This window comes from Ceratotherium simum, chromosome 17 (genome assembly GCF_057802395.1).
Source record: "Ceratotherium simum simum isolate JZ-2026a chromosome 17, ASM5780239v1, whole genome shotgun sequence".
Lineage (NCBI taxonomy): Eukaryota > Metazoa > Chordata > Mammalia > Perissodactyla > Rhinocerotidae > Ceratotherium > Ceratotherium simum.
Window position 1 is genome coordinate 50,975,394 of NC_141916.1, and position 72,089 is coordinate 51,047,482.

At 38.5% G+C, this 72,089-nt stretch overlaps 4 protein-coding genes across 4 annotated transcripts in view; 2 read left to right on the plus strand and 2 right to left on the minus strand.

The window, feature by feature from the left end:
* Positions 1-1,310: 1,310 nt before the first annotated feature.
* Positions 1,311-12,558, minus strand: GABARAPL1 (GABA type A receptor associated protein like 1). Its single transcript, XM_004438636.3, has 4 exons — positions 12,280-12,558; positions 7,482-7,560; positions 6,092-6,210; positions 1,311-5,198 (listed from the first exon to the last, which is right to left on the minus strand). The coding sequence occupies exons 1-4, from the start codon at positions 12,367-12,369 to the stop codon at positions 5,133-5,135; spliced, it is 354 nt and encodes a 117-aa protein (XP_004438693.1). The 5' UTR covers positions 12,370-12,558; the 3' UTR covers positions 1,311-5,132.
* An 8,986-nt stretch (positions 12,559-21,544) lies between these two features.
* TMEM52B (transmembrane protein 52B) lies at positions 21,545-29,644 on the minus strand. Its single transcript, XM_014793857.2, is given in 7 exon segments — positions 21,545-23,212; positions 24,175-24,341; positions 25,093-25,131; positions 26,845-26,888; positions 29,381-29,470; positions 29,472-29,600; positions 29,603-29,644. Coding segments are annotated over 7 exon segments (753 nt in total). The 3' UTR covers positions 21,545-22,970.
* Positions 29,645-40,439: 10,795 nt separating this feature from the next.
* OLR1 (oxidized low density lipoprotein receptor 1) lies at positions 40,440-51,472 on the plus strand. The gene is made up of 6 exons (XM_087442771.1): positions 40,440-40,587; positions 43,754-43,855; positions 45,331-45,576; positions 49,336-49,475; positions 49,772-49,887; positions 50,154-51,472. The coding sequence occupies exons 1-6, from the start codon at positions 40,506-40,508 to the stop codon at positions 50,296-50,298; spliced, it is 831 nt and encodes a 276-aa protein (XP_087298897.1). The 5' UTR covers positions 40,440-40,505; the 3' UTR covers positions 50,299-51,472.
* A 15,751-nt stretch (positions 51,473-67,223) lies between these two features.
* Positions 67,224-72,089, plus strand: part of CLEC7A (C-type lectin domain containing 7A) — a 14,945-nt gene continuing 10,079 nt past the window's right edge. The window contains exons 1-3 of the mRNA XM_014794004.2: positions 67,224-67,395; positions 68,392-68,563; positions 70,677-70,775. Coding sequence (XP_014649490.1) covers positions 68,461-68,563; positions 70,677-70,775 — 202 coding nt within the window. The 5' untranslated portion in view covers positions 67,224-67,395; positions 68,392-68,460. The remainder of the gene's footprint in view (positions 67,396-68,391; positions 68,564-70,676; positions 70,776-72,089) is intronic.

Here is a 72,089-nt window from a genome sequence, read left to right on the forward strand (position 1 = left end):
CATGGAAAATTTAGTTCACTGAATTACCTAGTCCTTGAACTGAAACCTTCAGTCCTATCAGAAGCTACTATTCTTTCACTGTTTTTTGAGCATCAACTATATGTCAGGCACTGTCCTGACCCATTTGTGTAAATTAGTGAACAAAACAACAAGTTTCCGTCTTTGTGAAGCTAACAATCTAGTGAGAGAAGACAGACAATAAACCTAAGCAAGTGTTAGAAGATCATCAGTGCTAAGCAAAAGCGACCAAGTCAGCTCTGAGTGGGAGGGCTGTGAGTGGGTAGAGGTTGAAATCCTGAAAAGGTGCCGAGAGTAGGCCTCACTGAGATGACAGTGGAGCCAAGGCTCGAAGGGGTAGGGAGTTAGCCATGTTAGCACCTAAAAGACTGTTACTTTTATTCTCTGAATACCAAGGAAGAAGCAATCATCACGCTTTTACTGAATGATATGAGACAACTTTGACCCTACTAGAAGTGTAAAAATAGAAAATGTGTTTCAACCCCCACCCAGGAGCTCAGGACCACTTTATGCAAGTTTCAAGGGACAAGCACCTCTAAACAGAAGTCATAAGGATCTTAAATACACTGTTGTGCTGAAAACTGTCAAAATAGATGGTCCACACTATTGAACATACACCATGAGAATGACTTAGGTCTTTTGTTACTGTTTAAATATATGCACACCTGCACAATGGCATGTCCAAATGTCACCTGACCACTTCTAGGGGTGATCACTTCCTGTTACTTCAAACTTGGAAAAGAATGCGGTCACATGTATTTACAAAGTACCCAAGTGCCCACACCTGTAAGAAAAAAAGTAAAAAAATATGGCCCTATGACACAACAGGTCAAATAGGCTGACATCATCACAGTCTCTCACAGCTTTTGGGACAGAGACTCTAATGTTTATTTCTTTATTTTTGAAGCCTGTATCAAAATAGCTAGAAAACAAGCTCTGTAGCCCTGAGTCATGCACAGGGTAGTATGCCACAGGCTGGAGGTGACCAAACTGCAGACCTGGCGCTGGAATATCCAGGGGAACAGAGGGTGGGTGGGGAGTTGGGGGGAGGGCAAGGGCTAGGAAGGAAATACTCGGTTACTCAGAGCTGCACTGGAGTGACAACCCAGACTCGGAGCCATTCACGGGCAAAATGGGCCAGTTCTGAAAATAACTGGTAGTTTCTTGCAGCAAAAACAAAAAGATAAATGCTTGGAGCTTGTTCAAATCTGTCAGAGTAAAAATATATCCCATAGAAAACACAGCTAGAAATAGTTGATTACACGTTTTGTGTAGAGTAAAAACCGGATGAAACCAATTTATCAACTAGTTTATTTTCCAGAAATGATTGAATTTTTTCATTATAATGGCCAACTCAGCACTGTATCTGTGAGCAAGAATACATGCATGTGCCCAGCCCACACACAAAACCTCAAAATTATACCATACCTATTATATTTGGTGGTTAACAACATAAGTACAATGTAGAAGTGTGTGCTTATTAATAAATGTAACATTTCCACAGCAACTGGCAATAACTGACAATACTGTATACAAAGGGCCATGGCAACAGCCAGAGGACTGTGCACCACAAACACCACTCTGGGGAGCAGTGTTCACTCGACGATGGCATGATGCCCCTGGAGTTATGCAAGGCAGTGCACCTGCCTGCCTAGTTACCACCACTCAATGGTTAGCCACCATTTGTTTTGATCTTTTTGCAATCTTAACTTCTGATTTGACAACACAGTCTACAAATTTTTCCTTTTTTTTTAAGTTTACAATACTTGAAAGAAAACAAAACTGCACTGGGGAAAAAAATGGAATAAAGCAGAGTAGTCTTCATCCAGGAGTGGCATTCTTTTTCTAGTCTCCACCTACAAAGGGTAACAGCTGGACTGGGGCATGCCGTACCTCGATGCACAGGCACTGTCTGTCTCTCGGTGGTGGGAATAAGCTTCCATTTTTATACTAAGTATGAGTGACGATATAATATTTTGTCCATTGGGGAACTTGTGACAGTGAAATTAAGAACACTTAATAAACCACAATCAGGACAAGCAGCATAAATCAAACCTATCCTTGGCAAATCTAGACGTATGCTCACCCTACAGATAGATATAAATATTTGAGTTCTACTAAACTGTATGTTAAGAGCTAAGGACTCCCTCATCTCTGAGGCTGATATCATACTGGCCTCCAAGGGAAGAATGGACTTATTTGACACATCATTCAAGTTTAGTCACCAGAAAGGAGCATCAATCAATCTTACACGGGACTAGGGGGCAGGTTAATAAAAGCACTTTTCCTAAACTGCTTTTAGCTCAGGACTTGACTCACAATGGCCTGAGGGTATAAGCAGCTTTAAAGCTTGACTAGCAGGAAACACCCGTTGCCCAGAAAATGACTTTCAGGAAAGAGCATCCTATCCAAATAAAAGCACTGAACTATCGGCCTGCCTTTGCCTCTGAACTTAGCTAAGTTATTTAAACTTGATGGATCTATAAAGTCAGAGGGCTGGTCTAAAGTGGTACGTAATGTGCCATCCAAGGATCAATTTTTTCCACCAGGAAAATCTAGAGATAAATCAGGATGAAATAAGCAAAGGCCTCCTGGGGGGAGACAGGGGCTCTAAATTCAAAGTACTTTTGGTTTAGTCACGGCCTGCAGTCTCCTACACTACATGGACTGCTCCTCATGTGTACAGACAGCTGGCATCTGCCATGTGTTTACTTTCTTTTAAACATTCATCCCATCACATTCCCAGGTAGTGGATAAATCTATTAGTTTCAAAACGTAGTTCATATCTTAATTCAATATTAGCTTCCACTTGGCTTTATCAGAAACAACCCAATTTGTTATAGGTGTCCATTTTCAATGCTTTGATGTCAACATCAAAATTCCTGAGAGCTTTCCATAATTTTCTGCACGTGGCACTTGCTGGGCTTGGGCTTCTTCCTTTCCTCTCAATCCTGACAACTTTCTCAGTTACTACACTGGGCATGGTTTAGAGGTGCGTGGAATCCTGCCACGGACCTTTTATGACCACCTATTTCCTTTCTAGTGACTGATATAGTCCATAAACTCTACAAAGGTATATACCACTTGGGGGTATAGCTGCAAGAAATTAAAAGAGGATTAGAGATGGGTTTTAGAGATCTTTAAGAAAGGAGTTTCTACTAAACTGGCTTTCATCGTCTCAAAACTCGCACCACACTGCTCACCCACATACTGGTTCCTGACTCACTGAATGCATGGTCAGAAGACACCAAGCTTGTTCTGACCCTAGGAGCCTTGCCTAGGTGCCATTTGCTGGTTTGGGAGATGATGGCCTCGTACTGGCCAAGCTGTGATGGAGAATAGGTTTGGTTGGGACTTACAGCAAAACCAGGTACACAGAGCAATGCCTCTCAAACTTCAGTATGCAGCAGAATCACGAGGAGCTGGTTAAAAATACAGACGCCTACGATGAGATTCTGAGTTGGCTAAATCTGAGATAAAGCTTAGACATCTGCATTTTTAATAAGCACACCCCCGGCCTCACTCTCTGTATTCTGATGTAGGCAGTCTTCCACCTTCAGCTTTGAGAAACACGTAACGCAGTGACAAAGCATTTATCTGCAGAGAAAATCACACACGTACCACCACTGCACCAGGCACACTGCCCCACCACCACACTCGCCAATTCCTGGTCAGTAAGGAACTGAGAAACATGTATACATCTGACAATATGGGAGCGTTCAGTGCCAACAGCCATCTCCACTCAAAATTTTCTGCTCCGAGAGTCCACATGCCATCTATTCTAACACATACTAAATAAAGGCAACATTTCTGAACTCACCGTGGGTTTTTAAGGTATGCAATTATTTTATTTTCTTGGCCTGACAGCATAAACTTCATTATACAAGAACCTGCAGCTGACAGAACTGACACACAGATTCCCCCACAGGAAAAACCCTTGTCATTAGCAGAGATGAACTGAAATGTCACGTCTGAGTGCAATTCCTGCTCCCCACCCCCGCCCACAGAATAACCCCTAAAGTGAAAATAATCCGAATCAACAGAATCCCCATGAGTTACTAAACGTCATCCCCTGAAACTCTCCTAACTAGCAGCTGCAGTAAACGAAAACTAAAGGAGGGAAGCCGCTGGCCATCCTTTAGCATTTCTGTGCGTGTGAGGCTGAAGGGACAGCAGCAAGGGAGCAAGAATTCTGGATGAATGGGAGGTGTAGACAATCTACCTTACCTCACATCTGCCCCTTCTACACATAAGACATCTCTGTCCCTACACACGGAATGAAGTTTGGGGAATGCTGGAGGAGTGGTTTTAGCCTGTAACTGAAAATGGCTGAGGCTCATTAAAGTCTAAGGTAGGTGTGGGATAAGGGGCACCAGAGAGAGAGCAGGTTAGACAGAGATGCTCAATACTTAGTAATTCCAGTTTAATGCTATCGAAACTATCTTCATAATCAACACGTCCTTCACGCCTCACCCCTATTTTCCAATAGTAAGAGAGCTCCATCTAAATTTCTGTGTCTGAGGTCTGCTGCCACCACTGGGGTGGTACTGTGATATCTGGGTGTGAGATTAGGATTGGGATGGGGGAGGTATGGAGATAGGAGATCAGGCATCACAATGTTTTAATTACAATGGATCTCTTTTGGTCCCCAGGAATGGTCCACTATCTACAGTCTAAAACATTCCCATCCCCTTTCCCTACCTGTCTTGTGCAAATGTCAAAAACAAAATCTCTGCCCAAACAGAAGGAGCAGGAAATTGCTGCTGGTCCACAATCATCTCCGGCCCCAACTTGCCTACCTCCTGAGTCTTCTATGAAATCACACAAAAATTAATTCGTAGCAATGCTGTGAAATACCATCATCCCCATTCCTCTAGCAAAGCCAATCCGACAGCTCTGTCTTGACATGCTTTCTCCCTGGGCTGAGGAAGCAGCAAAAAATATCAATTGAGCATGTGAAAATATGATGATGGTGTGTGCAGTGTAGTGTTTCCAGATGTCTTCACCTCTGTCTCCTCCACAGTGGGAGCCCTCCCTCTCTTTCCCCAAGTCCCACACACACCCCTCCCTCTACCCCCAAGTCCAGGTGCTCCCATCTGCTGGGCGTCCACCACTCACTTCCCATAGACACTCTCATCACTGTAGGCCACATACAGAAAATAGTCTTCCTCATGGTTGTCCTAGGGGAAGAGATAAGAGGACAGTTTAGAAAACATAATCACATTCATTATCTCCAGGATTGTGAGCCTCATGCAACCTTGTAAAGAGCTAGGAAAGGTACCACCAGACTCCATTGAAAAGAGGAAAAAAGAATAGCAGTAGTGGTTAGAATTCAACTTTGAGTTCACAAATAAAAACCTTCATGGAGAACATCATACACATAGATATCGGATATAAACACGAGCAGGACATAGTCCTTACCCTTAAAAAGCTCATTCTAGCAAAGGGAACATAGATACAACAAAACACATGTACTGGAATATATACTAATAGGCAATATATGCTATGAAATAAAAATCAGCTTAGTGGTATTAGAAGTTTATGCAATTCACTAATGGGACACAAGAAGGCAGCGTCTTGTTTGAAGTCTTTTAAGAAATAATACAGTTACAATCTTACGTGATACAGCATGGTAAAGTCCTTTCCTATAGTTTTCTCAGATTCTGATTTACCAATTAAACCAAATGAAATCACATAAATTATTCTCTCCAGCTGAGTTTATCTGTTAAGACAAATGAATCAATTTAAAGATTTTGCCTTAATTTTAAATTTCATTTTATCCGGAACGTTTGCAATCAGGAACCATTTCCTGCTGTTTCAATAAAGACGATCCAAAAGTAACACACTACAGCAAGGAGAAACTGAGAAGAGAATTCAAAAGCACTGACTCTAGTAGGCTGCTCAATCCCTAAAGGACAAATGGTATCTCATCGCCCAGAGCCTTACACTGCCGTGTGTAAGAGGATCCTCATAAACACGCCCGCCCCACTTCCCAGGTGTGTTATCAACATGCATGGGAACAAAAGCTCGAGAACACCCGAGTTCACGGTATTGTTGTCACTAGGACCATTACCTCATACAGCTGGCCCATGGTAGCACTAGTGGGAGGGATAGTGTTGTTGACAAAGAAGAATAAGGCGTCCTCAGGTCTCAGGTGGATCCTCTTCCGGATTAAGAAGTAGAACTGGCCAACTGGATGAAGGAAGAAGGTTTTAGAAAAAGGTAAGAGAAGAAAACAAGGGACTAGAAAAAGGGTAAGACCCAGAAAAAAATTCTACTGCACCTGTTCCTTTTGAAGTACCAGCTTTACATGCCATCTGAGCAAAGTCCAATACTGTCCCACAGCTTTAGAAATAAAAAGTGAACTCAAAGAAGCCTGCATATTCCCTGACATGCCACTGTGGAGTTTATTCCTCAATCCTTCTCCTTTTTACTCAATTTCAGACCTAATGTTAGCATATCTACTCAAAGCCTAATGATGACTTTGAGGGGATACTATTTGTCATTGTCTAAACCTGATTTGAAACACACTTCCATGCCCACTGCCACTCTAAGGCAAATGGGAACAGGTCTACTGGACTCCAGTAATCTTTTTTGTGTGTGTGTGTGAGGAAGATCAGCCCTGAGCTAACATCCATGCCAATCCTCCTCTTTTTGCGGAGGACTGGCCCTGAGCTAACATCCGTGCTGATCTTCCCCCACTTTATGTGGGACACTGTCACAGCATGGCCTGACAAGCAGTGCGTTGGTGCGTGCCTGGGATCCGAACCTGGGCTGCCAGCAGTGGAGCGCGTGCACTTAACCGCTATGCCACGGGGCCAGCCCCATGGACTCCAGTAATCTTAACACAGTCACTCATCCCAATGTTGGGGCAATGAGTGGGATTCAATGCTTTATCTGTAGCTGAGCACAATGAAAGTTCTAGAAAGCTGACAGTCAAATCTAATAACTCTGGAGCAAACATATCTACAAAAGCTTTCTAGTGTTCCCTGGATGCAGTGATTATTCCATAAAGAATCAAGGTGAAGAATGAATATCCTTTGCATTTCAAAACAGCATCTACAAAATGTATTAACAAAAAACCGTAGCTTAAGGAGACAAGGTATTCAGCTGAGAATCTCTAAAATGTGATCCTCCCAACAAACTAGTTTGATTTTCCTTTTGGAATAAATTAATATCACAGTAACAAAGCTGAATTTTAAGTGGTTTAAATAACAGATTATCTGATCTTTTCTTTCAATGTTTTGCACTCTGCTGTGTCCAAAACAAGGCACTATTATGGGAAAAGCTTAAGGGAATTGTGATAGAGAAAAACGACTGTCACTGTTTTTGAATCACCTAACTCTCTAGAGAATCCCACTCACTTTCTCCAATTCTGCTTCCTCTCAATCTCACAATCTCATGCAGGAAGGAGTGGGAATGCTGTCATAGGAAGAAAGGTCAGGGGAGGGAAAGAACATTACCAGTGAGGTCAGAGGGCACTAGGTACTTCCTCTTGTCCAGATCAGGCACTCTGGCCTTAGGAGCCTTCTCCACGATCACCTGGGAGAAGAGGCAGAGAGTGGGAATGAAAACCACAGAATCCAACCTAGTATTTTTCCTTCCACATCCTACACTTGCCCTATTTGAAGTGAATTTGTCTAGGCCCAATACAACTTCTTCATTTCTTATTCCTCCTTATCCCTTACAAAATGTATATGGGGAAACAGGCTTTCTGAATAAGGTGATAGTTTTATTATTGCAATAACAAGAGGATGGAGAGGACAGGTGATGAAAGTAAAGGGAACCTGGATTTCAAGTATTTTCAACTTACCTGTGAGGTATACTATAAGATATATACTCGCTGGTAGTAAATTAGAGCATTAAGATTGCCTGGGTTTTTTCAAATGGTCCTGAGTACTCGTTAGTTTTATTCCTTCTTTTAAATGCCATTTATTAAAGGTACAGATAATGTGGTTTAAATTTTATACTCTGTAAAAATTCTTGAGAATGATTGCAAAAAAATATGTTCAAGACACTTTCATCAAGTGAAAAAATACATATTAAAACAGTTCGTATAGCATGATACTCTAAATATGATGTCAGTACAATAACCCATTCATCAGTATTGATTATGTTAGGTTTGTAAGGGACTGTCAATGTCTACATTAAATATTTCTATAATACTTCAAGTTTTAGAAAGACATATTTCTGTAATGAAAAGAGATGAAATGTAAAAATTAAAGACTTTATGCATGCATATTCACAAAACAGAAAATATTTTATAATTCTTTAGTGTTAAATATTAATTTAAATATATTTAAATTTAAATTATATATTTAGTATTTATATTTTATATATCCTATAAATTATTAATATATAATTTAACTTAAATTACAAATACTTTAAATCTATTGTAAAACTCAGGTTTAGATTCTTAGTTTAGAAAATATAATCATTCTAGATAGATATGGGAAGTATAGAAAAGTTAAAGTAGAAATAAATACTGGACAAGTATCTCTAGTCACTGTGTGATCTTCAACAGGTCAGTTAACCTCTCTGAGCTCTAGCATTCCCATGAGTAAAAGGAAGATGATAACCTTCCAACACATCTTGTACAAAGTCGTGGTACTGATACGATGGACCTGAGTAATCCATAAAATTTTATGTGAAAATGCTTGGTAAATTATAAAGCACTAGCTAAACATAAGGATTGACTTAAAAGGGGTGCCTTGAAGCATTTAAATTAAATGAAAAAGATTAAAATAGTGACAAAGAACTTGTTTTGTGTTTACAGAGAAGAATCCTGCACCAGAAGACAAGAGGAACATGATCACACTTAAAATTTAAAAATAAAAACTGGAGTCAAGATAAGTGAATAAGAAATTAAAGAGGGCCCGGCCCTGTGGCTTAGCGGTTAAGTGCGCGCGCTCTACTACTGGTGGCCCGGGTTCAGATCCCGGGCGCGCACCGACTCACCGCTTCTCCGGCCATGCTGAGGCCGCATCCCACATACAGCAACTAGAAGGATGTACAACCATGACATATAACTATCTACTGTGGCTTTGGGGGTAAAAAAGGAGGAGGATTGGCAATAGATGTTAGCTCAGAGCCGGTCTTTCTCAGCAAAAAGAGGAGGATTAGCATGGATGTTAGCTCAGGGCTGATCTTCCTCACAAAAAAAAGAAATTAAAAACAAAAAGTAGGAAGAGCTTCAGGGAGAGACCAGTGAAGGCCAACAATGGGGATGGACAGGAGGCAGCAGGTTAATAAAATCAAAGGGCATGTAGCACCGGGTCGCTCAGGAACTCGCACACCTGGTAGCACCAGCTGTGACCAATAAGGATCAGTAAGAGACAGAAACCGCAAGAAGGAAGCAGAAAAGGAGAGCAATAAAGCAGACTGCAAATAAGACATCCAGAAGGGAGGGCGAGATATGGAAAGAAACTGGGGGTGGGGAGAATCATTAAGGCCTCAGTTTACCAAAAGATATTTAGGTTTCCAGAAATCCCAATTCTATTCCTCACTTAGAGTGGGCTCTGGGCTAGATGCTTTGTCTCTTTGCTTCTCAGTTTTCCTCATCTGTGCAATGTGGCTCATATACCACAGAGCTGTTCACGAATCTTAAAAAATAGACAACCTGGGGCCGGCCCCGTGGCCTCGCCGTTTAAGTGCACGCGCTCCACCACTGGCAGCCCGGGTTCAGATCTTGAGTGCGCACCGACGTACGGCTTGTCAGGCCATGCTGTGGCGGCGTCCCACATAAAGTGGAGGAAGATGGGCACAGATGTTAGCCCAGGGCCAGTCTTCCTCAGCAAAAAGAGGACTGGCATGGAAGTTAGCTCAGGGCTGATCTTCCTCACCAAAAAAAAAAAAAAAAAAAAAAAAATGGACAATCTGTTCCCGACAGTTTCTTGCTATGTTGCAGGTTTTCAATACACTGTAGCTATTAAGAAAATTTCAAGATCCCATGAAACCCTCCTCTCTCAAGGCACAAGCACACCTATTCTTTGGATGGCAGCTAAGAGACAGTGTTGGGGCTAAGCTTGAGGATGTGAGCAGTCACGGTATGTGACTGCTTTAATAACACCAACAGTCCAGCTGGAAGGGGCTTTAGAAATTTTGTACGCTAACCCTCTTTTCTGTGAATAGGACGCCAGCACAGCAAGACTAAGGGTTCTGCCCAGAACTAGAACCAAATCTCAGAACTCAGAGGGCAGAGCTCCTCGTCCTATGTCACAACTAGAAAGGTGACCAGCTGAGCACCTAAGGAGCAGCTTACCACTGGTTAAAATCTAACTGAGGGAACCATGAGATCTCAGGGACGGTCAGACCAGCTTACAAAGTATCAAAGAAGTAAAACATTTAACACCAATGAACAGAAAAAAAACAGGAGGGATTAGCTGACATACTGGTGAATGCATGTAAATGACTGAAATGGGAAGGGCTCAGTTTTGAGGAAATACATGGGAATTTTAACTAGATTTAGGAACTGGCAAAATTCAGAGTTTGTGGCTTAGGTCATAGTTCTGAAGAAATAGTCATTTCGCTGACTGGGTTACCTTTCTGGCATCATATCCTCTGAACGCTTGAGGGCAGCAAAAGTTTTATTTCTCCATTTCTCACACCTAACAGTGTGAGGCCCACAGCGCACACTTAACTGTTTAATAGAACTGGGTCAGAAATTGAGGAATGATATGACACGGAGGGTCCAAAAGGCAGTTGGAATCTGGCTCTACCACACACCAGCCATGTGAAACCTGCAGGAAGTCACTTCATTGTTCTGTGCTTCAGATCCTTCTTCTGTACAATGGGATTATAATGGTGTGAGGACTAAGTGAATGAAGAAAGAGCACTTAGAATACTGTCACATACATGGTCAACTATCAATAAAGGTTAATTGTCACTTTTAAATATTATGATAAGAAAGTAGGACTGGTATATCACCAGACTTGAGGGACACTTTTAAAGCAGTTATCCAAGGCCCAGAGACCAGGAAAGCAATTTGTGAAAGATCCTCTACCCGGTAAAAGGGCTAGCTCCCCTTTTTAGCCAAAGACCCTTTGTTTGCAATTGCTGGGGAACGGAACAGCCCTAATGTCTCCTCCTCCTTATAGGAAAAGGTCTGCAAGGGGTTTCCACTGCTGGCCTAAGGCCCAAGTTGCTTCTGGTAGCTGTAGCACCGTGACAGGTAAGGATTGAGAAGTCCCAAGAATCTGGGGGTCAGTAAAGGACATCAGATAATCGCAATCCCTTTGCCTGTAATTTGCATGTAATATTTATCCTAACGTTCCCGCCTGCAGATAAAGAGCACAAGCTTAAAGCGTCTGCTCTTTCATCTCCCAAATCCAACGGTTGTTGTTCATTACCACACTTAAATTTCCTGCCCTCCAATCCGGCTGTGTAGCCTACATTACAGAAAAACCAGTCAAGGGGCGGGTGGGACACGGGAAAAACTCCCGGCTGCAGCCAAGATTCCTTATTATCTCATCTCTGTTCCTCCTCACAGCCTACACTAGTTTTAATTACATAAACCAGGGTGTAAAACGGAAGGAAAAAGGCCTCAGTCCTTCCCTATTGTATGTAGGTACAATCTGATCAGAATGAGAACGGGAGGAAGGCTGGCTGCCCCCACACATGCCCTGGAGCCAGGAATGATGAGGCAACCGGGCTGTGGCGCAGAGAACGTGACCTTGTTTTCTCCGCCAGGCCTGTCTCGTGACGACCCCCCCCCCGCCGCCCACCTACCTTCCTAATCTTCATAGTATAAAAGAAAGGACCCACCTGCTTCCGAACCTTTCCCTCCCAACCCCAGTGCTACGAAGGCCAAAGTCAACTCGAAGGCCAAAGTCAACTCGATTAAGGGAGAACCACGTAAGGCAGAAATCGATAGGAGCAAACCCCATTGCGTCAGTTATTCCCACAATTTCCCTGTGATCTTAAAAGCAGCAAATCCAAGGTCCCAGCCTAATCATTCTGGCACAAAAGGGCCACATTTGGAGCACATCCCAACCTACATCGCTTCGGAATACTGCTGAGTCACTCAAGCGCAGGCTCCGCTCTAGAGATGCAGTCGGCTCTAAAGATGGGGACGGGCCCTGGGGATCTGGGTTCTGAAAGGTCCGCAGTCAGAACGTCCATTCCACTGGCTCTCCTGGTAGCGAAGGGCGTTCAGGGTTAAGTAACTGAGGGACCACCCTTCTGCGCCTGAGGGCAGCCATCGCGACGCCCCCGGCCCCGCTAATCCTCTCCCCCACCCCCTCGGCACCCCATTACACTCACAGGGACCCTGTCCGGGTATTTCTTCCGGATCTTTTCTCCTTCCTTTTTCCGATATTCAAAGGGATGGTCCTCCTTATACTGGAACTTCATGATGGACCGCAGGGTTTCTAAGATCCCCGGACGGGGCCTGCCTCCCTCACTGATGACGGCGTCTCTCCCGTCCTGCTTCCCTCCGCCGAACTTCAGTATGTATCAGAATCGCTTCAGAAATGTCAGCTCCCTTCGCGACGCAGCCTGGCAGAGCTTTCAGAAGGGATCGCGGGTCCCCTGGTACGGAGGTAGGGGATGGCCAGGTAAAGAAATCCCCGCGGCTTTCCCGAGAGCTGGGAACACAAAAACAACGCGGGGGCGCGTAGGCACCGTGACCTCACGGAGCTCCGCCCTTCAGCCCGCCCCCGGCGCTGTGGACCGCGCGGCGTGGGGGTGCGCAGACACGTCCTCCATTTCAGTGTATTCTCTCTACGCAAAGGTTTCCTGAATAGAATCCATTGCGGACATGGAAATATTTTACTTCTTCTTTTATTGTGACTGTGACATTAAAAATGGTTTTAAAAGCAAAAAAGTATTTTTTTTCGAAAGATGTCTTTCCCTCTCCTTCGCTGTTTCTTGGTTGGGCCCAAAAACAAATACAGAGGGCGAAAATGCAGCTTTTTCCAGCTTATTGGGATGTGGAATCTAGGAAAAGAAGGGATAGGGGTCCTGGAATTCCTATGGCCAGTGCAGAAATACCCCTTGCTTGCATTTTGCCCTTTGTCCGTTCAATTTCACCCGCCCGGCACCTCAGGAGCTGGGCTGGCTGTCTGTATCCGTGACCCCTCCCACCACGATGCTGGCGTCATTTTGTTTGGGTCCATGCGGCAATTTGCTCCTGGAGCAGCAACATAAACAGCATGACTCAGGAATTTGAAGAGATGTATAAGGTGAAGGGCATGAGGTGTAATCAAGGTACGGAGACGTGATGTCAGTCACGTATACGAAGGGCTTCACGCATGTTCAAATATAGAGATGATTCACTTGGTCCTGTTAACCCAGAAGTTGGGCCTGTCTTCTGGAAAGGGAAATAGCAAGCAATTCAGGTGATTAACTCAGTAGTTCTCCAACATCCTTTGTCTTCTGCAAAAATTTCCCCTGAGGATAGTACTACTGGTTAAGTGTCCCTAATGTGAATAAAAAGTGCCACCTGAAAGGCCTGCTTTGACCTGAACAAGTCCAGGGAGTTCTGAAAAATATACATTGGACAACGGCAACCGGACACCTATCATCTTTTATCAAGGTTTCAATGTCTCTGATTTAAAAAAAACAAACCCACACACAGAAAAACTAAGTTTCATTATTGAAACAAGGAAAATGAATTACGTAGTCCTACTTCTTGGTCTTAACTATTTTTCTCCACGGCATCTTTCAGCCCTTTTTGTGTATGAAAATCCAAGAAGTGTTTTATAATATGTTTATAATTTTTAGTCCTTATTTTCAAATCGAAAATAGTTTATTTAATTCCTTGTCAGTCATTTTATCTTTGAATCAAATGTAGCTAAATCTTTCAAAGGACTACTTTACAACGAGTTGAGAAAAGTAATTATGATGAAGATTAATATTTTGTTTTCTCCTCCAATGGACTGGAAACAATTGTAGCTAGTTAAAATGCTGATTTTAACTTTTATTTTAAAAATGCTTAGGCACAGTGGCAATTTATATATGAAAAATCATTTGGAGATGCAATATTGGTTAATCTTTTTGTCTTAAGGCCTTTCTAAATGCTAATACTTTATCTTAGAATACCCAATCTGTCAACTTCCAAAGTTTGCTCTCTACTTTTATTCTCAGCCTAACATTTAAAATATTCTACAGAAGGGAATTTTATAAATTAATACAATCAGATAAAAATATTTCAAAATTCTTTTTTTAACCAAAGACAAAATACTATATTAAAAAGCTCACGTTTCAGGAACTCGCATTCAGTGCTAACAGGGGTGGAAAATAGTACAGCCACTTTAGAAGACGGTTTGGTGGTTTCTTAGAAAACTAAACATACTCTTATGACATGATACAGAAATCATCCTCCTTAGTATTTACCCAAAGAAACTGAAAATTTCTGTCCACATAGAAACCTGCACGAGGATGTTTATAGCAGTTTTATTCATAATTGCCAAAACTTGGAAGCAATTAAGATGTCCTTCAGCAGGTGAATAGACCATAGACCCCCCCCCATTAGAGGAATGTTAAAGAATTTGTGGACGTGTTTTGAAACCACCACTGTTACTCAAACCCTTTCTTAATTAGTCTTTAATTTTGTTTGTATCATTTTTAGGAAAAAGAGAAAGAAAAAGTTCATTGATGCTAGAATAAATATAACAAAACCATATTTCATTGTGTGTTTTCTTAGTGTCATTCAGTGGTCAGAGATTCTCTGTAGTCTTTGGGAAAATTTCAAATTCCTTAATAGAGAAATAGAGTACTTATGCTCTGGCTGCTATTTCTCTCTCTAGCCTCATATATAGAACATATATGTTGCAGGCATACTAAGTTACTTAATTTACTTCTTTCCCTTTCTTGCCCTTGGTTCTGGCCATTGGATATTCTCAAAGGCTCCTCCTATGAAAATATTACCTCCTATTTTTTTCTATCTAATTCCTATAAATCATTCATTGTTTAGTTCAGGTATCAGCTTCTCCAGGAAATCGTTCTGATTTCATTTTCCTGGGTCCTTCTGTATCCTCTGTGTGTAAGTAAACATAAGTGAGGCCATCTTTGTTATGCTAAATGACCCTTTCCTAGTTAAAACCCTTCTAGTGTGTGATTATTATAAATTACTACATGCTTTCATGATTTTCTGGCCTGATCCTCTCCACGTACCCCTGCTGAGGTACTCTGATACCTTTGTTCCTAACAGTCTTAACAAATTTTCCCAAGGAATAAGAAGGCTTCCAGGAAGAAGGAACACCTGTAGGATATTCATCATCACTGACAGAAGATAAGAACAATGAGGGACCCATGTCTGAAGGCCGGCATCTCTAAACCCTGTCTTTACTGCCCATTTTCCCTATATAACTGCCTCAAGATTCTGTAAATCTTTAAGATGGCTTTTTTTGAGACATTAGTCTCCCATCTTCTGATTATGCTGGCTAATCAAATAAAAGCTTCCTTTCTTAATCTCTAACTAGTTGTGATTAATTGGTTCAAATCACGGTGAGCAGAACAAGCCCGTTGCTTGGTAACAAGTGTGCTTCCAAAGCATTGTGTGCTTATCTTTGTCATTGCACTTATAATGATGTATTGTTTATTAGATTATATGATACCTATTAGTTCTCATTGTTTTTGGGGGAGAGATATACATGGTTTTGAAGGCAACTACTACTTCTGCACTGACATCACATAGTTTTTCTAGTGGGATCCACCCATCATAGACCCTCACTGCCTTGACCGTTTAGAAGGCCAAGTAACTTACACAAGACTAATCAGAATCTTTTCTTAGAATTTCCCACATATAAACTAAGGGAAGTAAGCCCCCTCTTAGGTGATGAAGTTTGGATGATATAAAATCAGAGGCTTACAGTAGTCATTGTTTTAGTCTCATGCAGTCCAAATTTGCAGTCCAAATGCACCAGTCCAAGATAAAGACAGGTAAAGAAGATGACACTCAGAGAGGCAAGATATATAGATATGTCTAGAGAGAGATAGATATAAAGATAGAGTTGGAGGGAGTTCTAATGACATTTGAGTCCCTAGTTTCAGGTAGTCTCTCCCAATAGACTCTGTGCTATATGATGGCATATTACTTGTATTTTTGTCCTCAGTGCTTTGGATACAAAGTAAAGACTCAAAAAATGTGCAGTATGTCATAGTCAAAAGAGCAAAGGGTAGACTTCTGATTTAAAATGGTAGATTGAAGAAGATACATTTATCTTTGCTGTCTCCTGAAACTCCACCAAAACAACTGTGTCATGGGTTGAATTATGTCCCCCCAAAAGAGGTTGACGTATTATCCTGTATCTGTGAATGTGACTTTGGAAATAGGGTCTTTGCAGATGATCAAATTAAGATGAGGCCATTGGGGTAGACCTTAATCCAGTATGACTGGTGTCCTTCTAAAAAGGGGGAAATTTGGACACAGAGACAGACATGCATAAAGGAAAGGGGATATGAAGACACAGGAAGAATGCCATCTGTAAGCCAAAGAATGCTAGAAGCTACCAGAAGCTAGGAGAGAGGAATGAAACATTCTCCCTCACAGCTCTCAAAAGAAACCAACCCTGCCTACACCTCGATTTTAGACATCTAGCCTCCAGAACTGAGAGACAATAAATTTCTGTTGTTTAAGCCATCGAATTTGTGGTACTTAGTTAAGGCAGCCAGTGATACTGTGATTTATAATAGGAAATATATATTTGGTCTGCTACCCCATTCCTGGCACAGAGCTCCTAAAACCCTTGGAATTTCCTAAGTGATGAGAGGATAAAGGTGTCTTTTGTGATGCTAATGAGTGACTGTTGGAATGCATCTAGGTAACCTAAGGATGGGCGATAGTCACCAGAGGAACCACCCATGAGATTAGAGAGTTGAAACTTTCAGGCCCAAGCCCCCCAACCCCCTGTCCAGAAGAAAGGGGCTGGAAATTGAGTTCAATGACCAATGGCCAATGACCTAATCAATCACCCTTATGGAATGAATCATCCATACAAACCCCAAAGGACAGGATTCTGAGAGCTTCCAGGTTGGTGAAGATGTGGAGGGCTGGATGAGTGATGTGCTGGGAAGGGGCATGGAAGCTCCACACTCCTCCCCACATACCTTGCCCTGTGCACCTCTTCCATGAGTAAAATATTTCTATGAGTTCTGTGAGTCACTAGCGCAAATTAATCAAACTGGAGGTTATGTGATATTTTCCCTCTCCAAAACTTACAATGGCTTTCATAGAATGCAGGATTGAGATCAGACTGCTTAAGCTCACATGTAATGCCTTCCATAGAAAGATGCCAACCTATTGTCCCTGACTAACTGCCCCAAGTAACTTGAAGGAGGTTCCAAATGCACTTGACTGTTTCTCAAAGTTGTTTTTCAGTTACATTGACAGATGCAATCACCAACTGCCCTGAACCAGTCCAAATCCCACCACAAAGAGCGAAGCTTTCGCAGACAGGCGGAGAAGTGTCCAAAAGTTACCTTTGCTTCATTTTGATGTTAAGATCTCTGCCTCAGGAGGAGCTTCAGCCTTATTAGCATAATGTGTGATGTATGTGAAAGCATGTTTTCAAACTACGCCTGCGGGAGCTTATACCCACCTCTACATGTGATGATGAAACTTCCCTTTTGAATATTCATTCTCCATCCAAAATAAAAGGCCCCTGCTTTCCCTTGCTCTGTGGGGCCATGGCTTTGGAAGTGATTCCATGTGGTCTCCTTATTTGCTGCAAATAAATTGTTCTTTGTGTGACAACTACTTCCGGTGAAGGCTTTGATTTCAACTTGCCAAGAAGCGAACCCACTTTGGTTTGGTAATACTTTCTTTCCAAATGCATTCCTATTATATCACTCTTGGAATTTTTAACATTCTTCATGATTCACATTCTCATTTTCTCTCTTTGCTCATAGACAGAAAATGCTCTTATACTGTATATTTGATGTTTAAAATTCTATCATCCTTTGGGTTTCAACTCAAACACTACCACTTTCCCAACCCCCTTTCCAAACTCCTAATTATGAGAAATTCTGAGGTGGGAAATGGTGCAATTCTGGCTTAACCAAGGTGGAAATGCCAGCAGAAGGACACTCGCTAACATTATTCAGAGACAGCATGTAAAATATTTTCCACAGTTGAACTCTCAATGTATCTTGGGCAATTCATTAATCACTGAAATTGTTTTCCCAGTCCAGCCTTCGCAAAGGAAGACTTCCCATCCTGGACTTTTTATTGCCTTCCAGCCCATCTGCTTACCCAAGGAAAAGAACACAAAACTTGCTGTTCCCAGAGTTTGCAGTTTTTCTCCCCTGCCTCTTAAATTTCTTACATAAATCTCATTTTTGCTTTATTTCCGTCCTCTCATGTACAAGTAAACTCTTAATGTATCAACTAATCAGACCCTCTAATAAAGGTCTTATTACAGGCCACACCTATAAGGCCAACTCAACAGGATTCTATGTTGTAGTTCCCAACCTAGACCTGGACGAGAAGCAGGCCACTGAAAGGCATCCTGTACTGTTCTATTTACCTCCAAACCACAGAGAAAATCAGTCATCACAGCCCAGTCAATCTTCTCTCAGACCCATCTTCCCCTAGAAAGGAGAGCCTATATTGTCCTGGTATAAACTAATACATGCCCATCTTCCAGACCTCGCACAGATTAGGACATTTGTGCCACTGGAGTCATTTCCTCAGATGTAGATATTAACACTTCCGTTCAGATATTGATATCACACTAGACATGGCCCTGACTGCAGAAGTTTCAGTTTTGGTAAGTAAAAAGTTATAGAAAATGTGTTTTTTTGCCCAGTGTAATCACCCCAGGAAACCCAAAGTAAGCTATAGAGGATGGACAGTGCAGCTTCACTGCCAGGCTGCATGAGGTTTATACATATTTGTGTCTTTTGGGCTGAGAAAGAGGTGGTAGAGAATCTCCACTGCTTAAAACTAGAGGAAAGACCTAGAGAACAATGGTGTAAAAATCATATTTCCTAACCAGGTTGTTGTCTATTTTTTAAATTTGAGCACAGCTTAGAGTTCCATTGAAAAGAAGTAATTATCATCCATTTCATCAACACCCCCATATTCATTTTAAGACTCTCATAACTTTTAACTAGAATTTTTACAATATGCTCCTAGCTGGAATTAAGACTTGCCTTCTTCACACTTCAACGAAGACCTCAAACTTTCATCAGAGTATCCTTCTAAAATGTCGATTACATTATGGAACGCTCCTGCCAATAAAACATTACATAGCCCCTCATTATCTTTTAGTTCAGTGTCTGAATTACTTAGTACAAGTCTTAACAAAACAATGTGACACTTTTCTTCTTCAGCTCTTTGCTCCCCCTTCATTTTACGATACATAATTCATACTAAACTACTGTATGCTAAAGGGAACGAGCTAGTAGAAAGTGAACAATTAAAAATTAAGCAAGAGGAAGAAGGAGGATGGCGAGGATGGAGAGTTGATTATGTCATTTATACCCATATATAGGGTCTATATGGGTATATAGCCTTTATCTTAGATCAACTTGGTTTATATTTCACCATCAAATGCATTTTCCCCATTTTAGAAATCACTGTCTTGAATTTCTCCCTAAATTTTGTCTTCCCCCTCCTAATAAACAAAATACTTTCTGTGCATTTGTTCAGGTCAATGATCTAGGAGTCATTTTTCACTCCTTTCCCTTACCCAAACCATCAGCAAGTCTTAATGATACTATCCCCAACATATCTTTCAAATCCCTACGTTTATCTCTATTTCCACCTCTAATATCACCACATTAGTCCGATCCTCTTATCTACTCTTCTTCAATAGCCTCTCATCTGGTCTTCATGCTTTCATAATTGTCCTACTCCAGCCCATTCTCCTGTAGTATTGACTCATTGTCTTAAAATTCAAATTGCATCAAGTAACTTAGTGTTTAAAATCCTTCAATGACTTCTCAATGCATGTGAAATACAGTCTGGACTCCTTGCCCCCAAGGCCCTCTCTCCCTCTCAGACTCCATTGTCTGCAGCTCTCTCTTTAGCTCCCTGGCATCTGCTACTCTAATCTTTTTCAGTTCCTCAAATTTACCAAACCTTTCATCATCTTTGAAAATGCTCTTCCCTCATTCTGCCTTTCTCAAGGTTTCTTTGCACTTTTAATGTTTGCAATCATTTTATTTTTGCTTTTTCTTAAGTTCTGTGAGGACCAAGAGTCAGAGACCCTGTTAATCTTGCACACTTTTATACCCCAATAGCCTCTGGACCATTCTTGGCACATAATTTCCTAAATAATGCTTGTTGAACAAAGAAATCGTTGAATCAATGTAAGGCAAAGCACAATTAGAAGTATTTTATTGGGGACGAGGAAGGACATCTATTTCAATGAGACTAGAAGAAAGGAGGAAAGGGCAGGTTTGTAGCTTTGGGGTAGGAAGTTACCTGAAGGCTTTGATTTCCTCTCTGAACTAGGAGGACAAGTCCCTGCCTAGAATTAATGATAAGTGATGGGGTATGGGGTTTGAAGAGAGCCACTGAAATCTGAATAACTACTAAAAGAAATGGAAAAATTACTCAAGAAAATCTAAAAGAAATGGTAAATAGTTCAGGTTTGTTGGAGACCATGCCATTGTAAGGACCTCAATCATCAGAGCTGAGATTTTCTGCAGTGCTGCTCTGCAATGTGGGCTTTGGGGAGAAATCAGTTAGCTTCATTGAACCAGTGTTTAAAGTTTGAAGGATAGGTGTGAGGAAAGTTAAAAGGGGTTAAAAAAATTGAGAGAAGGGTGAAAGTGATTGAGCTGATTGACAAATGTCTTAGGTTGAGTAGAGAAACAAGTGAAGCTAAATGAGCAGTAATAGCTTCTGACAAAATGGGAGGGTTACAGGAGAGGACTCCATGTGGCTGGGGAGAAGGGCAAAGGGGACAAGATGGGTGTGGCAGAGAAATCTCTTTAGAATAAGAGACTTATAGGCAGTATTTCTTCCAAAATCTTTTTATACCTGATGACATTTTAACTTCTTCAAGACTGTGGTATCTTTAGGGACGAAAGAGCCTAGAATATTTTATGGAATGCATGATAATGAAGTGATTCATTTGGCAGTGGCAAAACAAGGCCACCTCAGGTACTATTATTAACCATTCACGCATTTCAACAATTTCCAGAGGCAATTTGATAAATGATTCAGGATAAATTCAGATCATCAGCAGGTTATACTCACTTAGAACATTTTCCCTCTGGCTGGGCTGAGTGAGCTCTCCAAGAATGTATTTTTTTTCCCAAGGAAGACCAGCCCTAGCTACCATCCAATGCCAATCCTCCTCTTTTTTTTTTTTTCCTGAGGAAGATTGGCCCTGGGCTAATATCCGTACCCATCTTCCTCTACTTTATATGGGACGCCGCTGCAGCATAGCTTGACAAGCAGTCCATCAGTGTTCTCCTGGGAGCCGAACCTGCGAACCCCGGGCCGCCGAAGCAGAGCATGCCCACTTAACGACTGCGCCACCGGGCGGGCCTCTCCAAGAATGTATTTAATGAAGTGCTGCACTCATCAGCCATTTCCAGGCTCTGTAATGCCTGCCTGAGTACTGGAGCTAATTCGCTAGTAAAGGAGTTTTCTCAAATATTCCGTACCTCTACACAGAACATTAAGAGGAATTACATATCTTTAGTTGTTTACCTCAGTTAACAAATATTTATTGATAAAATAAAGCTACTTCAGGTGTGACTTCGCAATAACAGCAGGCTGGCTGGCAAAAGGACAAAGTTGAACATAATTCTCAGCAGAATCATAGCAGGGCAGGTGAAAATTTGATCTCGATATCAAGAGTAACACACACACAGAATACTTTACAAATCTTGTCATGTATATCTAGCTTATTTGATCCTCACAACAATCCTTGGAGGTGTTATTATCGCCTATTTTATAGATGAGAAAACTGTGCTTTAAAGATTCAGTGACTTATCCAAGGTCACTGTGAGTAGTTTTTTCCCAATTACACTTCACGTCCTCAATTCTCCAATAACAATAAATTTTAGAGATACTATGTTATGTGGACAGCTTAGCACTACACAGCACAATGGTGCCATGGGAAGGATCCCACCCATGCTTAGTTCATTTAGAGCTCCAAGAATTGGAGAGGTGTGCAGAAAGACTTCAATAGGAGAATGCATTTTCTATCATGGCTCCACTAGGTGGCAGTAAAGGCCACCACTAGAGACTAGCGTGTGTCAGACGCTTGGCTTTAAGTGGTCAAAGCGGGAAGGAGGAAGGAAGCGAAGCAACGCTATTCTTTTAGAGTTAGAAAGGGTGCATGTGTATGTGCATGTGTGCGTCTGTGTGCGAGTGTGTTTGCAGGGCAGAAGAACTGAAAAATTCATAGAACTGTTCCTGCACTCTATACAGTTTCTCATACTGCTGGTGGTGGGTAGGACCAGAGTACAAGAAAGACCTTGATATGTAGCACTTCAATATTATACTATGTTCTCTTAGCCCAAACCTGCAATCCCACCCCTGGATGGTTGTCTAGTTAGTATTTACATGATGTCTAAAACTATCATTGTCATTCAGTATAGAAGTGAGTGTTCTCTCAAGTGCAAAGATGTATGAATTTGGTGTATTAATGTCTATGGCTGTGCCTACACTCTTGTCTTTCTCCACAAGTGTATTACAATTTATTAGCTGGTAGAGAAAAAAGCACCTTGCAGTATCATGTGGTTAAAGGAATTCAATAGGTGAAGGAACCCAAGATACCTTTGATGCTTTCCTGTTCAGTAGTAATCAGCATTGCTAAAGGTTAGTTGCAAATGTTGGCCATTGAATGAGAGTTCTTCACTAGAGCATTCCATCTCAGAAAATACGTGTATCTAGAAATGAAGAGTTGGAATTCATCTTTTCTACAGAATGATGTTTAGATGCCACCCTAAACCTTCTGAAAGTTAGAAAAAAATGTTCCATTTGTCTGTGAATCTCTACCGACTCTGGGGATACCCCCACCCCATTTATACAACCAGAGTTCTCATCAATTTGAAGAGTGTTCTATTCAAGGAAACTCCTCCGTTGGAGGCAGTTACTTTTCTTCCGGCACTGGGGATAAATCAGGAGCTTTCTGCCCACACCTTGCAACCGTGAAGCGACTCATGCGAAGAGCTTCTTCGTACCCCGGGAGGGTGTCCACAGAGGAGGGCAGACGGCCCAGCGAGCTGTGAGAGTGAGCCACTGCCAGGATTCTTCGAGCCGCGGGGCCGAACGCTGACTGCAGGGCTGGTAAGGAAAGGAGTAGAGTGAGAGGGAATGTGACCTCCTCAGAAACCAGAGTTACAACACACTTCATTTCCCTTCATTTTTAATGTGTCCAAACTCATTGTCACTTTCTGTCACAAACGTTATGAAAATCCTGTGAAGCTTGTTTCGAAATCATCTTTACTTTGCTAGAAGATCCTGTTTTCTCTGATATCCTCGAATAATCTAAATTGTGTTCCCATTTCTCACAACCCTGTCCTTCTCCCTTTGCAGACTTGGAACGTGTTACACCAACCCACTGACATTGCAGGTCCCTTAGGAATATTTATTTCTACCTTATTTACCTTTTCTCTATAATGACAATGAGAAAAGGGAGGCCAGAAAGGTGAACAACAATACGTTACGTTGTTCTCTTTTCAAAATAAATATCACAGTGCTTTTCCGCCAGCTGTTCTGCCTGCTAATTTACTCTCCAGTTTTAGGAAAGAATATAATATAAAGAAGAGAAAGAAGAAAATAGAGGAAAGTGTCCTATGATTATGGAGGGGATGTTGGGGTTAGCATTTACTGTATCAAGACTTGAAGGATAAAGAACTGAAAGTACACACAACTAATTTCTCTGAAGATATAAAATAGTATAGATAATAGAAAATGTAGGTTTTTACAAAATCCAAGACATTTTTGAAGAAGGAATATACACAGAGATCAAGATATTTTTATCAAAATAACTATTTGTGAACTGGGTACTTCTTCCTATAAAACATTTCCACTATTGTCTCCAAAACTTCACTTCTATTTTAACGCTGTCACCAGTCAGACCAATATTTGAGAAGACAGTATCCCTGAGGGCCCAGGTCACTGCACCATGAGGCTTCTGAGTTTCAGAATCTTTAATACTATTCAATCAATGTTCTTATACAGTTGTACCATCCTAATCGTTTAAACATGGGCTCGCCTCCCATATTATAAGCCAGCGTACTCACAAGTGATTGTGTTCTGGAGAGTGCTGTCATGATCAAAAGCGATGACCGTCACTTCACAGGGTGGCTGGCCCTCGTCTTCCCTATTCTGCTGGCAACTCAGACAGCAGCGGAAGCACACAGAAGTCAGGCCACACAGCAGGAGCAGTGCGCCAATCACTACCAGCAACCTGCAAGGAGCCCACAGGGCAGTGAGAGCTCTGTGATCTGGTGTGTTTCCCAACCTGGGCATAATCAGTCTTCAGTGTCTCCATTTTGATTCTTGTTTGACTATTTTATAGAATGGTTATAAGATTTTAATTCTAAGGCTTTTACTTCACGTAAATACTTCCTTATTTTGTCAGCAAGACTAAGTCTGTTCACCAGAGCAATTAATAGGAGATTTAATGTGGTTTGGAGGGGCTGCTTTTTATTTTACTGAAGTAATTTCCTCTATGTGGCTATTTCTAGAGCTGACCCTGAGCAAGTACACAATAATCTGTGATGTTGGCGGAGGAGATGGTATTGAAATAGGAAATCCTGGCATATTATCACATAGGTTAGTGATGAAGTAAAGAAACTTTACTCCATGAGATGCAAGGTAAATAGGCTGTCTGTCTCATACGTTTTTGCCTGCTGTCAATATATTAAAAAGCTAAAAAAATAATAATACCTCTGAGAAAAATAATGTCCCTTTTTTGTTTGTTTTTTTTGCTAAGGAAGACTGACCCTGGGCTAACAGCCATGCCCATCTTCCTCCACTTTATATGGGACACCGCCACAGCATGGCCTGACAAGCAGTGCGACGGTGCACGCCCAGGATCCGAACTGGCGAACCCTGGGCCACCCCAGCGGAGCAGGCACACTTAACCACTTGCGCCACCTGGCCGGCCTCTAAAGTCCCTTTTAAATGTCCTTTTGGGTATTATAGCTGAAACTTACCATATATACCAGAGATGTACCCAATCTGTGGTCAGGCAACTATGGAGAAAGAACAAAGTTTTTGCAATAACCATATAATCAATGCCTGTTGTAATTCCAGAATCAGAAATGTGAGTTATAATATGATACCTTGTTATAATAAAAGCATCACAGGTTATAATACCTTCAATGTAACCAGCTGAATCTATTGTGAAATGGGATGACAAATAAAGTTTATACTATAGATGACATTGTAGAAAACATTTTTTAAATCGTTATAAGACAGACTAAAGTAGCGATCATGAAAACAGTGTTAATAGAAAATGTAACCATGACCATTGTAAACAGTTATGATGGCAATTACCAAGAAAGAACTTGCAATGCAAGTTTACAAAGAGTGAGTTTGAAAATGGATGTGAAAGTTAAGGTTTGTATATATTTAAGGTCAATAACATTTAAACGTAAAGGAAATTTCAGTTAAAGCATGAAAGCAATACAACGAAGTTTGTAATTTATGTTTTGCAAGTTGTTGCAAAAAGGGCCACCATAAAGCCATAAAAACTCCCACCATAAAAAGACCCCTAAATTTTCACATCCAGGATCAAAACTGATATGCATATCCACTCAAGCTAAATAAGAAGGGGGAAAAATGGGGAAACCAACTTCATCCTGATGAAAGCTAATTGAATATTCTGAATTAACTAGGGCGATTATAAATTTTCTATATGGAAATTAAAAAAATATGTATTGCGTGGGAGAAGGAGGGTAGGATAAGCTCAGGAGTGGGAAGGGGAGGAGAGGGAAAATATTTGTTTATCTTTGAAGATAAGTAAATTTAATAACACTTTCTGATATACCAATCTCTTGAAATGTATTGAAATCTGTTCTATATCCTCTCTTTGGTTACACAGTTAGAGAACACACAGTTTGGTTTTTCACTGAACAGTGTCTCCTCCAGGATTTCTCACATTCCCCACTTGTTCAAAGCCCCTTCTAGTTGTACAACTTTACAATTCTGATTCCATTAAAAATGACTCTTCCTATGGTGGTAGGTGTCTAAAACCTCACACAGCATGTGATAAGTAACCAAGGCCATCACCATTTCCTCTGAGTTTAACAGACTAGGCTGTTGGGAAACCCTTCCCATAGCTAAATATATGTTTTCCTTCAGCCTGAGCAAATGTTTTATTCAAACTGTCTCTGCTTTTTTTAATAGTTTACCTCCAAGTGGAATGAATCGCTTCCCTTTTTATCTTATGTCCTCTGTGTCTACGTAAGACCTAATTATGACAGGTTTAGATTAAGGAATAACTACCTCAAAGTACTAGGTAAATGAAATCTGCAATAAATATTAACTCACCCTAAGAAATAGAAAATGCTTTTCAGATCTGAAGTGATGACACTACTTTGAAAATTACCCAAGTATATCTGCCTATGACTAAATATTGAACCCAGTCTGTCTGGATGAGTCACTGAGAAGCATGGGTGAGAAAGTCTTTTGCAAATTTCTATGACTGTATAAATTGAGATGAAGTATGCTTTGAAGACTAGCTTTGGAAAAAACACTGTCAGCAGTGTTGTTTTGAATACTTATAATGACATGTAAACATGTCTTCATTTTTGGGTAATGTGTCTGTGAGATGAGTGGGTTAATACCCATTTAAGTAGAAATAAGGGAAGTCTCAGATATCTAATGACATCTTGACCCTATTTGGGGTATTGATGTTTTTGTCTGTTTCTTCTTCCTCCCAGCCTGAACTCTTACATACTTACTGTTCAGAATTGACACAGTTCTCCTCACATCTTGCCCAAGGAAGCTGTAGGAGGAAGAATAGTCTCAGACAGGGAAATCATCTCAACTGCTCTGCTCAGCAGCCTGTACATCATCCCTTGTGACTGTGCTCTGTTAGATCAGTAGGTGAGAGCAGGGTAAACATGAGGACACGGTCACAGGGTCAGCCATATTTAGGACTGTTTGTTTTCATCTCTCCCATGCCTATTCATTATTGTATTTGAAGTGGGAGAACCTAGAAGAGCAAATATCTAATTTGTTGTTTTCTTTTTCCTTCCTTCCTTCCTTCCTTCCTTCCTTCCTTCCTTCCTTCCTTCCTTCCTTCCTCCCTCCCTCCCTCCCTCCCCTCCTTCCTTCCTTCCTTTTTCTTTCTCTCTCTCTCTCTCCCTCCCTCCTTCCCTCTCTTCCTTCCTTCTTTTTCTTTCTCTCTCTTTCTCTCCCTCCCTCCTTCCCTCCCTTCCTTCCTTCCTTCCTTTTTTTTTTTTTTTGGTGGTAGGTGAGCATCACTGCCTTTTTGAATGAGAGACAGTGTTTATATCAATTTGTTTGTTCTAGAAATTTCCTGATCTGTCCCTCAGGATATTCTTATTGTCTTCCTAATTCTTTCCCAGTTGCAGATTGAATTCTACCCCACTGCTCTTTTTCATTCCCTCAGTACATTGATAACTCACCATACATGAGAAGAAGGGAGGAAAGAGAAAAGAGGGAGGAAAAACTTACTTATTGAATAGCTACTTTATGCCAGTCAGACTGCTAAGAATTTTTAATATTTCATTACATTTTATCACACAAATAACCATGTAGGTGGTATATTTAACCTTATTTTGAAAAGTTAAGAGACTAAGGCATAGAGATTTAAGTAACATGGCCAATTGCACATACTTATTGATGAAGCCAGAATTCAAATCAAATTCTGTCATTTATATGTGGTGAATGAATTGATATAATCAGAGACAAATCTGCTCTAACAACTCCTTGACATTTCTATCAAGCCCCTTCTACTCCTAGTAAATAAACTTCCCACTCCTTCTACCTTATATTTCAGTTGACTTTCACCTTCAAAAACCTCTCTAGGTAAACTTTTGTTCTAGAAACTGTTTTACTCTTCCAAAAACTTGATTGACTTGATATTTCAGGAAATCAACAACAAAGGCCACAAAGGTCCTCTAAAAAGGGACAGAGATTTGTACTTATTAGGAGTTTATGGGGGGGATACATATTCATGATGTATCAGGTGAAAAGGATTTGTAAAAGGACTAACAGCTGTCATCTCAGATAACATTAGAGAAACTCCTGGTTTTGTTTTAATTTAAAATAATTGACCACTAAGGATGACAAAGGTGTTTCCTCAACCCAGGCCTGGTATTTTGTTTCACTTTCTTGACTAAAGGTAAGAAAACCCTTAAAGTGCTCAGCAGATAAAATACCTCTTTTCAGACCTGTTGCCAAAAGAGAAGAGAAAGGAAGGGAAGGGCAAAGAAGAGAAGAGGAAGCAAAAAGAAAAAGAAAAAAAGAAATGGATTTTTAGGCATTAATTTAATTGGCATATAGGAAGCAAAATAGACAGCCCCCTCCCTGCCAGGGGCTGTACAGGAATCTGATACTAGCCAGTTCCTTCATTTGCTCTCCTTCTTAATAGATTTCATAGCCATATAAACTTCCCCTTGACAATTGTCCAGAATCCCTTAGTCCAATGACCCCTTTCTCAGCTAATGAATTACTCAGGGGCTTCCAATTTGTAGTGGGGAGAAAAATAAAGGTCCAAAGTATTTTTAAAGAGTTTTCTATCTCAACTTATTTCTTTTTTATTTATTTTTATTTATTTATTTTTTTGTGAGGGAGATCAGCCCTGAGCTAACATCCATGCTAATCCCCCTCTTTTTGCTGAGGAAGACCAGCTCTGAGCTAACATCTGTTGCCAGTCCTCCTTTTTTTCCCCAAAGCCCCAGAAGATAGTTGTATGTCATAGTTGCACATCCTTCTAGTTGCTGTATGTGGGACGCGGCCTCAGCATGGCCAGAGAAGTGGTGCATCGGTGCTCACCCAGGATCCAAACCCGGGCTGCCAGCAGCGGAGCGTGCGTACTTAACCGCTAAGCCACGAGGCCTGCCCATATCTCAACTTATTTCTGATCCAGAAGCACCTAAACTGCTAGAACTGATTTAAGGCTGATTTTGGAAACTCAGTTTAGGGGAATTATGTAGTTAGTTTTGATAATTTACTTGGGAATTTGAGGGATGGGTGATAAGATGCTAAAAGAGAGAAATATACATAAGTGGCACTTCTAAATTGCTGTAGCTATCCTAGTTGTATCTTTTCACTGATGTTGTCATTAGTCATAAATGCACGATGTAACCCTGTAATACTAAGGAAACATTCTAGTTACTCTTTTCCACTAGCCCTTTGGTTCTATATATGTCTTTTCCCCTCATTCATTTCCCCCCAGATTCTTCTGAGAGTTGATTTATCTGAGAAACAAACAAACAAAGGCCTTATTCCTGTGTTTTCACAACTCACCTGGATGAAATACATCAGGACAGAGGCTGACACGGCATGGACTCGCACTCCCATCAGGATGAACTCTTACTTCTCCAGGATCAAGCACTGAATGATCATTGCCTCCTTTCCATTCTTTGTGCCATGTCTGACTTCTTGACCTAGAGGACTTAAGGAGAAAAACTTTTCTCAGCAATAAATCAGTTTTTCCTTCTCTCTCTCTTTCTCTCTCTCCTCTTACTCCCTTGAGATTTTATTTTCTGTGGTCTTTTTCTCCCCTTTCATCCTAGCTTTCTTCTCTATTTCTATTTCTTTTTTTAAGGTCTCCACTTTGCTTCCCTTTGCCTTCTTTTCTTTTAGTCCTTTCTTTATGTCTTTAGCTTTCTTCCACTGCCCCCAAAAGGAAGCCATTCAGGGAGGACACATTAATCCTCTGAATTAGGTATTTTTCTAGGCAGTGCTGAGAAACTTGACTTTTGAGAGGATCAAAGGCACATTGCTGGTGACCAAATAAGTTCTCTTCTCCATCAGAAAAGGAGTAATATTCTTGGTCCTTCACTGCAGCGCTCCAGGTGACTGCTGAAGGTTGAAAGGCACCCTGACAATCTCCATTCACTCCCCTCTCCGTGTGATTAGCCCTCCTCTCTTGCTCTTTGAAATCCTCCCCTCCACTGTGTTGATAATCAACTCTCCTGGTTCCGGGTCATTTGTTTTATTCCTAACCATTGAAGTAGACTGAGAGGTTGCCAAGTGAACTGGAAAGCCATCCCACCTTTGGAAAAAGCAGGTTTGGAGATTAGAATTTCTGGGTGCTGTCTGCGAAATCCCTCTGACTTCAATTATCATTGAAACAGATAAGTCAGACAGACAGACATGTTTTTTTAAACTGGGTTCCAAGATCTACAGCTTGCTCTCTCTCTCTCTCTCTCACAAATAAAATCTAAGGTCATAGTAAAAATAAGCACACATGGAAAGGACATAGAATGTTTGTAAAGAAACATATCTACAGGAACAAATGAATACTGTATAAATCATTTATGCTTAAGTTGGTAATCTTTGCTTAATATGGACTATTTCAAAAAATTTTTTAGAAATACAAGAATTTCATAAGAAACTTAGACATTAGTTTACAGGGATATATCTATTGCATAAGAATTGAATAAAACCACTTTTCACATCCTTTCTAAAAGTCTAATTGTTTTGAGTGATTGTTGAGGGGAGACCGTTGTGGGGGGGTTGATTCTAAGAGCCCTCAGGGGCCGGCCCGGTGGCTTAGCAGTTAAGTGCGCGCGTTCTGTTACTGGCGGCCCGGGTTCGGATCCCGGGCGCACACTGCCTCACCGCTTCTCCGGCCATGCAGAGGCCGTGTCCCACATACAGCAACTAGAAGGATGTGCAACTATGACATACAACTATCCACTGGGGCTTTGGGAAGGGAAGAAAAGGAGGAGGATTGGCAATAGATGTTAGCTCAGAGCTGGTCTTTCTCAGCAGAAAGAGGAGGACTACCACGGATGTTAGCTCAGGGCTGATCTCCCTCACAAAAAAAATAAATAAAATAAGAGTGCTCACACAGCATGACAATGTGATATGAGAATAGAGACTACAAACTTTTTTTTTTTCTTAGATGAGAAAATCGAATAGTGAAAGAAAAGCACGGTATGATACTGATGATTCGAAATCATTCAGTTCCAAAACTAAATGAGCACTACATTATTTTTTAAAATGGAAAGACGTTGGGGTTAGTATGAAGAGTACCTTCTGAATTTCAGTGGAAAGCTTGGCCAAGTGGGAGGTATTTTACAGGACAGGAGATCAGAACTCTAATCCTGGCCCTCCACTCAATTATGATGTAGTTTCTCCAAGCCTTAATTTTCCCATGCATAAAACAGGAGTGAGATGCCCACTTGACCTGCTATAGATGTCGTATTATAGAGAAAAAACAATCAGAAACACGAAAGCATTTTGATTAGAATACTTATATTTGGAGTGCCAGGTACACGAGTATCATCATTAACTTTTCCCTTCTCTTTCTCTTGTCAGAGAGACTGTAGAGCATCATGGCTAAGAATCCAGCTAGGTTGTCTGGGATTAAATACTTACTTTGTCACTTATTAGCTGTATCATCTTAGGCAAGTTACTACATCTCTCTGTTGGTTCAGTTTCATCCTATATAAAATGGGATAATAATAATAATGTTACTTCATAGACTTAGAGAGATTAAATAAGTTAATGTGTGCAAAGTGCATATTATTGCCCTGATATAACAAGTATTTTATAAGTGTTAACTAAGATTATCTTGATTTCCACTCAATTTTACCAATGACCTTCACCTTCAATGTGCTGGATAACTGATGTCCTCCTTGCCTCTCATGTGTATTGTTACCATGACCATGTTTTATCTTTCCTAGTATTCCAATTCTTGAATATTTGTCCTTGTAATTCTGGCCATCTCTCCTCCCAGTCATGCCAGCCTTCACCTGCATGAACAGGTTTGCCAGTTAACATAACATTTTTCCCCCATTGCACTTTCCTGCCGTGTGATTGCTATCATCTTTTTGCCCTCCAGTTTCCTAATAGGTTTGAACAAAATAGTATTCTGTTAATGACCTCCTTGTTACTTTTTTTCATAGAATTACTACTGCCTTTTTTTTTTTCTCAACGTATTTTTCCCTGGAGAAATAGAACTTGTTGTTTATCCTAATGAAAGTGGTATGCCTTGAGGCAATTTTAGCTCTAAACTCAGCCCCTATCAAAGCTTCCATTTACAGAATGAGGAGAGAGGAAAGAGGATTCAGGTAGGAAGACTGAAGAAGGTACACATTGGAAGGGCAGGTAGCTGGGGTAGAGGAGAATGATCTCATTACAATCTTACACAATCTTGTAGTTCCATTAAGCTTGGAAATCATTAGCTTATACCCAGGTTGTTAAGGACTTCGAGTGGAACCAATGGAGGGTACATGTACACAGGCCTTTTCACCTATGCTTCAGGGAATTGTTATACAATAGCTGTAACAAGTGAGGCTAAAGAATTACTTTTTTCTATTTCCTTTGACTACTCTCCTTTTGACCTTGCCTAAGTCAGATGGCTTACCATGGGTTCCCTTCTTCTCTGTGCCTTGGAGAAATAGACACTGGACTATTATCACTCTGAGGCATCAAGAATGAGCTATAAAGAGCTAAGCAGTGGGTTGGGCCACAGCTATGGCTTAACAAATAGATAATATGTCAGGAGAAACCAGTTCTATCTTACCAACACTAGGAGCTCCCCTAGGAAGTGTCTCTATCTTATGAATCAAGATCGCAGCCTAAGTATTAAGAGGCAACCTCAGAGGCATTAAAAGTCAGTGATAGGATTAGATTTAAGGAATTTTAACAACATAAGAGGATAAACTTTATCACAGGATTATTAGTTTTATATGCCATGTAACAAATTACCACAAATTATGTGAGCAGCAGTGTAAAACAACACACATTTATTATATCATGGTATCTGTGAATGAGAAGTGTGGGCACAGCTTAGTTGGATCCTGTGCTTAGGGTCTCAAAAGGCTGCAATCAAGGTGTCTCCTGGGTTGTGTTCCCATCTGAAGGCTCAACTGCAGAAGAATACACTTCCAAGCTCCCTCAGGCAGAATTCATTTCTTTGTGGCTATAGGATTCATGTAAACTTGCTTAATTAAATCCAGCCAGAAAGGGAGAGAGAAGAGAGAGAGAAACTTTAGCATGATAGGCACTATACTTTATGTAATCACATATATGTGATCACATACATCCCCTCACCTTTGCCACACTCCACATGACACCCACACTCAAGGGGACATTACACAAGGGCATTAACACCAGGAGGTGGGGATAATGAGAACTCATTAAAATCTGTCAAATATGTCTGGGTATCTGCCACAGAAAGATTGTAGAAATTATCTCCACGGATCTTAAAAATAGGAGAAATCCAAATGTCCATCAATGGATGAATAGATAAACAAAATGTGGTAGATACATACAAGGAAATATTATTCAGTCTTAAAAAGGAGGGAAATTCTGACACATGCTACAACATGGGTGAACCTTGAAGACAGTATGCTAAATGAAATGTCAGATATAAAAGGACAAATATTGTATGTTTCCACTTATATGAAGTACCTAGAGTAGTCAAATTCATAGAGAGAGAAAATAGAATGGTAGTTTCCAGGGGCTGGGAGGAGGAAGGAATAGGGAGTTGTGTTAGGGTTCTCCAGAGAAGCAGAACCAATAGGATGTGTGTATATAGAGAAAGAGATTTATTATAAGGAATTGGCTCTTTCAATTACGGAGGCTGGCAAGTCCAAATCTACAGTATGGGCTGGTAGGCTCAAGACCCAGGAGAGCTGATGATGCAGTTCTAGTCCAAAGACTGTCTGCTGGAGAATTTTTTCTTATTTGAAGGAAGGTCAGTTGTTTTGTTCTACTCAGGTCTTCAACTGATTGGATGAGGCCCATCACATTATGAAGGGTAATCTGCTTTACTCTACTGATTAAAATGTTAATCTCATCCAAAAACACCCTGGCAGAAACACTCAGAAGGATGTTTGACCAAATATCTGGGCACTCTGTGGCCCAGTCAAGTTGACACAAAATCAACCATCACAGGAGTATTTTTTAATAGATACAGAGTTTCAGTTTGGGATGATGAAAAAGTTCTGGCGATGGCTGGTGGTGATGGTCGCACAACAATGTGAATGTACTCAATGCCACTGAACTGTACACCTAAAAAATGATTACAATGGTAAAAATTTTATGTTATGTAAATTTTACCACAATAAAAAAAGAGAGGAACCTACTTGTTTCTATCAGGATTAAATAGTGAAAGGCAAAAATTGGCAGTGCTGAGGAGCCAGATCACACAGAAGACAATGATTGATCTAGCTTTCAAACTCTGCACATTGTGGCTCCTCAATATGGGCTTCTGGTTTGAGGAAAGTCAAGAAAAGATTTGAAGGTGACCCTAGTGTGGGTGTCCTCTGCCTCACACTGTACTTTTAAAGTCTTCTATGAAGTGGATATTCTCTGCCGAGGTGATCTGAAAAGTCTCTCACTGAATCCTTTTGTGACAGATTCATATTGCATTTATAGTATCTCTTAGAAGATTTAACTATGTCTCTTATTAACTGGTATAATTGAAAGAACGGTGAGCTGAGTTCTTGTATGACATCAGATAGAAAAGAGATATTCAGTAAATCACTTAAACTTTTTGGGCTTTAGTTCCACTCTCAAAATAAGAGAATTGAGATAGATTTTCCTTAAATTTCTTTGTATTTTAAAAAGCCAGCTTATGCTGGTGATGTCTTCATAGTTAAGAATCTCAGGTGTTAACTGTCTGTCGTTTGCAGAATATTACACAATTCATATGGTACAGCAGGGTAGTAGAAAAGAATGAGCTTTTCCTCATAGAAGAAGATCTATTCTTACTCTTACAGGGCTTATAATTTAGTTGGAAAGATGGAATAACATTGATAGATTTGAAAATAAATACAGTGCACTGTTAGAGTATATAAAATGAGGAAAGAAAAAAATTGGTGGTGGTGGAAATCCTACTTGTAGATGTTAAGCAGAGAGAATTTTTTTAAGAAAAAAAGAATAAATTGTGTTAGAGGGGTGTACTGGAATTATAGGGCTCGTCATCAGTCCTGGACTGCTTAGTGAGCTGCCTATGAGTGTCAGCCCAAAAGATAGTGGATGATTATGTTCTCCTGGCTCTCCTGGGTGAAGTGTGGAGGTGAATATCAGAAGTCTGAGAGATCTAGCTCAACTTTAGGCCTTCTCTAAAGAATGTAGTTCTTTCTAGTGCTGTGTTTATCTTTGGGTGTTTTAACTACATAGTCACATATATCCTTCTGAGACACTTCGTCCCAGGACAATCCATAAAAGGCTACTAGGATGTGATGTGCTCACATGAAATATGTGTCATGTCCATTTCATCAACAAGTGTACTTATGTGTCTCATCTTAGTCTACTAGAATATTGATGGCATCTGAAATAACTGAGTCATTGTGGGAAAGGATAAAGCGTCCTCTTCATTGTGATATAATTTCAATATTTATTAATTCATCATTAAAAACAATTTCTTAAATTCTATTTATGTGAAAGTCACCACGGTGAATGGAGAAATGTATCCAATCTTGCTTCCTGGCACTCACAGTCAAGAAAGGTGGGATAAGGTTTGGGTAATAAAGGTAAGTAACATTGATTTGTTATAAGCTGATTTGACTATGATATACAGTCATGCATCACTTAATAAGGGGAACACATTCTGAGAAATGCATCCTTAGGTAGTTCATCACCGTGAAAACATCATAGAGTGTGCTTACACAACCCAGATGGTATAGCCTACTACACACCAAGGCTATATGTTATAGCCTATTGCTCCTAGGCTACAAACCTGTATAGCATGTCACAGTACAGAATACAGTGGGCAATTATAACACAATAGTAAGTATTTGTGTATCTAAACATAAAAAAAGTACAGTAAAAATATGGTATAAAAGATATAAAATGGTACACCTGTGTAGGGTACTTACCAGAGTGGAGCTTGAGGGACTGGTAGTTGCTCTACATGAGTCAGTGAGTGAGTGAATGTGAAGGTCCAGGACATTACTGTACCCTACTGTAGACTTTATAAACACTGTATCCTCCGGCTACACTACATTTTTTTAAAAATACTTTTTCTTCAATAATAAATTAACCTTAGCTTATTGTAACTTTTGTACTTTATAAATGTTAATTTTTTTTTAACTTTTTGACTTTTATAATGACACTTACTTAAAACACAAATATATTGTGGAGCTGTACAAAAATATTTTTTCTTTTTATCCTTATTCTATGAGCTTTTTTCTATTTTTAATTTTAAAATTTTTTTTTACTTTTTAAGCTTTTTTGTTAAAAACTGAGACACAAACACATACAATAGCCTAGGCCTACATAGTCAGGATCGTCAATAGCACTGGCTTCCACCTCCACATCTTGTTCCACTGGAAGGTCTTCAGGGGCAATAACATGCATGGAGCTGTCATCTCCTATGCTAACAATGCCTTCTAAAACACCTCCTCAAGGACCTGCCTGAGGCTCTTCTTGAGGAGGTGTCACTCTTTTCAGAAATATGTCTGTGGTGGTTTGCTTGGTTTGTTCCTTTTTCATCATAGATTTGCTTGTAAGCAGATAGTGCACCATGAACATTCCTCTCTGTTAATGAAAACCATTCAGTGTTGGGGTCCATGTTTTCAAACATTTTAAGGAGCTTGTCGAGGTCTACAAAAGCTTTTGCTAAACCCTTCTTTGTGAATTGTTTTGGAAATTCTTTTTTTCCTCCTACAATTTCCTTTTCTCTTGCCTCTTCTTCAGCTATGTGTTTCTATTCTAGTTTCAACAACTCCTCATTAGTCACTTCCTCAGGAACCACCTCTAAGAGCTCTTCAACATCATCCTCCTCCACACTCAGGTTAAAGTTGTTTGCCATCTCAACCATAGACTTGTTGATTTTTGCAACCTCCTCATCCTTGGCAAATCCTTTGAAGTCATAAATGAACCTCTTGAGTGTCTTCTTCCAGATGCCATTCATACACTCCTTGGTGACATCACCTTCAAGCCCCTTCCAGGTTCTTGATTTAGTCATAGATGTTATAATCCTTCCAGAATTGCATCAGTGTCTTCCTCAGTTGCAGCAATAGCCTAGGAGAGGTTGTCCTCAGGTAGTAGGAAAGTAAAAGCTGCTATAACTCCTTGATCCACTGATTGGATCAAAGAGGTGGTATTTGGCGAGAGAAGCACCACTTTGATATAGGGATGAAGATCACCAATAAAAAGAAGATGTCCAGGAGCATTAACAATAAGCGAAATCTTGAAAGGTATGTTATTCTCCAAACAGTGCTTCTGCATTTTACTGGCATAGCAATTCCGGAGAGCATCTTGGAAGAGGAGCTGGGTCATCCATGACTTCTTATTGCTCCTGTAGTACACTGGCAGTGTGTGCTTATTGGTATGCTTGAAGGCCCTGGGGTTCTCATTGTGCCAGATCACAAAGAGTTTCAATTTGTAGCCTGCAACATTGCCCCCAAGCAAGACTGTTATTCTGTTATAAAAAGCTTTGAAATCTGGCATTGACTTGGCCTCCCTATGGATGAAAGTCCTTTTAGGCATCCATTTCCAGAATTGGAAGTTTTCAACCATATTGAATATTTTCTTTGGCAAGTAATTTTCCTCCACAATCAGCTTATCTAGACTTTCCAAAAATTCTTCAGCTGCCTTCACATCAGCACTCACGACTCATCACTTGGTTTCACATTATGTAGTGAATATTGATTCTTGAATCATTTAAACCACCCAGAGCTAGCAATAAATTCAACATTGTAGTCAGGTCCAGCCTTTACTTTTTTTTTTTTTTGTGTGAGGAAGATCAGCCCCGAGCTAACATCCATGCTAATCCTCCTCTTTTTGCTGAGGAAGACCGGCCCTGAGCTAACATCTATTGCCAATCCTCCTCCTTTTTTTTCCCCTAAGCCCCAGTAGATAGTTGTATGTCACAGTTGCACATCCTTCTAGTTGCTGTATGTGGGATGCGGCCTCAGCATGGCTGGAGAAGCAGTGCTTTTGTGCCCGTCCGGGGATCCAAACCTGGGCCGCCAGTAGCAGAGCGCGCGCACTTAACTGCTAAGATATGGGGCCAGCCCCAGCCTTCACTTTCTTTTTTTTTAAATTTTATTTATTTATTTATTTTCCCCCAAAGCCCCAGTAGATAGTTGTCTGTCACAGCTGCACATCCTTCTAGTTGCTGTATGTGGGACGCTGCCCCAGCACGGCCGGAGAAGCGGTGCGTTGGTGCGCGCCCAGGATCCGAACCCGGGCCTCCAGCAGCGGAGTGTGCGCACTTAACCACTAAACCACGGGGCCGGCCCCCCCAGCCTTTACTTTCAACATCACAAAAAATATTTTTGCTTTGGCCATGATTGCCATGGTGCTGAAAGGGATACATCGCTGTGTCTTCAATGCAGGTCATTAGAAGTGCCTCCATGTCTGATATAGGCGCTTCTTGAATTTTTGTTAATCTAGTTGCCTTCAATGAAGCAGATCCTCTAACAGCTTCCATCACTTTGTTCTTGTTCTTCGAGATCTTAGCTATGGTGGAATGGGACATGCCTCAGTGGCGAGCAATAATCGTCACTGATTTTTCATCTTTGTAGTCCTTAATCACTTTTAATTTTGTTTTCAAGTCAGTCCCTCCATGTGGCCTCTTACTGGTAACATTAGCAGTGGATTTTGTATGATTAGGGGCCGGGATGAACAAAGCAACACAAGATTAAATCAAAACCAAGAGAAAATGATGCAACGAAGAGATGCAGTAGACATGAGACGTATGAGGCTGCTGCTGGCATAACATGGCATGCTGTTTCACAGTAAACTTTTCTGTTATAAGCAGAAAGAGTATACTCTAAAATAATGGTGAAAAGTATAGTATAATAAATATATAAACCAGTAACATAGTCATTTATTATCCTTATCAAGTTTCATGTACTGTACATAATTGTATGTGCTATACTTTTATACAACTGGCAGTGCAGTAGGTTTGTTTACACCAGCATCACCACAAACATGTGAGTAATGCATTCCACTATGACATTACTGCAGCTACAATATCATCCAACAACAGAAAATTTTCAGCTCCATTTTAATCTATGGGACCATCGTCATCACGCAGTTTGTTGTTGACCAAAATGTCATTATGAGGCACGTGGCTATATTTGCTACATGCTTAGTTTTTTTTTGTGAACTGTGTCGTAGAGTAAAACTTTAAATCACAGATAAATCACTTTCAATTTGGTCTCAGATACCCAGAACAGGAAAAGGAAATACAGAAAACCTATGAATGGCATCCTAATTAGGCTGTCAATATCGGTGATTTTTCCTAATAGTTTCCTAGATTATTTATTTATATATATATTTCCAATCTTCTTTTCTGTGTCCCCTTTCTTTTATTTTTTTCCTCGAGTGGTTTAAAGCAAATCCCAGATATCATATCATTTTGCTGATAAATACTTCAGTAGATATCTCTAATAGATAAGGATTTTTTAAAGAGCGTGTATAACTTCAATGACACATTTCTTTTCTGGTTAGGAGGTGAAGGGAAAATAGATAAGAATTCTGTCAATGAATACATATAGGCATACTTATGGGGAGCCCACTGAGGAATCTTTGTGACTCAAGACAATCATGTATAAAATGTATTCTTTGCTGGGCAATTCAACCGTGCTGAATATTACTTCTGCTAACATTATTAGCTATCGTTTATTGAGTTCTTATTGTGTGTGAAGTACAAGACTTAGCATTTTAACCTATTATCTCATTTGAATCCCTACAGCAACATCATCATTATCAAGTGGACATTATAATGTCCCAATTTATAGGCAAAGACATAGGTTCAGAGTGTTGAGTAATTCCCTAAGATTATAGACCAAAGGAATAGCAAAGGAAAGATTTGAAACTAGTTCCATCTGGCTCCAAAGTTCTCTCTGCTACTATGTTATACTGCCATTGTATTAAATAGTACTCCTAATTAAGTTTGAAAATTACCCAGGTCATCATGACTGGAGATAAAAGTCAAATGTGATTAGCCCCCAAATTCTTAAGTCCACTGCCAATTAAAGCAGTCAAAATTAAAACAGAAAATTTGAGACTGATGAAAAATACCACATAGGTATATTCTGCTACAGTGAGATAAAGAAATAGGGACATTGGAATCAAATAATCTGGTCTAAATGCACACTCTTCCACAAATTTAGTGTGCCTTACTCTCTTTGAATTTCAGTTTCCTTATCTGAAGAGTGAGTACAAGTGCCTCTCCTCTAATGCTCATGGAAAACAGAGTTTTCCCTTTCATAAATTACTTAGTGAAATATCCTGAAACACTATCAGAATCACCGCTTTCCCCAGCTGCAATAGACATAACCCAAGAATTTGCGTCAGCCAACTTCCCAATATGAAGCAAAGCCTCTCCTTCCTCCTACAATGATTGAGTCATTCTTCTATTAGATAGCGGTAGCTATTTAAACACTCCAGCAGAAGCTCACAAATTTTCACTTTGTAGAGGTCCTCACTGCTTCACTCTCTCATCCTTGGAATGAATTTAGAAATGACTTTTGATGACTTCAAGAGCAAAACGTTGAAGGATCAGCCTGAGCATAAGGCAAATGGAGAGAAAGGTAAAGGTACTAGTGGTGGGTGAATGTGTACAGGGACAGAATCTCAGGATTAGCTTAAATATGTAAATTAATTGAATATAGGATTAGAAAGCTAAAACATGAGAAATATGAGAAAATATTATAGAATTAATAACATTTACTTAAAAGAAAAACAGTTCAGATAGAATGATGATGATGGTGATGATGAATGAACTAACTTGGTATGAATGATGATGTAGTATATGATGATAGCTAACATTTATTGAGCATTTACTACAGGCTATGTTCTATGCTATTCACTTTACATGCACTATTTCTCTGAATATTCAAAATAACACCTTGAGATTAGGAATATTATTATCTCTCTTTTACAGAGTATTAACTAGAGATCAGGAGAATTAACTAAATTGCCCAGTTTTATGTAGCTGGTAAGTGGTAGAGCTAGGATTGTATCACAAACTCCCATTTATCTAGAATCCAATCCATCAGAAGGTTCAGGAAATGTTGAACTTACCCAGTGTATACAACGATAATTTTTATAATAGTATCCTTGAGGCATTGCAAAACCTGATATATTTTATGAATTATCCAAAGCAGATTAAACGATATTTAGTATAGTTGCACATAAATTATGTTTTATCGTATACAAATGCTTTGAAAAATTATAATTTCTATTTAGTATTTACAGTAAATTAAACTGCTTAAGTATAAATTAATTCATAATCCCAACTCCACAAAGATATGGATAAATTGTCTTTTATTTTATATCCATTCTTAGAGGAAGAAACAAAATATAAGGAGGGAAGATAATACAAGTATTATCAGAAATTTAGGTAAAGAAATTCCAGGTCATGTTTCCATAAACAAGATAGAAATTTCTTTCAATAGAGAAAATAAGTGTGAGCATGAATGATTTAACATTTGAGCTGGTGACCTAACTTGGTATGAAAACAGTTCTGGCATTTATAGGTAGACATACAAGTTAACAATAGTCAGTTGTTTATTCATTCATTCATTATTTATGTAGTAAATGCTAAGTGTTTGACTTTTACTACAATTATGGAATTAATTCTTCTCTCAGAACCTGGTTAGATCAGTCACCTATTGCAAAGGATGTGATTGCTTTCTGATTAGAAAATTACTAGTGGGAGTGGGGGTTGGATTAATGGTCTGTGCCTACCAAGGAGATGGGAGAAAAGATGGCCTGGAGAAAATGAGAACACGTGTCTTCCCTGCACAGGTATAGAACTTGTGGTTTTCTTCTAAAAATTCAGGCGTTTCATCACTCAAGAGTGGTGGACACATTTAGTCTCCTATAATATGGAATGAATACTGACCAGAGGAAAATGTTGGTTGAAAGATTTACACAAATATTTGCCCCCGAGGTTAGGATTAGGCAATTATTTGCAAGAGACGCACTATCTTCTACTTCTTCTCTGACAATTTATCACACACATTCTAGGGGCTTAATAACTATTGAATCAGTGAATGAACCATATTCTTCCCTGTAAAAATTTCTATTTTGTTTGTATCATCTGTAGAGTCTTACAGAATTGCTTTTGACACATGAGAACTCTGAGTATATATGATTACTGATTGGCTTGGATCATTGGACATTCACTCTGGAAATTTTGTGATGTAATGTTCCAAGTCATGTTGCTGTTGACAATTGGATTAAAGACCTATGTTCAGGTCTTAACATCTGTGAGATCTTGTTCAAGTCTCTGAACCTTTCAGTTTCCTGATTTGCATATAAGGATAACAGTGCCTGATTTGTTTGTCTTACGAGGTGTGGAGTCCAAATACATTGTATGAGATTTTTTCCTGCTGAACCACTAATATCTGTGCTTTTTTAATGATGAACACATAATTAGATATTCATACACCTGTGAGATACATGATTTATTTGTTTTTATAATAATGGTGAATTTTTCTCTTGTAATAACAGTGCCACTGGTGTGCATGTAGGACGTGACGTTAATATGAGTTAAGTGAATATTGAGGTTTCATACCTATTTTCCTTTGGTCAATAACCTCAGTTCCAAGATATAATTTTAGTGGAATAAAAACTGAATAGCAAGACCAGCCTGGTGGCATAGTGGTTAAGTTCACACACTCTGCCTTGGCTGCCATGGTTTCGTGGGTTCAAATCCTGGGCTTGGACCAACGTACTGCTTGCCAAGCCATACTGTGGCAGGCATCCCACATATAAAATAGAGGAAGATGGGAACAGATGTTGGCTCAGCACCAATCTTCCTCAGCAAAAAGAGGAAGATTGGCAATAGATGTTAGCTCAGGGCCAATCCTCCTCACCAAAAAAAAAAAAAAAAATTGAATAGCACAAAATTGTGTTGTAATTCTTTGAGGTGATCTCAGTTGATTAACTAATTAAGCTTATTTGCTTGGTGTCTGACATTCGTTTATGGTATTTTACTTATAAAACACATTGTGTGTGTGTGAGAAAGAATGCATACACATGGTCTGTATGAAAAACATCAGGCTCTCTGCTCTGTGGATGAAGTTGATCCAACCAAGCTGGACTGAGAGTTTCTTCAAGAGTCATTGTAGGGAGAGTAGACAAAGTATAAGCTTTAGTTGGTTTTTTTTTTTTTTTTTTTTGAGGAAGATCAGCCCTGAGCTAACATCCATGCTAATCCTCCTCTTTTTGTTGAGGAAGACCGGCTCTGAGCTAACATCTATTGCCAATCCTCCTCCTTATTTTTTTTTTCCCCCAAAGCCCCAGTAGATAGTTGTATGTCATAGCTGCACATCCTTCTAGTTGCTGTATGTGGGACGAGGCCTCAGCATGGCAGGAGAAGCGGTGCCTCGGTGCGCGCCCGGGATCCGAACCCCGGGCCGCCAGCAGCAGAGTGCGTGCACTTAACCGCTAAGCCACGGGGCCGGCCCCAAAGTATAAGCTTTAGAATCACATACTTAGAGCCAAATATCTGGTATTGAATTCTGGCTCTTAAATTGTGTCAGTTGTGTGACCATGAGTAAATTACTTAAATTCTTTCACTGTCCATATTTTTCATCTGTAAATGTGGATAATGAATTGTTTGCAGAGCCCTTTGGGAGGACTGGAGGTAAGGAATGCAAAACACCAGGTACAGACAGGATCCAAAGAATTGTTTGATTACTTGCCTCCATCTTTTTGTCTGTCTGATGCTATCCTCTGTCACTCCAGGTCTTCGTTTTCTTTCTTCTCGGTGGTGGTGCCCTGTTGCTGTGACTCTGGGGATCCTTTGCCTGGGATTACTGGTGACGGTTATAATGCTGATAATGCAATGTAAGTATCGAAACAGGGAAATGATGGAGGAAAAAAATGAGAGTTTATAAACATGGTTTATGAGTTGGTTTCATAACTACAAACAATCTTGATTTAGATACATTTTAGGCAAATTGCTTTTAGAGTGAGTGGGAAGATGAGTGGATATATTTTGCTTGTCTCTCAAATAGATTGAGGCATGGAATGAAGATTACGAATGGTAGGTTTTTGTTTTGTTTTCTTTTGTTTTCATAATTTCATGGATAGAGCCTACTTAAATCCTAGAATGATGAGGAAGAAAATTATTTGAAGTTACTAATCCACAAGATCACCTGAAAGACCCAAAAGTAAAAGAAACTTCATTTAGTTCATGTTGAGTTTTAATAGTAATGATTAAATACCAATTTAAAGTTAAGAACCAGAAACACAGTCTTAATAAATAAAACATTTAAAACAAAACATACTTCAAACTTATAATATGGGCATTTAGGAAAGAGAGGATGCTAAGAGAAAGAGAAATGAAAAGAAAGATAGAGTGGCCAAGACAGAAAGAAAATGGTGCTGATCATCCATCTAACCTGCCTGTGTATTTACGTTGGAGATCTGAGTTATTTTGGCTCTCTAGAATCCAGGTTACTAGGGCCTTTGAAGGGCTATTTGTTTCTTAATTGTTGTTTAAGGTCATAAACTATTTATTATTTCCATCTATAAATACTTAAGGACTTTCCTAATGATTGGGATAAGTGCCTTGACTCAGGGGTGGTTATTGGAAGTCTTTCTCTGAGCCCCTGATCACTTTACAACAGGGTCAAATCTGGCCTTCAAGCCAAGGAGTCTGCTTTATACTGAACCATCAAGCTTCTAGAACTGAGATACTTGACGCTTAACATTTGTTGCCTGCTTGATTTCACAACTTTAATTTCATCTCCACCCTTTCTAAAAAAAGTACTGTGGCAAAAAAAAAAGAAAATGTTTTGAGACTCTTGTGACACAATTTAAAATAATTCTGTGGAAGCGTGTTTCAAAAAAGAGACTAGTGTCACAGTCCTTAAATAAAATTAGGAAGTCTGAAAGGGTAGAGAGAGGACAGAGGAATGAAGTGACAAATAGAATAAATCATTAATGACAATTCCTACTAATAGTCACTGAGTCTGGTTGGCCTCTGACTATTTTAGCTTGTCTATATTTTATTTATACCACTGATATACTACTTACCTTGAGATTGCTTTTAATTTGTGTGTAGCTCTCATCAAGTAAAATTCTGGTAATTTTTTTTTTAATCACAAGTATCTGTGACAGTTCCTAACATTAAAAAAATATTGCAGCAATTTCAAATAACTTTCAAATCCATAATGCGAGTAAATTTGGGTCTTTTTCCAGTAGTTTTTCTGTTGTCAAATCAGATTATTTGACTCAGTTCTTTGATTTCCTCAAAATCCAGTGGAGGGATTTTTATTGGGGATTGGTGATGGAGTCTTAATTCAGCTATGGTTTAGTATCCCAGGTGTATGATTACCTACAGCAACAGCAAGCAAACCTTACTCACCAGGAAAATATACTGGAGGGACAGATCTTAGCCCGGCAGCAAGCGGAAAAAGATTCTCAAGAGTCACAAAGGGAACTCAAGGAAATGATAGAACCCCTTGCCCGCAAGCTGGATGAGGAGTCCAAAAAACGAATGGAACTTCATCACCAGAACCTGAATCTCCAAGAAACTCTGAAGAAAGCAGCCAACTTTTCCGGTATGGGGCAGGGAGGGGTGAAGAGAGGTGAAGGAACTTTCTCTATTAATCTTACCCCATTTTGGAAATGTCTGTAGGCACAAAATTGGCATATTGATATATGTATCATTGTTCATTCCTAATGTTCTACACCAAAGTTCTCTATTTTTGTCATCCTCACCCTCCCCTATGCCAAATTCTTGAGATAATCTGATTTAATTAACCACACATTTGGGGGATTTAAGTTTTCCTTTTTCACAAGAGACTCCTCTTCCTTTTTAAAATTTTGGTTTTGAGAGTTTTCTAGAAGAACTCTCCTACCCTTACCCTTTCCATTTCAATGTATCCTAATCATTAATTTCTTTTTCTAAGGAGTCCCCTTTGTCCCTAGGGACCCTACCTCTACATTGGCTTTATTCCGTGGCACTATTTCTTGAAGGGCACTACATCAATTTAAATTGAATCAATTTGGCTGGCTTGGAAGTACTAGGTAGATACTTTAGATAAAACAAAAATATGAGGGTCCCAAGAAGTCAGTTTATGTGAGAAAAGTTGAGTTGATCTCAGCCATATCCTCAGAATCTCGGAGGTGGGTAGAAATAGTAACATCTATAAGAAAGAGATGATAATGTGAACTCGTATATTATTATGGAAGTTATCTGTATTATTTAGTCTTTCTACCGTGTGCAAGTAAACCAGATATATGATTTTAGTCATAGGGAGAATTAGAGGGTGTGAGATGGAGTCACTTTCAGAGGTACATTGCTTCCTTGGAGCAGTATGAATGAGTGTCTTATTCTCAGCATTAGTAACTAGCACTAACAACAGGTTTCTCCAGCTTCCTGCTTGTAAAATTCATTTAATCTTAACCACGTAATTTCTTTGAATAAAGACTATATAAGAACAGTTCACAGATACTCATCCCTTTATTTTATAGGATAAAATTGAAACCCAGAGAAATTAAATGATAGTAATAATGATAAGTAGTTTTATATAAAGTTTTACAGTTTATAAATCACTCCAATACTTACAGGGTTATTTACATTTCCAAAATAACCAGAAATTTTTAGACAAACTGATATTTTGGAAATGTCAAACATGTATTTAATCTCTTTAAGGAGGGAGCTATTGAGGAAATAAAAGCATACACCATCTTGAGGGAGGCTTAAAGGAAGGAGGCTAGTATGTCAAGGATATGAATGTTTATATAAACAGACATAGCTACATACCAATCAATGATTTATTTCACAGGTGGGGCTGTAAAACAGTTTTGTTTTTATCGGTCGTATGGGATTAAATCTACGTCAGGACCATTCAGAACCATCTCCTAGGGATGCCAGGCGTGGACAACTAATTGAAAATAATAAGTGATATGTCTTTTGCTGGCAGATATACCAGATAACATGTTCCATTCCTTGACAGTGTCAGATAAAGGCCAATTAGTAGAGACACCAAATAAAGTACTGCTTTTCATCAAGCAGCTTAGAGACAAAAACATTAGTAAGAAAATACCATGTGGAAAAAATATGCCAGTTTTCTCAAGTTTGAGATAAGTTTTATCTTTCTTACTAGCAAGTCTGTGGTCCTTGGTGTATACATGAAGAGGAAGAGACTCTGAGAAGTTACCATACGTGGTTTGCTTGAGGTCATGCAGCTAGAAAGATGCAGGCTCTTCACAGCACGAGGCTTTACTTTTAGCCCCAGAATTAGTGGTGGTTCTCAACCTTTAGTGTGCAAAATTATCACCCAAGTAGCTTGTTAAAAATGGCAGCTTCCAGGTTTACCCCAAGATTCTTTATCAAAATATCTTGAAGGGCATCAAGAAACATTTTCTCAATTGATTCCAACTCACATGTATGAGGTAGTGTGACGTAGTGATTAAACACAACAGAGTTACATTGCGTAGGTTCAAATTCCTTTTTTCGTTATCAGTCAAATGAAGAAAATGAATGGAACCTATCTCATAGTGTTGTTATGGGCACTAAATGAGTTAATATGTGTGGAGTACTGCCAACAGTTTTTGGCACATAGTGATATTTGTGAGTGTTAGAAAAAAATTAAAATAAATACAGGTGGTTTGAACATGACATTTTGCGATTTGTCCGTCTCACGTTGTCATAGCTTGGAAACCCTGTCTAGACTGTCCTTGAGTCCATGAAAACCAATATATTCTTGCCTTTTACATAATATGATGGGACTAGGCAAATTAAGACGAAGCTTGCATTCATTGCTTTCAACCTGGCCTTTTGTATGCCCTTTCTCTTTCACTTTCTCTTTCATAGTTCAGTGCCCTCCTGCTTTCTCCTCTTTGATAAAGCTTACTCTTATAAAATTGTCTAATCGTTTTATGCCCCAAGGAAAACTCAAATTAAAATGTCGTGTTTCTCAAGGATTTTAATTTTTTCATTTTTTGGTCACAGTGTAGACCAAAGGGCTTTTTTTCCCCATTAAAGAGATTCCAAGTGTTACGAGTACACAGAAGAGATGAGGAGGAGGAGGAGAAGGAGAGGGAGAAGGATGATGATGATTTGGGAGTTCTTTAAAATGTCCATAAACATATAAACATTGGCGTATTTTGCCTATTACCTAAGCCCTGAGTTGGGTTTTTTTGGACTGCCTGGGAATTTCGCTGCTGAAAATTTCTCCTTATTTTCTGAAATCTTATTAAAATTGAGATGCTCACTTTGCATCAATATACTGTTCTCCCTAGAACATCTCTGTCCAGAGGAATACAGTGTGTGCCACATACACAGCACTAAATTTTCTAGTAATCACATTAAAAAACAAAAAAGAAACAAATGAAATTAATTTTAGTAACGTTTTATTTAACTCAATATATTTGAAATATTATTTCAACACTAATCAGTATAAAAATTATTAATGGGATATTTTACATTCTATTTTTTGTATTAAGTTTTCAAAATCAGGTGTGTCTTTTACACTTACAGCACCTCTTAATGCAGACTAGCCATATTTTAAGTACTCAAGATCCACATACAGCTACTGTATTGGACAGAACACATCTTGAAGCAGGAGACACAGCATCTAAACCTAAATCTATTATTCAAAGACCTGAAGTTTTAAAATGCGTAAACATATCTTTTTAATAGCAGAATGGCTATTAAATATTCATTCCCCCAACTCTCACTTCCATTATTTGAAACATAACTTTAAAATATAGATCAGATTCTAAACTTACATCTCAGCTCAAGCTTTACTTTTTAACAACCTTGCTTTTTAATTTAGTTTACTAAAATTAGAACGCTTTATTTCCTTTTCTCCAAAAAATGGAGAAATAAAGACTCTAAGGCTATTGAGATATTTGCAGAGTCTGGGTATAATTCTAAGTAAGAAGAGATGGGGGCCTGGCCCCGTGGCTTAGTGGTTAAGTGTGCACGCTCTGCTAGTGGTGGCCCAGGTTCGGATCCCGGGTGCACACCGACGCACTGCTTGTCCAGCCATGCTGAGGCCACGTCCCACATACAGCAACTAGAAGGACGTGCAGCTATGACATACAACTATCTACTGGGGCTTTGAGGAGAAAAAGGGAAAAAAAGGAGGAGGATTGGCAATAGACGTTAGCTCAGGGCCGGTCTTCCTCAGCAAAAAAAGGAGGATTGGCATGGATGTTAGCTCAGGGCTGATCTTCCTCACAAAAAAAAATAAATAAAAGAAGAGATGGGACATATGTGAGAGTCCTAAGCGGAGAATTGATTTAAGAATTATAGAAATATTTTTACCCAGGCATAACTCACTGATTAGATATACTATACCTCCTAGGTCCTTGTCCCCAAGACTGGCTCTGGCATGAAGAAAACTGTTACCTATTTTCCTCTGGCCCATTTAATTGGGAAAAAAGCCAGAAGAACTGCTTGTCTTTGGATGCCCAGATGCTGAAAATTAATAGCACAGATGACCTGGTGAGTTTTTATGGATGTGTGTTGGGCTGGAGTATTGGCTTATAGGGAAATAAATCAGGTTTCAGCCCTTGGTCGAGGAGCACTTGTTTGAGAATCAGAATACCTGTTCTCTAGCCACTAATTATGGGCATGACCTTGGATGGACATCTTACGTAGCATCTCTATGCTTCAGTAAACATTTCTGTAAAATCAGTAAAGGGATGTCAAAGATCTCTTTTGGGTCTTTAGTTTTGTGAATCTAATCTAAAACGACCACACTGTCTTCACCATCAACTCAGAAATGTTACTCCCCACAGGAATTCATCAAGCAAGCAAGTGCCCATTCCAGTTTCCCATTCTGGATCGGGCTGTCTCGGAGGACACCCAGTGACTCATGGCTCTGGGAGGACGGTTCTCCTTTGAGGCCCCGTTTGTAAGTTTCCTGTTCTTTGCTGAACCTGCTAGTAAAGTTGCTGCTGCCTTCCACATGATGTCCCCCTCTTGGCAGAGAGAAGCTTAGGGAATTTCTGAAAGTCTCTTTCCCCCCTCTCTCACACAGGGACTTGCACATTTACCCATTCAGACCTTCTCTTGAGTTTTCCTTCCCAGATCTATTACTGATTTGAAGCTTTAAGACAAGGCTAAATTCTTGACACAAAGTGACAGTAAATCTACTTTTTTTCTTCTCTCCGCATGCAGGTTTAGACTCCAGGGAGCTGTTTCCCAGGTGTACCCTTCAGGCACCTGCGTATATATACAAAGGGGAGCTGTTTTTGCTGAAAATTGCATTTTAATGGCATTCAGTATATGTCAGAAGGCAGCGAATCTATTGAGACCACAGTGAATTTGAAGGCTCTGGAAGGAAAGAAAGAGGCCTTTGAAGTCTCTACTGGAATTTAAGCTATTCTTCGTCACTTAGGTGCAAACCGTGAGAGCCCTGAGAACTGCCTGTTACTGGCTGACTGCAGAACTCCTTAGCAGAGACCGGGGCTCCAAATGCTTGACATCTTGATATCAAAAGTTTTGCTTCTATCTCTATTTTTTCACCTAGCTTGTCCCAAGCCTCTCTGCCAGCCTTCAATTCCTCTTCCCTTTTTTATTTTAAAATTTCACTCCTCTCTAAGCCTTGGGATTCCTCTGTATTCAGTTCTCTCTACCTCAGGGCTCCCCCTCCCCCTCCACAAACCGCATAGAAGACAGAACATAGAGAACTTGCCCAACCGCAGGCAGAGGGCAGAAAAGGGGAAATATGCCTGGGAAACAGCATCTGAAGAAACATAGAAGAGGAAACACCAAACTGGAATCAAGAAACTCATATTCTCAATGTTAAAAGCTACCATTCGGTGGTTTTTTAAATTGTGGTCTCTTACCACGTACACACACACACACACACACACACACACCCATACTCCACACCACATCCTCACATTTTGGGCAACTGGGATGTCCCAGGGAATAATTAGAAACTGGATGGTCTTTTCTGTGAGCTAGTTCAGTTCATTATTGGTTCCCGAATAGGTCATTATTTCTTCATCTTTTCTCTACCCAAGAACAGCTTAACACCTTTGATCCTTCAGAATAGTATTTGTTAGAATCATGAGATAAAGGACCTAGAGGGAAAAATAGAATTTTTTTTTCCCTAAAGTACATAACCTTTGTAGATGACCTCTCCTCAACTCTGTTATGCTATGCTCTAATGCAGAAACATACAGGACCAAAGAATGAAAACAATTCTAAAACAAACTGACCCAGGTATAGAAATATTGCTGAATAGAAACTGATGGAATTAGAAAATTCCTTCTATTTTCAATACTCCCTTTCTACCTCCCTTCACAGATTATTCTACTTTATTTTTTTATTTTATTTTATTTTTTTTTGTGAGGAGATCAGCCCTGTGCTAACATCTGCCAATCCTCCTTTTTGCTGAGGAAGACTGGCCCTGGGCTAACATCCATGCCTATCTACTTCCACTTTATATGGGACGCCTGCCACAGCATGGCTTGCCAAGCGGTGCGCGCCGGCGCCGGAGATTGAACTGGTGAACCCCCGGCCGCGCAGCGGAGCGCACGCACTTAACGGCTTGCGCCACCGGGCCAGCCCCAGATTATTCTACTTTAAAGGAGCCTTTCCATTTTGTTGCAAATGAGCTTGCACCAATCTTATAAACAAAGAACAAAGTTGTATCATCCCTAGGAAGACAAGAGATATTTTCTTCTATTAACAGCTTTATTGAGGTTTAATGTCATATAACAAACTGAACATATTTAAAGGGTACAATTGTTAAGTTTTATCATATGTAAACACGTTCCCTTGAAATCACCACCCCAATTAAGATAGGGAACATATCCACCATCCTCCCAGATTTCATCATGCTCCTCCCTAATGTCTTCTCCCCAGACAACCACCAATCTGCTCTAGCTGGCATTTTGTAGTATTTTATATAAATGGAATCATACAGTATGCCTTCTTTTTTTTTGGTCTAGCTTCTTTCACTTACGTAATCATTTTGAAATTCGTATACCTTGTTGCTTGTGTCAATTTTTCATTCTTTTAAAATGTTGAGTGTTATTCCTTTGTAAGCATATACCACAATTTGCTTATTCATTTACCTATTGATGACATTTGGGTTGTTTTCAGTTTTTGGCTGTTACAAATAAAGCTGCTATGAACATGCATGTACAAGTCTTTTTATAAACATAGGATTTCTCTTCTTTTGGGTAAATACTTAAGAGTGTAATGTTTGGATCATTCAGGTGTATGTTTAGCTATTTAAGAAACTGCCAAACTATTTTCCAAAGTTGTACCATTTTACATTCCTACAAGCAGTGTACAAATGTTCCAATTCTATCTCATCCCTGCCAACACTTGGTATGGTCAATCTTGTAATTTTAATCATTCTAAGAGGTGGTATATCATTGCAGTTTAATTTGCATTTCCTAAATGAAAAATGATCTTCAGATCTTTTTCTTTACTTACCTAGTTATAGTGATTATTTACTATCTGCATATTTTCTTTGATAAAGTCACTGTAAACATCTTTTGAAAAATTTTATTTGAGTTATTTGTTTTCTTATTGTTGAGTTTTGAGAACTCTTTGTATATGCTGGATAAAAGTCCTTTATCAGATATCATTTTGATAATTTTTTTTAGTCTATGACTTGCCTTTTTATGCTCTGAACAGTATGGTCAGAAAAGCAGAAGTCGTAAATTTTGATGAAATCCATTTCATGTTTTTACTGTTGTTTCTAAGAACATGTTGCTTAACTCAAGGTCACAAAAATTTTCTCCTATGTTTTCTTGTGGACATTTTCTAGTTTCAGATTTTATATGGAAAAATATGACTTGTTTTGGGTTAATTTGTGAGTCAGGTATTGAAATTCTTTTTTTTTTTTTTTTTTGCTTCAATTGTTTTAGGAACATTTGTTGAAAAGATTATTCTTTCTTCACTACATTGCCTTTATACTTATGTCAACAATTTGTTATCAATATATGCGTGAGTCTATTTCTGGACTCTCTATTCTGTTCCATTGATCTATTTGTATATTTTTACAACACCACCATGCTATTTTGAATACGGTAGTTTTGTAATATATCACATTGTTCTTTTTCAAAGTTGTTTTAACTAATCTATGTTAAATTTTTGATATATGTTCCCATGTTGATTTTTGAATTGGCTTGTCAATTTCTTAAAAAAAAGCCTTTTCAAATTTTGAGTGTGATTGCATTGAACCCATAGTTAAATTTGGGGAAAATTGAAATCTTCAAAATATTTATTTGTTCAACTCATGAACAAGGGTGTTTCTCTCTGTTTACTTAGGTATTGTTTAATTTCTCTAAGCAATGTTTTGTAGTTTTCTGTGTACAGATATTTCACATCTTTTGTTAGATTATCGTTATATATTTCATACTTTTGATGCTTTTATAAATGGTATTGTTATCATTTGTAATTTTAATTTCCAAATGTCATTGGCTAGTGTATAGAATTATAATAAACATTTTTATATTAACCTTATATCCTGAAACTTTGAAACACTCACTTATTTCTCCAGTAATTTTTTTTGTGTGTCTATGGATTCCATTGGATTTTCTAAATAGATAATCATGTCATCTACAAACAAAAACATTTTTATTTCTTCCTTTCTGGATGACTTTTATTTCTTTTCCTTCCCTGATTTCATACATTAGAACCTCCAGTATGATGTTAAATAAAAGTGGTGAGAGTGAACATTCTTATTTTACTCTTGATCTTGAGAAGTCATTCAGTGTTATACCAAATATGTAGTGTTAACTGTATGTTTTTCATAGATGCCCTTTATCAGATGAGGAAGTTCCCTTTTATTTCTAGAATGCTGAGAAGTTTTATCAGGAATGGGTATTGATTTGTCTAATCTTTTTCTACAACTATTGAGATGATTATATAGTTTTCCTTTTCTTTTACTTTTTAGTTTTCTAATATGATGAATTACCTTGAATAATTATAGAAGGTTAAACCAACCTTGGATTCTTGGGATATATTATCATTTTAATATATCAGTGGATTAGATTTGCTAAAATTTGGCTTATGATTTTTGCAACTATGTTTATGAAGGATATTGATATGTTATATTCTTTTTGTTCAATGGTTTTGTCTGGTTTAGGTTTCAGAGAAGTACTCCTCTATATCAATTTTCTGGAAGATTTTGTGTCAAATTGGTACTATTGTTCATTAAATGTTTGATACAACTTACCACTGAAGTCGTCTGGGCATGGGGTTTTCTTTGTTGTAAGATTTTAAAGTACAAATTCTTTAATAGATATAGTGCTATTCAAATGATTCCTTCTAGTGAGCTTTGGTGGTTGACACCTTTTAAGAAATTTGTCCATTTCATCTAAGTTGTTTAATATTTTGGCCTAACATTTTTATTTATATTTTCTTATTATCATTTTAATATCTCTAGAATCTATAGTGATGCCACTTCTCTCATTCCTAACATTGTTAATTTGCGTCTTCTCCTTGTTTTAAAAATCAGTTTGGCTATAGATTTAAAAGAAAAATTTCATTTTTCTTCTCGAAGTTCTTTGTTTCACTGACTTTACTTTTTTTTGTAAAAAGTGAAGTCTGTTGCTTCTTTGTTTTCTATTTTATTAATTTCTGCTTCAATTGATTTTTTTTCTTCTACTTAGTTATGTTTTAATTTGCTCTTATTTTTCTATTTTCTTAAGATGGAAGATAAGTTTGTTGATTTAAGACCTTTTTTCTTTTCAGATATAGCCATGTAGTGCTATAAATTTTCCAGGTAGACTGCAATAAGATATGATGTATATTATAAATCCTGAAACAACTATTAAAATAACAATACAGAGAGAACTGCTAATAAGCCAGGGAGGTTTAGAGCTAATAAATAGGGAGACAAAATGGGCTAGTAAACAATATTTAATTAATACAAAAGAAGGCAGGAAAAGAGGAAAAGGGACTAGAGATAAGTTGAGACAAATTGAAAACAAATATCAAAATGATAGACTTAATTCTAATTATATCTAAATCACATTAAATGTAAATGGTTTAAACACCCAAACAAAAGACAGAAATTGTCAAATTATATAAAATAGCAAGACTCAACTATATGTAACCTAAAAGAAACACAGTCTATGTATAAAGACAAAAAAATAGGTTAAAAGTAAAAGGATTGAATAAGATATAACATGTTGACACGGAGTGGCTATATTAATTTCAGACAAATAGATTCAAAGCAAACATTATTAACAGATAAAGAAGTTCATTTCGTAATGATATAGGGGTTAATTTATCAAGAGGGAGTAACAATCCATAATATTTATGTCTCTATTATCACAGCTGTAAAATATATGAATCAAAAACTTATAGAAGTATAAGAGAAACAGACAAAACTGTAATTATAATCAGAGGCTCAGATACTCCTCTTTCAATAATTGATGGGATAATAGACAAAAGAAAATCAGCAAGAGTACAGTAGACTTGAACCTAGTTATCAACCACCTTTATCTGATGTACATTTTTAGAACATTTTACTCAACAACAGCAGAATACATATTCTTCTTAACTACACATGAAAAATTTACCAAGTCTCAATAAATTTAAAAGATCTGAGTCATGAAAGTATGTTTTCTGACCCCAGTAGAATTAAATTGGAAACCTGTAGCTTACATATATATTAGGCTGCCAGAAGTTATCCTACAGCACCCTAATGCTTTTTTCTTTCCTTTTTTTCTTTTCTCTGTCCTTTCCTCCCTTCCTTCCCTCCTTCCTTTCCTTTTAAAATCATTTTCTCCCAGTGTTTCCTTTTTGATAGTTTCTATTGTTATACTTTCAAGTCCATTAATCTCTTCTGCTGGCTGTCTAATTTATCATTATTATTATACAGTGTATTTTTAATCTCACACTTCGTAGTTTTCATCTCTAGAAGTGTGCTTTGTTTTTTTTAAATATCTTCCATGTCTCTATGTAGCTTTTTAAATATATGAATATATTAAGAACATATTAACTATTTTAATGTCTGTGCCTTCTAATTCTAACTTCTGAGTTGGTTTTGATTATTTTTCTCCTCATGACCTCGTTCCCACAAGGGTCATGTTTTTCTGACTCTTCGTATGCCTGCTAATCTTTGATTGAAAGCCAAACATTATTAATTTTACCCAGGTCAATGCTAGATGTTTTTGTGTTCCTATAAATATTCTTGAGTTTTATTGTGAGATATATTTAAGTTACATAGAAACAGTGTGATGCTCCTGGGTATTGCTATTTGATTGTTAGGCAGTACCAAAGAAGTTCTCAGTCTGGGGTTAATCATTTTCCATTCACGAAGGGAAGATTTTCTGCATATTCTACCTGATGCTTCATGAACTATGATCTTTTCCAGCCTTTCTACTGTTGGGAAAGGGCACTATTCTCTGCCCCATGTGAACACTAGGTATTATTTCCTTTATTCCTTTTGAATGGTTCTTTCCCCAATGCCTCAGGTAGTTCCCTCATACTGATGCTCTGATCTGTACCCGGCTGATTACTCAGGGAGGACCGTCTACAGATCTCCGGGTTCTCTCTTTGTGCGGCTCTCTTCACTTTTGTACTCTCCTCTGAACTCTTACTGACTTTGTCTTTCCCAATTCTGGTGTTTTGCAGTATCCTCCTCAGTTCCCCTTCCCTGTGTGTGGCCTGCAAACTCCATAAACATGGTAAGCTGAGGCAGTCACAGAGCTCACCTTGTTTGTTTTCTGTCTCTCATGGATCATTGTTCTTTGTTGTTCGATATCCAGTGTTTTGAAAACTGCTGCTTTATATATTTTGTCTGTTTCTGTTTGTTTGCATCAGGCTGGAAGGTAAATCCAGTCCTTGTCACTCCACCTTGACTTTAAGTAAACAAGAGAAGGATTTTGTAATTAGGTACAGACCGTCCCCAACTTACCATGACTTGACTTTTGATTTTTCAACTTTATGATGGTGTGAAAGTGATATGCATTCAGTAGAAACCATCTTTAAATTTTGAATTTTAAGCTTTTCCTGGACTAGTGATATGTAATACAATACTCTCCTGACGCTGGGCAGTGGCAGCGAGCCGCAGCTCCCAGTTAGCCACGCGATCACAAGGGTAAACAACCAATATGCTTACAACCATTCTGTACTCATACAACCATTCATTTTTTCACTTTTAGTACAGTAGTCAATAAATTACATGAGATATTCAGCACTATGTTGTAAAATAGGCTTTCTGTTAGATAATTTTTCCCAACAGTGAGCTAATATAAGTGTTCAGAGCATGTTTAAGTTAGGCTAGGCTAAGCTATGATGTTCGGTAGGTTAGGTGTATTATGATATTTTCAACTTATGATGAATTTATAGGGAGGTAACCCCACTGTAAATCAAGGAAGATCTGTACTCAAGTTTCTCTTTCTCTTGGAGCTACTGATATGTCTGAACAAAGACATGTTGATTCCTGGAAAAAAATTCTAGTCTAAGGAATGGAAGGTGAATTTCTTGCCTCTGTGTCTGGTATAGTCTCTATTTCAAAGTTGATGACAGAGCTATCTTCTTGTGCCAAGATGACAGTGCCTATGAGTCATTCTCCTGTCGCCCTTACAATTTCTGTCTCCAATTCTCACAGACATTGATGACTTATCTTCCTAAACTTTAGATTCAGAGGCAATTGCCTTAATTTGTTCTATTTTGGTAATCTCTCTTTTAGTTTATATACTGCTTCATGATCTCAACCACGTAAATGTTCTCACCCTTGTTATTGTTTAAATCAGGGTTACAACTATAGCTTTCGGCCTGTAGCCAGTATATGTATGTCCTGACAGCTAAGCCTGGTTTTTACATTTTTAAAACATTATTTAAAAAATATGCAGCGTAGACTGAAAGTGATCCACAAAGTCTAAAAGATTTACTCTCTCATCCTTTGCAGAAAAAATTTGCTGACCCCTGATGTAAATAACTTATTGTTTATTTCTCATTAAAGAAATGCACAAGGGCTTTGAATTTGACTTCCTGAGTCCAAATCCCAGTCTATTACCCTCTCTGCTGTCTAAGGCAAGTTACTTAGCATCTTATTACCTTGACTTCCTTAATTGAAAGATAGGAATAACACTAGAAGCTCATAGATCCTCATATCACATCTATTAGCTCATATATATTTGAGGATTTAATGGGATAATGTATATAGAATACCTCACAGAGTACCTAGGATTTGGTCAGAGTTCAAGAAATGTTAGCTATTTATACTATTAGTTCTTTTGTTTCCTGTCTTTATAAGATTCTACAAGTGTTTCTGGTTTTGATAGTAGATTCTTAACCTCTTATAGCAAATTGACCAAATAACATATAAACCATGTTAACTTAGGTTTAATTGTGTTTGTAGACATTGCTTAGAATTCTTTTTTGTTGTTCTTGTTGTTGAAGTAGTGTGCTGTGGAACATACTCTGATTTGGCACTTGTTTCCTTAACTATAAAAAAATATTGTTCAGCATTTCTTCAGTTTCTTTTCCTGAGTTTATTAGGGCTCTGCAAGGCATTTGGGTCAGTATGGGAAGAGATGGTATATAATCGAATATCATTTCAAATATTAGATTACCTTTAAGTGTTTCACAGACATAGGCTGTTCTAGTTTGGAAACACTGGCAGAACATGTATGCTTTCCTGAATCTATTGTTCAAGTTTTTAAGTCTTACCAAGTAAAATGAGCAAATTTACAGTATCCAATCTTTATACCTTAATATTCCAAATGTGCCTTCTTTGCACCTACATTTACTTCCAAAATCCTCTCAACCTCCACTCCTCCATGATCATTCATCCTCATCCCACAGTTTGCAAGGTATTAATCTGTGAAGGATGCCATGAACCAGAAAACTGATGGACCACTAGTTCCCTGGGAGCAAATTTAAAAAAGGAGACAGGAGTAAGTGGTTCTAAGCATTTGAACAGTTGGGAAACTCAGAATTCTAAGTAGAAATATTAGCCATTTGACTTGTACTTGGACCATAAGAAAATCTAAATGGCTTTGAAAATTATCAAATTGGCCCTTGGTTAGAACACATTTAAACTAATAGTTCATAGGGTACTCTAATGAATAGTCACATGCCTCAGATCTTCCCAGGTTCTTCCACTTATTAAGAGCACAGCTGACAGATAATTTATAATTCTACTCTTAGAGAATAAACAATCCAATAGTAATATAAATAATTTAAATTCAATAAAGCATCCTATAAGACTGACAGCAAGAATCTACCTCAATATATTTATAAACATCAAATCACTTGTGTTTGCTAAGCTCTTTTCTGAGATAAGCTTATATAGCACTAAGTCTTTTATTTATTTACAACAAACCTCAAGCACTAAAAAAAAATTAAATGAGCAACTTTTTCTAAATATTATGCCCATCTCATTAAACATGTGTGTGATATTTTGGAAATGATGTGGCATGCCTCATATATAACTTTAAAATACCTAATTATATGCTTCAGTAACTTAAACACCAAAATAATAGTATCAGGATATTTTGCTTCCTCCAAGTTATTCTAATTTCCTTTGACAAAGAGATGTGTATTAGAAATTTTTCTCACTTTTTTTTGGTTCATTCATTCATTTAACAACTCTCTCGACTGTCTTCTTTCTTTCGTGCTAGCAGGGTAGACAGTAATCAATATACATAGAGTCTATTCTCATGGTGCTTACAGTCTAGTGTGAAGGAAGAAAATAAACAATTGAATTAAAAATAGCTACATGTATGCAATTTTATTCATTCATTTAATATGTGCAAGCACAACTCTAGCTGCGAATTAGTGGCAAACAAGACAAGTTTCCTGCCCTCTAGGAACTATGTTATGGTGACACAAGTTAAAAATTAAATCAACATACATGGGAATCAAAGAAGGAATTCAACGGCTGCTCCTAATGGAAGATAACTGCTAACAACCACAATTCATTAAGTATGAAGAAATATAAATGCTTTTAGGCAGAGTGGAAGTTACATTTTTTTTATGAGTCAGGTCCAGCAGAAATTCTCCAATTTTACTCACAGATGAATAAAAATAGGTTAACTTCCTCTGAGTTGTCTTGAAATTACTAAAACACAGCTGCAGATGGCGCCATCACATCATTCACTCCTGCGTGATTTTGCTAAATCTTTTTTTTTTTTTAATTTTTTGTTTATTGAAGGAACATTGGTTTATAACATTATATAAATTTCAGGTGTACAACATTATACTTCTATTTCTGCATAGATTACATCATGTTCACCACCCAAATACTAATTACAACCCATCACCACACACATGTGCCGAATTACCCCTTTTGCCCTCCTCCCTCCCCCCTTCCCCTCTGGTAACCACCAATCCAATCTCTGTCTCTATGTGTTTGTTTATTGTTGTTATTATCTACTACTTAATGAAGGGAATCATACGGTATTTGACCTTCTCCCTCTGACTTATTTCACTTTGCATAATACCCTCAAAGTCCATCCATGTTGTCACAAATGGCTGGATTTCATCATTTCTTATGGCTGTGCTAAATCTTTTTGATTAACTCATACCAACTTAGCTCAGATCTCACACCACAGGAAATCTATTTTCATTTTTCTGTTATCCTGTACCTTTCTTATTCACCATCTAAGGATCCCAACAGTGATTTAAGACTCATCATGATTTTACTGGTGAGGAAAGGAGGAGTGAAAATTTAACAACCTATCTAAAGTCACTCAGTCAATCAGTGAACAGAATCAGGAGCAACAAGAAAATATGATATACGTTTATTGGATAGAACATGGACTTTAAGTTTAGAAGTTCTGCCAATAACTTGGAGACTTTTTTCCCCTATGGAATTCAATTGCCCTATCTCAGGTTGATTCCCCTCTTAAAAAAATGAACGCAATATATCAGCCGAATAGCTTCCAAATATTTTGTGGGTTCAACTGCTTTTTTTCTAAGTGAAATTATGTATGAAATTTCTACATACAAAACAAGAAAAATCAGACATGCTCTGCTTGTATCAATTCTGGGGCAGTCTAGAGACTTGCCTGCATGGCCTGTCCTGCATCACATTTTGCTATACTTTTCTTCCTATTAAAGATGATGCTGAGTTTAAGGGCACAGGAAAAAAGGAAAATATAGTCAACGTATTTGACCAAAACATGGATGGCCAATACAGTAACAAAAACAAATGCAATACAGTAACAAAAACAAATGCAATGGAGAAAGAAAAGCCACTGTGTGTGGAAGAAAGAGGAACAATGCCACATGTAACCTAAAGCAAACAAATATACATACAAAAAACACTTCCCACTTGAAAATTACACCCACCATTCTTTGTTTTCTCCTGCTCTCCAAAGCCAATTGAGACACAGCTTGGTTGTGATTTGAGACTAGAAATTGGAATTACCAATTGTTTAGTTCTTAGTTCATAAGAAGTATAGTTGCTTTCTTGTCATTTTCCCCAGTGGACAAGACGACCGAGGCATGTACCAGACATTGGACACAGAATACCCATAGAGAGAGAATGCTTGTCCTTTTGGAATTTATAAACTGAATCAGACAACAGAATTGGGTAATTTTAGGCTATAATATATGAAGGTACTTATATGTTTTGTACATGTATTATTACTTTTAAAATGTTTTTATTTATTTTTACACATTTATTTATACATTGACCCAACATATATTTATTGATAGCCTACAATGAATCAGAAGCTAGTCTAGGTTCTTGGGATATATCAGTGACCAAGACAAGCAAGATTCTTAACTCATGGAGCTTACAAACATGTGGGTGGAGTGAGTCTAATTATAAACAGATGAGATATATTCAAATAGTATGAAGTGCTTTGAAGAAAAAAAAATGCTGTATGATGTGATCTAGAGTGATTCGCAAGCCCATGGTCATATGCAGCTTCAGGCTGAGTAATCAGGGAAGACCTCCCAGAGAGGGTGATATTTGAACCGAGAACTAATTATCAAGAAAAATCCCTCCATGCAAGGTTCTCAAGGCAAAGCATTTCAGCCAAAGTATAAATACAAAGTCTCTGAGACAGGAACAAATTGGTGTGTTCTGTGATTAAAAAGAAGGCTAGTGTTTCAAGACCACGGACAGTAAAGGGGAGATGGTTAGGAAATGAAGTTAGAAAGATAATCAGGCACCAGATTATTTACATCCTTATGGGCCAGAGAGGATATAGCCAAGAGTGTTCAGCAGGCAATAAGGGGGCAAATTATCTGTAGAGAATTTAAAAAATTTGTTAAAAAGTAAGTCTGCTTTTAATTATCACCATGTACCAGCAATACTAAACAATGTCAGTGATAAAATATTGCCTGAAAATATCTTTTGTTGCCCAAAGTTTTAAACAATTATTGTGTTTAGTGTTGAGTTTTAAAACTCTCTCTCTATTTATCTGCACAGTCAATTCTTGTTATTTGTGGTAGTTATGTTCTATGAAGTCACAGAGAACACTGAACAACTATTGCTCTGAGGAGAAATATTAAGGTAGGCTCCTGTGAGCATCTGGTCAAAACATTTTTGTCAACAGATCAATGTATAAACTTGTTTTATGTACGTTTCTGTTTAAAGACACCTTGGCTAATATATATTGTTGATTAATTAACATTGAATTCATGGCCACCAGCACTATAACTTGTACCTGAATAAAGCTTATCTAACACACATATTTTCTCTGGAAGCCACATCACAGCCTTCCTGAGCTTAAGAACACTAGACAGCACTTTAGTACTATGCTTGACCGCATTTTAAACAGTGACACAACCAACAAAAAAGTGGAAAAATGAAAAAAATATGGCACTAAATAGACCGTGAAAAGGACACTCATTTACTGTATGAAAGCTGGAACAGGAAGGCAGAACGTTGCCTTGTCAAACTCACCTAGGATAGCGCATGTTGGGCAAATCAAATTTTCACTGTTCTGCTCATGCCTGTGAATGATCGTGACAGTGCTGAGAGTATTGATTTCAAGATTACAAGTAAATTTTAGCAAGTAGGCAAATTCGCTTTTTTGGAATCCACAAATAATGAGGATTGACAGTATATGGATGTATAAACAGACACATATATACACATATGTATGTATGTATATGCTTCAAATTAGCGTCCTTTAGTAAACATTGTATTCTACATGGAAGCTAAATCACAGAACTCCCAGTTATACTGATATATGTGGTTTTAGAACAAGTTGGACTGGTTTGGAATTGCTTAAGTTCACTCAGAATACCACTTACTCAGTTTTCCTTATTTGTAACGACTCATTATGGAATATTTCTGCGTTTAAAGGGTAGATTTAAAATAAACATTGATAGCATTGCACAGTGATTATAAAGTCAAATAAGCAGAACTTGAGCTACTTCAATTGTCCTTCTATGTGACCATTTGTAATTATTATTTGTATTTATACAATTTTTCAATTTGCAGAGACATTTGACAGCTTCTAAAATTGATCCTGAAGAAATAAAGACATGGGCAATATTGTAATTTCTGGAATAATTGTGAAATAGGATTTTTATAAATCTTTGCCACACATATGCTATGTATACACCTTTTTCCTATTTACCTATTTGTGGCTTCAGTGAAAGAAACTTTTCAGAATTAAAATGAACAAAAAGTGGTCTTCAGTCAATAATGAGCAAAGATAAATTGATGCGTCTGGGTACACTATCTAATCAATGTGAACATGTGAAAAAGATTACTTTTGACAATGTCATTGGCAAGTTTTGAGAAAGTAAGGGTCGAAAACAAAAATTGTAATATTATTATTTATTATGATGACATACCTATATATGGGTATAAATTCTTTCTCCCTTTCCAAAATATATGTTAATATGATTGAAAATATTTTATCCATATAATTAAAAGTAGTTTGTATGATAATATTTATTTTATGTCAATGCACACATTTATATGCACTTTTATTTTTACTGGTCTGATTTTATATATCAAGTTGAATAAAAACTATTCACTACCTATATTTGTTTTCTGGCCGTTATTACCATTTATTCCATTTCATGATTATTACTGAATATTATTTTTTTATATAGAAGAGAGTGAAGTAAAAAAGAAAAAAATGAGGGGCCTGCCCAGTGGCGTAGTGGTTAAGTTCATGCGTTCCACTTCCATTGGCCCAGGGTTCACCAGTTTGGATCCTGGGCGCCGACCTACTCACTGTTCATCAAGCCATGCAGAGGTGGCGTCCCGCATAGAAGAACTAGAGAGACCTACAACGAGGATATACAACTATGTACTGGGGCTTTGGGGAGAAAAAAGAAAAAGAGGGAGATTGGCAACAGATGTTAGCTCAGGGCCAATCATCCTCAAAAAAAAAAAAAAAAAAAGAAAGAATCAACTGCTCCAGGTGTTGAATATGCTAGATACACCATGGTTCAAGGAACTCAAGGAGTTGTGAGGAAAAGAGTTATAAGCATCTAACAATAAGAAAATACCACATAAATATCATCTCTTCCTTGAGAAGAATGGGAAGTTTTAAATACAAGTGCCATATGAGACTGATGTTTACATGCTCTATATACACTCTCTCCTCAGTAAAACAGTAGGAAAGGGGCTCAAAGGAGGAGGGATAGTAGAGGTTATATGTGGTATGTGGACAATGTAGCAAACTGGAACCAGGAAACCACTGGAACAGTAGGGTAGCTGGAGCATAAACAGATTCAGAGAAGAGAAGGTGGATGGGGAAAAGATGGTGAGGGGCACATTTTCACTATGAAGTATCTATTGATTATAAAGAGAGCCTTGGGTTTAATCAAAAATTTTTAGGCACTCTAAGAAAGGACTCAATATCAATTACTTCATTTGTAGAAAGCATAAAAATAACACTGAAAAGGGTGCTGTGAATAAAGCTAAGTAATTTTCGTGGTCTGTCCAAACCAGGGGATACATACATAAATGATTTAAGTAAATTTTTTTGTCTGTATCCTCCAAATATGACGTGGAACCAATCAGGGTGGGGATTGGGCCTCATGCTTCCTTGTATCTAGGATTCTGAGACGATGGTAAATGTTCAGTAGATATTTAATTGCTTAATGGATAGATAGAGGAAGGAAGCAAGGGAGGGAGGAAGGAAGGAGACTCAAGTTAGCATTCAAACTGGAGGTGAAATTTGAGAATTTTTTTTTTCGGTGAGGAAGATCAGCCCTGAGCTAACATCCATGCCAATCCTCCTTTTTTTTTTTTTTTTTTTTTGCTGAGGAAGACTGGCCCTGGGCTAACATCCATGCCCATCTTCCTCCACTTTTATATGGGATGCCGCCACAGCATGGCCTAACAAGTGCATCGGTGCACACCCGGGATCCGAACCCGGGCCGCCAGCAGCAGAGCACACACACTTAACTGCTACTTCACAGGGCTGGCCCCTGATGATTTTTTTTTTTTTTTGAAAGTTATAAACATTAATGGGGACGGGACTTTGGAATGTTGCTATCCTGAAGACTTACATTTTTTTTTCTACAATGGTTCTTAAGTGAATACTTTGTTTTTAATAATCTTGTTTTCTATTTAATTAATTTATTCATTTATTTCTATAAGTTTGTATATTTATTTATTTCTCTTTATTCATTTATTTGTATAAATTTTCCAAAAAGTCACATTGGATATATGCCTCAGGCTCTCTTGTGTTTCTTTTTGCTGGTCTAACACTCTTTCTAGGGCATCTATCAAAATAGATATTTATTTGGGAAGAATTTTATTTTTTGAGATTTAATTCTGAAAGCAAATACTACTGTTAACAACAGCTTAATATTTGCAGAAATAAGAGCATGACCAGGCTAATTCAGCTATTCTGAATGCAGTTCTTTCGATTGTTTTATTGACATTATATTCACTCTGACTCAGATTCAATTAATTGTAGTTTTAGTTTATAAAATGTGTTTTTCACTTCTAAGAACTCTTCTCAGATTCCTCATTTTTCTTTGAGGAAAAAACTTGCTGTATGGATGCAATTTTTCATCAAATTTTCACTGAGAATATGAATTAGATAATTGTTGTTTACTGGGTTTTGTTTGTTTTGTTTAGGTTGGTTTGTTTTTCACCTGTTTCTTACATTAATGTTTAACCAGAGGTAGTTTTCTGTGAATACTTAGACTGTCTGTCTCCAACCCTCCCCTGCCCCTTGAAATGCTAAGGGACTTTTTTTCCTAGTTTATCCATACTTGGTGTAATCGCTGTTCAATTGTTTTAGTCTCAGACAAAAAGAGAAGACTAAAGTTTACATTTATTGAAAAAATTTCAAGAGCCAATTGTTCTTGTAGGATTGTGATTAAATCGAGGAAAGTAGTCATAAAAAATAAAGTTATTACGTAAAGTTCTCCCATTGGAAAGTCTGAATTGACAGTAAAAAGCCAGCCTCTTTTTATTGCCTGGAAGGTTCTCTCCTCATTATTGTTCTCTGGTTTTGTTTAGTAGGCTCACTTCTTCCTTGAGCCAATTTATTCACTCTGTGAAAAATCCCCTGCTTTCCAACTATCCTCTGCTTTCCGAGGGCTGCATTATAGAAGTGAAAGCTGATGAACTGATGGATGTTGAGATTAGAGCCACCTTACTACTTTGCAACGTGTCTACAAAAAGTTAGTAAAACTTTTGTGGCAGCCTGGGTAAGATGTAGAAACTCACTTATTTTCCATTGCACTCTCTTCCATTTGGACATGTTGTTAGTGAGAACTGCAGAACTCTCGGCGTATAACACCTCCGTCCAAACCTCTGCACTAAGAGACTTGACAAACTCCGGCATGGCTTCTAACAGCTTAAGGCTGAGTCCCTAGCATCACCCCAGACCCCCGTAAAATGCCTACTTGAGAAAGCTCAATGCTTCCAGGAGAATTTACTGTTTGTTCTAGTCAAAACTTGGTGAAACACAGATAGGCAGGTCCCTGGAGCCCCTCTTAGAGCAGTTACTTTAGAAAGCTTGCAATTATAGATCCTTTCTCTGCCCTTTGAGATGTAAATCTACCACCCAAAACAGTTTCTTCGAGGACCTGAGAGCCATCTCTTTGAAATGCAACCATTCAGGGAGTGAGGGACTTTTACTCTCTGTGGGAAGATATGGGCTTAACTTCAGAGGGGGCCACCATCCTTCAACATGCACCACTGCCTCCTGTCATAAAAGCAGAAGTTCATTTCTCCTCTGGAGAGGCACCAATTAACAAATTCAGATGGCCCAGTCACATGGATTAACCCCCCTTAATACCACTCAGTGCCTTTCCCTTCGCACACTCCAGCCTTTAAAAAGTCTCCAGTCTTTGTTTTGGGGAAGTTGGGTCAGTTCATGCTGGGCTCTCTTGTCTGTTGTAATAGTATTACTGAAGGAAATCTGTCTTGACCGCTTTAATGAGTGTCTGGCGTGGTCTATCTTTGACAACAGTCAGATGTCTCCTTCATGCTACTTGCTTCAAAGACTTGTAAACAGGTTGGATACCTCTGTAGTTTCCAGCAGTGGTAAGTGTTTTCCGTATCTCGTATCTCATTAATTACTATGGAAATTGGAAGAGAGGAAAAAAATCAAACATTTAGCATAATATTTCAGTGCAAGAATCCTCCATAACTTCTTACTTGCAATATAAGTGTATGGAATGGTGAAAGAGGCAGTGTAGCATAACAGAAAAGATCATGAGTTTTGCAGCAAGTAGACTTTGACTTGATTCCTTTCTTCAATATTTTTATTAGCTTCTTAAAATTGAGCAAGGGACTAAAATTTCTATGTCTCATTTTCTTCATTTGAAAATAAGAATAATACCTCCCACATAGACTTGTTGGAAAACTGAGATTGAATGAGAAAACATGTGTAATGGGTAGTACTTAGCTCATAGTAATTGTTCAATAAATAATTTACCACTTCATGTTAATCTCTGACAAATCCCAAAGAGATTTGTTTCCTCTCTCTGTTGTTACAACAATGCACCTCCTTATGGCATCCTTCATAAACCTATCTGTAGGTTTCCTCTTATTAGACAAAGAGCTTCTTCACAGGTATCATTTATCCTTGTATCCCCAGCTCCCGCCAATTGAAAAGATGGGCATTCGGAAAATGTTTACTGAACAAGCGACTACACGAATAAGTGAATTAATGTATAGTTATAGCGAAGTATTGGTGAACTCGAGGTATCAAAATTGTTTAATAGTTTATACAGACCAAGTCAATTAATGATGTCAAATTCAGTTGTGAGAATAATGAAAGCAGCATAAGACATTAGTCTCTTCATTTTTCTCACATTTTGTCTGAAACCAAGATCTATCCATTGTGCTGCCTTATTATTTTTTTAAGAGTCATTAGTCTCAGAAACAGGATCTAACGATACAAATGGGAAATTGCTATGGCAGAGTTTTCGTTTCCTGCTTTTGGATAGCTGGTTGGACAACTTAAGCTCAACTTGTTCAACCTCAGTAAATACCTCTCCCACATGATTTGACTCGTAGATCCTCTTTTGTCCACAGGCAGTTGTCTTAGGAGAAGAGAGAAAAGAGCTCTCAAATGCTGTGTCAACTCGGGAACCCAGGAGAACAATGGAACACCACTCTGAGTTAGAAAATGTGGATGAAGATGGATATACTCAATTAGACTTCAGCTCTCAAGGCATCGCCAGGAGACGTGTGGTCTCAGAGAAAGGTATTTTTTCTTTCTGCCTTCAACATTCTTATTCTCATCAACTAAAACCCATAAGGGGAGAAAATATGAGAGACTTGTGATTTGTAGGGCTTTTATTAATATGTTTTAAAAGGTTTTCAAAAGTCATTGAAGATAATTTGAATGTAACTAAGCCCTTTCTCTTGGCAATCATTCAGTGACTAATAACTAGTATGTAAATTAATTATTCTGATGGCAGAAAATACAATTTCTCTGTTCTGTAGAAACAGACACTTCAGCAGTAAGGACCTGTAATAAGTGTGATGAAATGCAGAGATGAAAGAATTTCAACAGGAGTGGCTTGTTGTTGTTTGATAGAGAGGAGTAAATTGTAGAATGGAGGTCGAGGAAACTTAAATAAGTGTATATGAACAACATCAGGATATTGGAGAGAATGAAAAGATGGGGGCTGGCCAGGTGGCATAGTGGTTACAGTTGATGCACTCCTCTTCGGTGGCCCAGGGATTGCCGGTTCGGATCCTGGGCGTGGACTTATACAATGCTCATCAAGCCAAGCTGAGGCAGCATCCCACATAGAAGAAACAGGAGGACCTACAGGGGCCGGCCAGGTGGTGCAAGCGGTTAGGTGTGGCGCTCCGCTGAGGCAGCCTGGGGTTCGCAGGTTTGGATCCCGGGCACTCACCGACACACCGCTTGTCAAGCCATGCTGTGGTGGCATCCCATATAAAGTAGAGGAAGATTGGCATGGATGTTAGCCAAGGGCCAGTCTTCCTCAGCAAAAAGGGAGGAGGATTGGCAGATGTTAGCTCAGGGCCTATCTTCCTCACAAAAAAAAAAAAAAAAGAAGGACCTACAACTAGGATATACAACTGTGTACTGGGGCTTTGGCGAGAGGAAAAAAAAGAGGAAGATTGGCAACAGATGTTAGCTCAGGGCCAATCTTCCTCAAAAAAAAAAAAAAGGGTTCCAGGATGCCATCTACGAATTTAAAAAAAAAAGAATGAAAAGTTGGAAGATAGGTGAGGGAAAAAAAGCAAACTTTTTTTGTGATAAAGGCCAAAAGGAAGTCGGAAGTCATAGAGTTTAGAATCCTGAATCTGCTATGATTTTTGTGGTAAGAAATGAATTTGGATTTTTTTAAACAAAAGGATGTTCTATGTACACCAGTGAAAGAAAATATATATTAGATGAAGATCCCATTAGTAGGGCATGAGTCTTAAACAAAATGTAAAAGGCATGAAAAATGGAGAAGGGCATTAAAAGATCTCTCTTTTAGAGAATGAGAGGTTTAGTCCCCTCTATGATTCTTCTATTTGACAATGTTTTGAAATGCTCCTACTGCTTATTCTCAGTCAAAGGCAGAGCGATGTTCTTGCTATGGTGATGTTGACATAAAAGGAATTCTCTGTTATCAAGAGAGAGATTGCTACAGGTTTTGACATCAGAATTTGCTCTCTTCTTCTTTCCTGTAAAATCACATTGCACAATTATTTTCCTTTTGCCACTTATGAATTCTTTTCTTGCGCAATCTGTTGGGGAAGAGTGAAGATACTGGATGATGCAAGAGGTAGGGAGGTGTGTGTGTGTTTATGCATATGTGTGAACAAACAGTGAGTTACCTACAATGTGCTCATAATCTCTAAACTAGGTGCTTTTATGTGTGTTAGCTCATTTAATACCCACAATAATCCTTTGAGGTATTATTACTCCAATTTTTCACAAAGAGAAATGAAAAAACAGAGGAATTAATTTGCCCAAGGCAACACATGAGTGAAAAGGGAAGATTACCCTTAGTAACCAGTGCTATTTCCCCTACATTAAGCTGTCTGTTCTAAGAATGAGTAAGATTTCAGGATCCTGGTAGTGTCAAGACCTATAAATATTAATGTGGATCTAAAATTAGGCGTGCATAGATATCACAGCACTGTGCTCAAATTACAGTTGCAGAACCTGAAGAAGTATGCTAAAGCTGGGGAAAAATTCAGACTAACCCTACATGCCTAGATTATCCAGGAATCAGTGATTAATGGTTCATGTTAGAATTTGCCAGATTTTGATGAACTGTAGCATTAAAGTGCTCCATGATCCATCATTCTATTTCTTCACTCAATTTCTGCTCCCTCTGGCTCCTCAGGAACGTGTGCTGCATCTCCTTGTTGGTGTCCCATTGCTGTGACTTTGGGAATCCTATGTTTGGTAATACTGGTGATAGCTGTGGTCCTGGGTACCATGGGTGAGTATTGGTGGGGGATATTAACAATAACAGATATTTAATAAGCATTTATAATGTGCCAGGCACCCTTTTAAAAGCTTGACATGCATAATCTAATTTAATCTCATTATTAACCCTATTGAATTGGTACTATTAATTCTCATTTTATTTATAAGGGACGTGAGAGTCTGGAAGGTTATTTTGTTTTTCTAGAGTCATAGACTAGTTAGTGGTGAGATCGTGATTGCAAATTCAGGTGAATTATCTAAAAAAACTCATACTCTTAACTACATGGTTCTATTACCCTCCTTGAATAGCTGGTTTCAAAGCTGTGGAATTCCCAGGATAAATTAATGGAAGGAAACCAGTGGAGGTAAAAAAGGAAGTACAATATGGTGCTTATCTTCGTAATGAAATAAATTCTCTAAAGAAACTACAAGCTATTTTTATGAGTCTCCTGATTTAAGGAAATTGTTTTATACCTGATCTTTAGTCTAATCTCCTTTGGATATATCAGCAATTACCTGAGGCACTTACTAAGTACTAAGTACTAAGTAGATGTTTTGTGATGGATGAACAAACATTAGATTTTAAATCGCATGCATTGTATTGTCAATAAAGTATTATTGTGCCTTCAGAGAGTCTTCATTAGATTCCTTAATTAGTCAGATGTTTATTGAGTACATTTATGTTATAGGTACTGGGCGGGTTCTCAAGGAGCTCTCATTTTCAACTAGAAGGAAGATAGCTTTATTACTATTTCAAATCTATCACGGCTCCAATTGACTCTTCCATTTACTTCTTGCTTTCTCCCTCAAAATCTTTCTTCTCTACGTACTTCATTTTTCTCTTTTTTACTACACCTACTTCATGGCAGTTCTTTCTTTCTTTCCATCTATGTAACCTGTCAATCTATCTATCTATCTGTCTATCTCTATCTTTACTTCTCCATTAGCAATGTATTATCTATTTATCATTAATCAACATTGTATCCCTTTATATTCCAAGAAAAATATGGGTTTTGGGATTTTAATTTTCAAACATAGTAGAATGACTTTTTTTTCCCTGTCATTATTATGGTTGTTGGTATCTGAAGCTTTTTGGAGATCCAATTCAGGGAGCAAACCATTGAAGAGCAACAACTTTCCATCAAGAAATAGAGAGAACCACAGTCAATCTACACAACCATCTTTAGAAGAGAATGTGGCTCCTACCAAGACTATCACAACTGCAGGCAAGGGCAGAGTTAAAGGATTAATAGAATTCTTGATTCAAAAGGGATAATTCTTGGTGCTAAGACCTGGAGCAGAGGGAATAAAGACAGTACTTTTACAT

Excerpts from the sequence above, each read along its gene's own strand:
- GABARAPL1 (XM_004438636.3), bottom strand. The coding sequence starts at position 12,369 with ATGAAGTTCCAGTATAAGGAGGACCATCCCTTTGAATATCGGAAAAAG. Across the intron at positions 7,561-12,279 it reads AATACCCGGACAGGGTCCCT|GTGATCGTGGAGAAGGCTCC; the intron begins GTGAGTGTAATG and ends CTCTTCTCCCAG. Across the intron at positions 5,199-6,091 it reads CCATGGGCCAGCTGTATGAG|GACAACCATGAGGAAGACTA; the intron begins GTAATGGTCCTA and ends CTCTTCCCCTAG.
- OLR1 (XM_087442771.1), top strand. The coding sequence starts at position 40,506 with ATGAATTTAGAAATGACTTTTGATGACTTCAAGAGCAAAACGTTGAAG. Across the intron at positions 43,856-45,330 it reads TATAATGCTGATAATGCAAT|TATCCCAGGTGTATGATTAC; the intron begins GTAAGTATCGAA and ends GCTATGGTTTAG. Across the intron at positions 45,577-49,335 it reads GAAAGCAGCCAACTTTTCCG|GTCCTTGTCCCCAAGACTGG; the intron begins GTATGGGGCAGG and ends TATACCTCCTAG.